This window comes from Pinus tabuliformis, chromosome X (assembly GCF_031772625.1).
Source record: "Pinus tabuliformis cultivar Carrire ecotype Pingquan chromosome X, CPIR1, whole genome shotgun sequence".
Classification (NCBI taxonomy): domain Eukaryota; kingdom Viridiplantae; phylum Streptophyta; class Pinopsida; order Pinales; family Pinaceae; genus Pinus; species Pinus tabuliformis.
In genome coordinates this window covers 45,289,869-45,361,957 of record NC_142308.1, presented here as the reverse complement: position 1 = coordinate 45,361,957, position 72,089 = coordinate 45,289,869, and the positions used below count along the sequence as shown (strand labels likewise).

General features: G+C 38.7%; 1 protein-coding gene across 2 annotated transcripts; it reads right to left on the bottom strand.

Annotated features, from left to right (window-relative positions):
- Window positions 1-12,486: 12,486 nt before the first annotated feature.
- Window positions 12,487-44,164, bottom strand: LOC149138244 (uncharacterized). 2 transcript variants are annotated; one of them, XM_089446334.1, is made up of 6 exons: window positions 43,073-44,161; window positions 41,691-41,890; window positions 41,138-41,231; window positions 13,389-13,446; window positions 13,225-13,268; window positions 12,487-13,053 (listed from the first exon to the last, which is right to left on the bottom strand). In XM_089446334.1, the coding sequence occupies exons 1-6, from the start codon at window positions 44,033-44,035 to the stop codon at window positions 12,904-12,906; spliced, it is 1,509 nt and encodes a 502-aa protein (XP_089302460.1). In that variant the 5' UTR covers window positions 44,036-44,161; the 3' UTR covers window positions 12,487-12,903. The 2 variants fall into 2 exon arrangements, with proteins under 2 accessions (XP_089302460.1, XP_089302461.1); XM_089446335.1 differs by lacking the exons at window positions 12,487-13,053; window positions 13,225-13,268; window positions 13,389-13,446 and having other exon boundaries at window positions 41,220-41,357; window positions 43,073-44,164.
- Window positions 44,165-72,089: the final 27,925 nt, after the last annotated feature.

Here is a 72,089-nt window from a genome sequence, read left to right as displayed (position 1 = left end):
TCAACAGTCATATCAAAAACCTCAATATGACCTGCAAAAATACATCAAGGGTAAGGCCTAGGTATGCAATCCTCAAAACCTGTCCTACAGAATTGTTTTATCTCAAAAAATGTTGCAAGTGTATTAAGTTAAAGTTTTTTTTATAGCCAACCTTAGTAGCAGAAAAGTCTTGGCCTTATATAGCGGTTAACTTCACTTTTCGACCAAGACACCCACACATGGGGGAGAGAACAAGACATAAATGAAGAGAACTTGAGAAAGTTGGATGCAGTGATTTAGTCATGATGGAGGACAAAGAGTGCGAAGGGGTAAGAGAGGACCAACTCAGCTAAAAAAATCACTTTGAGTTTATTTTTCATGCGATGAAAAAATATAACAAAAAAAAAGGTGGACCCTCCACCTCTTGGCATTCAAAGATTAGTTGCTACAAGATTCGGGTTGGTTACTATTGGAGTACCAACAATGATACAAGAAAAAACAAAGCTGCTACAAGAGAAACAGAGTTGTTATAGGAAGGAACAAAGCTGCTACAGGAAGTTAACAGATTGCTACAAGAGAAATATTTTGCTACTAGGGTATTGGATAATGATTAATTAATTTCTACAAGGTACAAAGAAACTTAACAGCGCTGCAAAGGATTTGCTACAAACAATCTGGGTTGTATAATGGTAAATTCTCCAAGGGTGAAACGTATCCAAGTTAGTAAGTTGGTCATCACATCATTCCTTTCTTTTGGTTCAGTTTATTGACCATCATTTCTCCGTGTAAGAAGAAAGCCCTCTATTAAGTGTTTTCAATTCCAAAATTTAATGAGCAAACATAATTAAAATTGCTAGTCAAGGGTGTTCATAAGAATTTGATGGATAGTATGATGTGTCATGGCCAAAATTCTTCTTTTTGCAAGGATAAGTGCCAAAGGAATACCAAGAATACAAACCAAAAGCAAGGTGTTTCCCTCACAAATAGAAACCATTACAATTGAAGAATCACCTAAGAGAGAAACAACCTAAACCTGCATTAGAAGTTCCACAGGAAACTGGGATAGGGGAAGAAATTCAAATATAAGAGTAGCAAGAAGACCAGCGGGAGGAGAAACACATGAACCAACAAACAAAGAATGAAATAGGCCAGCATACATGAAGAACCACAAGGAAAGGACGTTGAATAGGTTGCTCAAAAGATGAGCAATTGTTTCAGTAGGGGGGTATGATGGGCCTCCAAATTATACACAAATTAAGGCCCATCTAATATTCTTAAGCACATGAAAGCTATATTAAACCTCTCCTTCTACACTTAATAATATTTTTTGAGCTTTCATATGTTCTCATGAAGCGTTAGAGATAACTGCATATTATGTGTTTAATATTATTTATTTTTGCATAATATTGAGAGGATATGGTGCAAATTATGAATGAGATAATATAGGTACTTGCTCCCTACTACAGGAGGGACCAATATTGGACAATAAATTAATTGAATATCATGAAATTATTGACAAATTTTAGAGCTCCAGTGATTGAGAAAATCTAGAAATGTGCTCCCAGTCATGTAATATAGATTCTTAGTGTTGAGAACCAGATCCACTGTTTGAGGGAATTTGGAGGGGAAAGTTTCCTCCTTTTAAGTATAATGTTTTCTCGTCACTATTTATAAGTATCAATTCAAATTGGCCTCTAGTGGCATGTATTTCTTAGTCTTCTTGTGCAGAAAACTTGTTATTTAGCAGCGCCACTTTCATTTCTAGCCAGGATGTACTTGGATTGATTCAAACAGTGAAGTTTGGTACCATTTTTAGCTTCTAAATCATCATTGCCTCCATAGGGATTTAAGTTTCCTTGGGCTTGGCCATCCAAAAAGCCTCAAATCCCTCTTGTACAATTTCTTTATTTCCTTTGAATGTCTTTTTCACTTGCATCTCTTATTTTTGTGTTTACTATTCATGATTCTTTTGTTGTAGGTTACATTGGTTAAATGATAGAAGTGATTTTTTTTTAGGTTATTTACATATTCACAAGCATAATGCATCCTTAGAACAAATTTGAAAATTCATATTCATCATTGAGCTACTTGGATTGGTCTACTAGTTCACAAATCTAGAACTTTTGGAAATCCCTTGCAGCAAAATTGTAGTAATTTTCTGCTATTTTTTAGAACATGTTAATAAAATTAATTTGAGTTGATTTCACTTGTATTGAGTCATAAAAACATTCGAGTTAATAAAAAATTCAGCGCATTGCATTTTCACTTGATTAGGTTAGGCATTTGATGGTTAACTAGCTCACTAGTCCTTGAATTTCTAGTTCTTAGAGTAGCAATTTTCTGCTATTTTTTAGCACGTGCTAATAGGGGTATTTTTGAGTGATTCCACTTGTAATGGAGTCCTAAGACATCCTACTAAATAAATAAATAAAAATCCCATCCCATTTTCATTTGATTTACTTGGGCATTTGGCAAGTTATCTTGCTCATATAGGAAAACAGGGTCTCCTGTAGCACCTCATGTAGCACTCATGTAGCACTCCTGTAAACTTGACTAGATTTGCTCCAAAAGCTTGGTTTTGTCTTTTAGGCTTGAACCATGAACCCTAGGCTCTAAATTTTTGATTGAGTAAGACTAAAAGACCTCTTAATCTTTGTTTCTTCTCCACTGCAATTCATCTCTACAGTTATGGTTAGTAGACATATTCGTGACTTGAAGAGCATAATGATGATTTTCATGATTATTTCATGAAGTATCTTATGAACTCGATTGACAAAATCTATTTTGAATGCAGTGATTGAAGAATGATTTCATGATTTAGTTCTTTTCCATACATCTTAAGCTAGGGATTCCATTTCCAACATTTTTATTTCTATTACATAAACTAGGTTTCCTTTTGATGCAACCATTATAATTTGCAAATAGAATAGCATTTACATTCATGAAAGTAGGTTAACCTTTACATTTATGTGCTTGTGCTGAGGGGACCAAATTGGAGTCTATCATTTCACATATATTCAAATGCATCTGATATGGCGGTAGCGGTAGTTTCAGGACAGGGAGAGGATAAGAAACCTTATACAATTTATTATATTAACAAAAACCTAACACTTGTAGAATTAATTACACTGTGACAAAAAACAAAACAAAAAAAAATGTGGTTGTCCATGTTATAAACAAATTCTGTGATCACATAATTGGCTACCTAGTTTTCTTATATATTGATCATTCTACTATTCAATATTTAACCAATAATCATATTACCAAGGGCAGAGTAACTCATTGGTTACTATTATTACAGGGATTTGATATCACTGTAAAGGACCGACCACGAAACTAGAACCATATTGTAGATTTCCTCTCAAGAATTCCACCTACAGTCGATTCTTCACCAATGGAAGATCGATTCCCAGATGAACATTTGTTTACTATGACTGTCAAAAAATTGTGGTATGCTAACATTGCAAATTATTTGGCGGCTGGAAAATTACCATCACACCTGTCACCTTAGGAAAAGAAACACATTATTTAGCGTAGTGTTTGATTCTCATGGATAGACGATTACCTCCTCCATATAAAGGAAGATCTCCAAGTCCATAGATGCATTAGAGAGGATGAGATTTATGATATGCTCAGGGTCTGCCACAATGAACCTTGTGAAGGGAATTTTTCCAACCGCAAAATTGGACAAAGTATTGCAAATGGGCTACTTTTGGCCTATGATATTCAAAGATGCCAAGAAATATGTTCAAAGTTGTGATAGTTGTCAAAGGATGGGTCATTCCATACATGCCGACAAAATGTCTCTCCAGCCACAACTTGTATTGGAGCCATTCAAGAGATGGGAATGGACTCTGTAGGTCCCATCAGTCTACCTTCAAACCAAAAATAATAAATTATATTTTGCACAAACTATGTAACAAATTGCATGGAGGCAATAGTAGTTGCAAGATACATAGAGGAGGTAGTCATCAACTTCATATTTGAATTGTTTGTTTGATATGTCTTACCTTGAGAAATTGTAACTAAGATAGGATCACAATTTACTGCACATAAAATATATGCCACCGTGCAAAAATATCATATCAAGCATCGAATAACTTCTCCTTACCATCCACAAGAAAATGGCCAAGTGGAAAGCACAAATAAAGTCTTGGCTGGAATCCTAACCAAGACAATATTCACAAACTGCCAAGATTTGGCTTCCAAACTCCTTGAAGCCTTGTGGGCTTATTAGATGACTTGGTGCAATACTACTGGATTTTCACCATGTCAAATTCTCTTTGGTAAGGAGCCTATTTTTCCGATCAAATTTGAAATCAAAACTCTCAAGGCCACTAAAGAAGCCGATCTCAACATTTCGGAAGCACAGAAGCAGTGCCTCTAACAACTCAATGAAATGGACAAAATTTTCCTTGTTTCTCTTCAACGCATAATTATAGTTCAGCAACAAAATGCTAAATGGCATGACCGTTTGATTAAAAATAAAACATTTTAGAAAGGGGATTGGGCATTGTTATACGATTCTAGATTTCGGGACTTCCTAGGTAAGCTTCAAACGAGATGGTCGATCCCTTGCAAAGTTAGCGAAGTTTGTGATAATGAGATGGCATGCCTTACTATGATTTATGACTCTGGCATCTCCTTCCTCATAAATGGTCATTGACATTGTTTGTATCACCAACCACTTGCACGAGAGTCCTTTCATCATGAAATTCACAATTATGAAAATTTGCAGGTTGTGGTTGATTGAGGGAACTTCCCCGCAGCTACGATCAAGTAAACGTTTTCTGGAAACCCCTTATTTCCATGTACATAATGTAAATAGTTTTTATTTTCTTACGGTGTGTATATTTTCTTTATTTTTGGAAACGTCGCAAACATTTTTTCACAAAAATATTGTTGCTATGATGATTATTGCAATTGTTGTGTCTAAATTATAATATTGTTGCTTCAGTTGTTGTTTCTTTAGACACAACACTATCATCACAGTTGTTATTTCCTTTGACACAACAATATTATCACAATTGTTGTTTCCTTAGTCACAACACTATTATCACAGTTGGTGTTTCCTTAGCCACAACACCATTATCATAGTTGTTGTTTCCAAAATGCATACTTAACATCCATTTGATACATCTTGAATTTGCATAAATTGAAAAATGATAAGAACATTATCATTACTTCAAGTCGTGCAACCGGAGCAGAAGTTTCTACAAAATCTATCCCCTCCTGTTGTGCATAGTCTTGACAGGCAAGTCTAGCCTTCTTCCTGACCACATTGCCATATTCATTTAACTTGTTCTTGAATATTCATTTGGCCCTGATTACATTTTTATTATGTGGCCTTGGAACAAGATCCCAAGTATGATTTTTCTCTATTTGATTAAGTTCTTCATGCATAGCTTCAATCCAACTTTAATCTTGACTTTCCTGATGCAAATTTTGAGGTTCAATTGTAGATAACAAAGCTAGATTTGTATGACCAAATGAACCAATGAACTTCCTTCTAGTTTGCACATCAACTTATTTATTTCCAAGAATTTGGCTTGCTTGATGATTTTTCTGCACATTCCTCGATGGGGTCTTTTCTTCTTCGTCTTCTTCCTCTGATGCTCCATGTTCTTGTTCCCCTACATTCTCTTTGATCTCATTGTCCAAATCTTCATCATTTTTTAATTCATTAGATTGTATTTGTCTTTTGGGACATACAAAGCCTTCATCTACTTCTACATATATACCTTCTACACTTTTATGAATTCTTTTGTTATAGCACTTGTACCCCTTATTTCTGCTAAAGTAACCAAGTAGAATACCTTCATGATCTAGGTGGATGTTGGTGGCCACCCGCCTATTCGACTTGGACTCCCACCATTGTTTCTTTTTAGTTTCCTTAAATTTAGCAAAACTTACTATTTTTGGCAGTTTTTCAAGTCCTAAACTTCCGAAGCCATTTTGAGGGACTATAATAAGCTTTTAGGGAAAACGGAGAGACCAGAAAAGTCCAAAACCAATTTCCCCATGTGTTTTCGGCCTCTTCTTCGAGATCTTCAAAACGAGGTATTATGATAACAAAACAGATATTGTATGCCAAAGTTACGACCCCAGGAAGTTGACATACCAATTTACATAAACGAAACCCACAGTTTTGGCGCTTCATCTCCTAGGGCTAGGTTTTTAGATGTTTATGGTTTTCCATTGTTTCTCAATAATTGATAGGCTTTTGAGCCTCATTTTAACACAGTTCAGAGGCATGTAGCCACCACATCTCTTCTCAGAGATAAGCTACCATCGCCCGAGCAAGTTTATTGTCTTTTATGTATGTAAGCATATTTCAGTTCTTTGACATTAATGAAATGAAGTTTTATTTCTGTTGCATTTCTGTGTTTATGTGTATATCTGTATTTTGTTGTGTTCCTCCATAAGTCCACATTAGTCGTATCAGAGCGGTCTTCTTTTTCTCTTTTGTCTTTGCATGTCCCCAAAGAGGTTAGGGTATAAGGAGTTAAGGCTCGAACTGGTTTAAACCTTTACAAGACCAGCGTTGCAAATACCGATGACCTCCCATGGTGGAAGAAAAAAAAGACGATGGGGTAGGAGATCCTTTCAAAATATTGCTCAAGGAAACCCTCGAGTGACAGAGGACACATCTTCATCCAACAACCACTCTAGAGGCGCCATTCCTTTTAAGGTACAAGTTAACTATGACATTCACATATTCGAAGGACAGATAGATGCAAACACCGTAGATAGATGGTTAAATCCTATGGAAGGATATTTTCAGTTCATGACTTTTCCAGTTGGGAAAAGATTACTTTTGAACTCCTCAAAGCTGCCCCACATGTCAAGGACTGGTGGGAAACCTACTGTGGACAAAAAGACAAGAGGGAATCCTCGCTATTTTCAACCGCACCCACTTAGAATTCTTTCTGAGACGCCATAAAGGAACAATATTATCCTGTTGGGAGCTATGAAGATAAATATATAAAGTGGACCACGCTGCGACAAGGAAGGGACCAAGATGTGCCGCAATTCACAAATGTTTTCCATACCCTTCGCATGAAGCTAGGTATCAAAGATTCTGAGCGGCATTTGGTACTCAAGTACCGCCACTGTCTAAATAAGTACATTCAGAACGAGATGGAGTTTATAGACATCTCCCTGCTTGGCGTTGCCTATCGATATGTTGTCAAGATCAAGAAAAAAGTTAAACAAAAGAAGCGAGACTTTGGATTTCTGAATCTGAAGCAAGGGAAAGACACCCCCAAACCGCACAACAAAGGACAAAGCCAAGGCGAGGCGACCCAGGACAACCCGCCAAAGCCGTAAGAAAAGAACACCACCACAAAGATAAAGAAAGACACAGGGAAATGGTGTGAGTTCCATAAGAGCCCCACTCACAACACAAGTGAGTGTCAAGCCAAGCAATCACCGGTGGGCAAGCTGAAGGCTTCCAAATCAGATGCATGTTCTGATCCTGAGTCAGAAACCAACAAGGGGAATGACAAAGAGAGGCAAACTATTGATGTGGAGCCTAGTGCCATCATTGCCACCACCAAGTTCCAGAAGGATAAGCTCGAAAATCCAGAGGAGGGGGAGTGACTCTTCCACTCACATATATGGGTGAAGGGTTCTCTGCTACAATTCATTGTCGACGGTGGGAGCCAAGAGAACCTCCTTTCAACAAATGTCATGAATCGGTTGGGCCTACAACCACACCACACCCACAGTCGTACACCATCAGGTGGCTTCACCAAGGACGAGATCTTTGCATCATCCAACAAGGCCATCTTCCCTACAAAATTAAGCCCTTCACATATGAGGTATTGTGTGATGTTGCTCCTTTTGAAATTCGTGATGTTTTATTAGGCCTACCATATTTGTGGAAGCAGCACACTGTGTATGATTATATGCCTTGCACTATTATTATTACTTAGGGCAATAAGTTTTACAAGATACCAGAGGTAGCACCGCCTACCCCCAGTTCTTTGATCACTGCGAAGCAATGCAGTAAGATCTTTTCCCATACCGGAAAATTTGTTTTCCTCATGATTCGCCCTCAGGGCAAGAAGAAGATTGTGGCCATGACCTCCAGGCAGGGCTCCTCCACACGATAGCAGCAGATGGACAAGGTTGTAGAGGAGTACAGGGACATCTTCACCTCACCCACATGGGTACCTTTACACTGTTAGGTCAAACACTCCATCGATCTGACCCCAAGCGCGTCGCTACCCAATGGAACGATCTATCAACGCTTTGTTATGGAGAATGATGAAATCAAGAGGCAGATTCAGGGGTTGTTGCAGAAAAGGCACATCAGGCCAAGTTTATCACCATGTGGGAGCCTGATCATGTTGGTACAAAAGAAGGACGAGACCTGGAAACTCTGTATTGACTATCGCGCATTGAACAAAATCACTGTCAAGAATATGTATCCAATTCCACAGATTGATGAACTTTTGGACCAGCTCAAGGGGGCCAAATATTTCAACAAGATTGACTTGAAGTCCAGTTATCACCAAGTACTGATCGAACCCTCTGATGTGTGGAAGACTGCCTTCAAATCCAATGAGGGCCTTTTCCATTGACTGGTCTTGCCTTTCAGGTTGACGAATGCCCCTGCAACCTTCATGAGGCTGATGGACGACATCTTGCGACCCTTCACCAACTCATTCGTGGTGGTGTATTTAGATGAAATTCTGATCTTGAGCGAGAGTTGGAAAGAACACCTCCACCATATTCGACAGGTCTGCCAAACCCTATGGCAACACAAGTTGTGTGACAATTTGGAGAAATGTACTTTTGATATGACCCAAGTTCAATGCCTAGGGTACATCATTGATGAGCAGGGTGGGAATGTGGACCCAACCAAGATACACGTCATTTGGGATTGGCAAGACCCAACCACTCTAATAGAGCTCCTCAACTTTCTAGGTCTTGCCAACTTCTACTACAAGTTCGTGTTGGGGTTCTCTCATATTACTTGGCCTTTAAGTCAAGTAACCAAGGGAGGAGTGAAAACAAGGTTCTTTTACTCTGAATCCAAACAGAAGGTGTTTTTCGAGTCGAAGTATTGCCTCTTCTTTGTACCAGTGCTCACATTACCAAACCTGCAACAAACATTTGATATCGAAATAAATGCCTCTGACTATGCTATTGGTGCAATTCTTACTCAGCAGGGACATCAAGTGGCATATCATAGTGAGACACTTTTAGACACAATCTGAAAGTATTCCACCTATGATAAAGATATGTATTCCATTGTGTAGGTCTGCCAACAATGGAAGCATTACATTATGGGGAAGGAAACAATCATCCACACAGACCATTGACTCCTGCACTTCATACAGACACAAGGGAAGTTGCAGAACAATCGCCATCAGAAATGGTCCACATACCTGCAACAGTTCCATTTGAACATAAGTACAAGAATCGCAGCACCAACAATGTTGCAAACTACCTCAGCCAACCACTAGTCATGGCGTTGGTCACTGTGCTAGACTCTTGTGGGCACAAGACTACGAGGTGGCCACATCTTTATAAGAGCGATCCAGAATTCGAAAACACATACCAGGCGATCCTGGAAAACAAGAAAGTTCCAAATTTTCACCTCCAGGATGCACTGTTATGCCACATGGGACACCTTTGTGTTCCTTCAAGCGAGTGTGCTAAGATGATTTGGGAGGCACACTACAATTGGGTCGTTGGACATTTTGAGGTAGAGAAAATAGTGGCAGTGTTGTAGAAATATTTTTATTGGCCGAAACTTCGACATTATGTTGGGAAGCACATAAGATCCTACACTACCTGTGCCATTGCCAAACCATACATCAAGAAGGAAGGCCTATATACTCCTTTTCCTACTCCTAGTTGACCTTGGGAATCCATCTCCATGGATTACATGTTGGGCCTTCCTTCTATTAAGCATGGAAATGACTGCATTTTCGTGGTTGTCAACAGATTCTCTGTGATGGCCATTTTGGCGGCCTGCAAGAAGAGTATCACTGCAAAAGCCACTACTAAGCTCTTCTTTGAACAAGCGTGGGTACATTTTGGGATCCCACAATCCATCATCTCAGATCAAGACAACAGGTTCCTAAATACATTTTGGTAAAGTCTCTGGTCGATGTTGGATACCAAGCTCACTAAGTCCACGACTTCACCCAAAATTGATGGCCAAACAAAGGACATCACCAGGATGATTGTACACATTCTGCGTATGTTATTTTCGAAGAATCCACACACATGGGACTAAAGCCTCCCCTACGTCTAGCACATCTACAACATATCTCTCCATAGCTCAACTGGCTACAACCCCTTGCAGGTGGAATTGGGATTCCAAGCACTATGTCCCATTAATGTGGCCATACCATTTGCAGACACTCATGCAGATTCGACACATGTCCAATCCGAAGCTGATAGGGCTAACAACTTCATTGAGCATGTTATCACTCAAGGAAAACCCTGGACGGAAAAACCATAAGGTAACCTCAAAACCTCTTTTAGGATAAAGCTGGCCCTTCAACCCGAAGAGGGATCTCTCTGTAAAACTCAACTACCCTATGGTCACTTTAGTATAAGTTTTTTTGCAATTGAGTTCAGGTGGCCAAAGTTAGATCTAGGGATAAATTGGTTAGGTGATCTTCAACACCACTGGGCATGGAGTCTAGCTATTAAACAAATGCGATCACACCTCCAATGAGAAAGTTGTACAAAGCATTACCTAGGCCTTTTCATAGGTACGTTGTTCCTTTATATAAAGAATTGTGTTTGGTTCCAAATGAGAAGTACCTTGATCAAGCCTGTTAAACATCACCTTGATCTTATCAACATACCTCATCGTTGCATTAGGGTTTGGTCCTTGCCTTGTGAGGCCTGTCAAAAGGCTTGTTAGATTTTGAGGCAGCGTGTCCAATGAAAAAAAAATGGAATGATAATGCATATTGCCCCGAGCAAAAAATGTAAAGTTTCCACATGTTAACTTGTAGAGGTCATATCCCCCCCACTACTACTAAGAATTGTTTTTGACTTCTTTTTGGAAAGCTCTTGCAATTCTCTTTCAAATGGCACTAGAGAAAACCCAATTAGACATCCAGGAAGAGAAATATAATGTGAGACGGATCATGATTTTTAGTCTGCGAAACACAGTTCCGAATGGTCAAATTTCAAGGACCATATCTCTGTCAATATTGCTCAGAACCTCTATTATGACCTCGCTTTGGAAAGCTCAAACAATTTTCTTTCAAATGGCTCTAGAAAGAACCTGATCAAACAATTAAGTGATGAAACGTTCTTACTGCAAGATAGATCATCATTTTCTATCAATAAAATTGGAAGGTCAACTTCCAGTGACCATATCTTCGTCGATATTGCTCATAACTTGTAGTATGACCCATTTTTGGAAAGAAATTTTCTTATGAAACAAAATAAATTGTGCAACAATTTGACATCTCTGTATCCAATCAATGTTGTCAGATATTACAGACTCTTTCCATGTCAAGATCACAGCTCTCCTCACACACATTACAACGCAGAGTGGTATCACCTACTTAAATACGATGTTAGAAATGTTAGAGCATCAATCAATGTGTGATTGAACATACTTAATCCAATTCACTAACAATCATCATATAGCCCCTACACAAGAATTCTCAGGGTACAATTAACTTATTAGGTATCCCTCAAGATAATATCAGTAATCATATATTTTCTTCAAGTGAGTCAAGCACAAACGACACTTAGACCTCTTTATGAATAGGTGTTAAGGTCACTTATGAGGTGGACCCTAACTTCAAGTGTGGTACTACTGAGGAACCCGCTTGCACCAATGTGGTATCACAACAGAGTCACAGACCACTAAGAGTGTGTGACAAATAACTTTGAAAGGCCTCAGAGCCACATAGTCAAGGTTAGCCAACATATCACCAATATTATTCAATTTTCTGACTGTTATTTTCTTCCTCTAATCTAACCATAGATGTAATTTAAATTGGAATAAACATCACTCCTTATAAAATGGCATTCACCCTTGAATAAAACTTGGACATACGTCATCTTGATAATGTACCTTGACCCTAAAATAATAATAATAAAAATTTGAAGGTGCATCCCATCAAGAAGAAGACTAGGCCTTAGAAAACATGCCTTAAAGCACGAATCATAAGAATGCATAGAAGCATTTCCAATTGTACCTGCTGATTAAGGGCAGGAACATGATTAAGAACCAGGGTTTTAATCATACTTTTACTTTAACCAGTGAATTGGATGACATACTAGAGAGCTTGCTTTACTAAGTTATAGTTGTGTGAAAGGCAAAGTGTCTCATAAGCCAGATGGTACATAAAATTCATTCAGTTTTACAATGTGTCTTTTTCTCTCTTTCTCAAGCAAACACACACACAAAAGAAGTATAGGGTACTTCTAGGGTACACAAAGACCTGCTATTGAGCATACATGTGCAGTTCATATTAGACAAATGTGCAATCAAATAGTGACTAATACTGAAACTGATAGAAAATTGGAAGAGGTGCACGTATAAACAAAATAACAAAGTCAATCATAGGTGCAACAGAACTGTACCCATCTTTTTTAACTGGAACCAAAACCGGCATCAACTTCGCTGTTGATGACATCATCATAAACTCTAATTTATGATTATTAGCCACTAGATAAGAAATCAAATTTCATGGCCAAAGGTAAAACTTTACATGTGTGCTAAAGGAGCAACATAATGTAGCAAAGCTAAAGAAACTACTTCCATGGTGAACTCAATGATCAATATTGTAACCAGAGCAATGATGAAAAGAAATCGCTTTCCCCTTGCATTCATTTCACAGGGCTCACTAAAATGCTGAATATATTTGTAATGAAGTTGAACCTGATTTTGCCCCTGTAGATTGAGAAAATTGCGGAAGAATGACGTAATTATGTATTTGGTATGTTGATCCGTTCTATGAATTGCAAATCTGATACTTGGGATTTTGTTCCGGCAAATCGCTGATACTCATCAAATACTGATGCAAGACACCAATTCTGTATTTTACGTAAGCATCCTATCAAACAACTTGTAGGGCGCTGTAAAAAATTGAATTGTTAGCATACCTTCAGTTTTAAATGTGATATTGTTATATAGGAAAATGAACATATTCTTATGTAAAATGTATCTACAGATTATTTATGCATACTATCAAAGCTACTTGAGAGCAGAAGAAAGAAGAGTCTATTTGCTAAACTGGTTATACACACCTTCCCTGTTTTGCAATGAATTAGTACAGGATGATTTCTTATATCTGCATCACAACATATCAGACAAACTAATCAAGGCCAAATGGAAGGGGGAAATGACTTAATCATGCCAGAATCCAACAACAATTTACTGGTATAACCACACTTCATCAAATTACTCTTACCAAGTAAAATCTTCAATGCATCTCGGACGTCATCCTCAGATATACCCATTACAGGTTCCTGGCAAACAGAAGATAAGTTTGAAGATTATCGAGCAAATTTTCTAATCCACTGTGACAAACTAAAAGTTCCAAAAAGATCTTAAACTGTAGACATAAAACTGAGAATAATGACGCACTAGAAACTAAATTCTGCACAATGAATTTAACTAATGAAAATGAACTCAATAAATAAATTCAATATTCACACAACAGCAAGCAAAGTTTCAGTATCTGAAGTCTTCCAGCACTATATATTTAAATTATTGTAAAAAACAACAAAATGCCTTATCAGTATTTTATGGGACAGCCTTACAAAGAAATATAGACAGAGAGAGAAAGAGAGGGAACTATATATTATCAAAGAACAAGAAATAAAAGGATAACTTTAGAATTAATAGTACAGCCTAATTTATTGTAACATACCCAACCCCCTAAGTAGCCTTAAGGAGGTGAGGCATTTAAAATGATTCCTCTTAAATACAGTTCTAAGGTGACTTTTGAGCTCAGAGAAACATTCTACTTATTGAGAGCTTTCCAACAGCTGTATCCTTTCTCAATGTCGAGCTCCAAGAAAGTAGTTATGGCCCCCTAAAGTTTCTTAGGCGCCTCCTTTCTCCTAGGTCATCATGCCTACATGGCACAAAAGTCATTAACTGAAAGAAAGTTTGGGTGCGCATATCGCATCTGCCACCAACATCCCAACTCGAAAAGTTTTTGTTTTCTCAACAAAGGACCTTCCTCCTCTATCTCAAAACTTTGAAAAAGAATTCTTTATGCGATGTATTGCACAAAGATTTTCTTCATGCAATACATTGCATTGCACAAACCATTTTTTTATTGCAACAAGGCTTCCTTCCTTTGTTACTTCTTCATCTTTCTCCTTGACTCTCTCTGGTTCCTCCCCTCTTACCTTTGTTTCATGTCTTTGAAAATGTTGGTCCATGCAACACATCACGCCAAAAGAAGGTTTGGGTGTGATGTATCACACCTCAAACGAAGGTTTTGGTGCGATACATCGCACCTCAAGAGATTGTTTTATTGTGATTAAGGGACCTTCTCCTCCACTTTATTACAATTTTGAAAAAGTTGGTTTATGCGGCGTTTCTCCTTCACTTAATTACAATTTGGAAAAAGTTGGTTTATGTGACGTATTGTGCAACAAAATTTTGTGGCACAACATCACGCCAATTTGTCCCTCTCTGGCTTCCTCCACCTCGTTTTGCATGCCAAAAAAAGTTCAAAGGTGCAATGTATTGCACCACCTAAATTAGTGGCATGATACATCCCACCACAACTTCCTCCTTGTGTTGCTATACACACTTCCTTCAGCTTTTTCACTTTGATTCCATGTCTTTGGGCCCCATCAAGCACCTTCATGTGGTCATGTCCTTTGCACGTTCCCTCGTGGCAGGCCCATTGCCTCTAAGTCGTGTTGAACCCTTGTTTCTCATTGCATCTATTGCCCCATCTGCATAGTACTAAGGCATCCGTTGCCCCATCTACAAGAGTCTCATTGAGTACCACCTCCTCTAAGCCGCATCGAGCCCTCGTCAACAAGAATCTTGTCGAGCACCTTTGTGTAGTTGCACTTGTTGCATGTGCCCTCATTCATTTGTCTCGTGTCTGTCCTGTCAAGCACCTCTGTGACTTGTCGAGCCCTCATCCACGCTCTATCGCATCAATCTGTCATGTCCATTGCCCGCGACCCAAATCTGACCCACACCCTTACCCAATCCAAAACTAAATACTTATAATGCCTTTGTATTTCTACAAATTTATTAATTAAACGGACTTAATAAAATTTGATAAGCATTTAAAAGATGAAAATAGTAGAAATCAAATATGAAGACAAATAACAGCAAGTTGTTAATGGAGTTCACCCTTCATGGGCTACATCTTCAGGTTCACTTCAAATGCGCAATTGATCCATTAGGATGATAAAAAAAATACATCAAATTGCTTTTATACATCAAAAATTACCATAAAACATGCAATATTCATCTTCAAAATTCTTCTAAAAAGATAAGAGCACTACCAGAAACTTCCTTTGACTTCTTCCTACATATAAGCTATTATGGGCAATATTTGTCACATGACAGACCTGTGGTGCAATGGTAAGGCTTGGAGTTTATAAAGGCAAGGTCACAAGTTAAAATCTCGTTGTTGCAATTTTGTGGGATTTGTTTTCCAAAAAATAACCTTTAAATAACAAACTTGCGTATAACATAACATGTCTTCGAGTCGTGGTATAGTGGTAAGGCTCAGGATTTATCGCGACAAGGTAGCGAGTTTGAATCTTCCCCTTACCAAATTTTATGGAATATAGTTTTGACCTGCCAACTAATCTGCCAACTAACCCTATCATGCAATCTCAACCACCATGCAAGCAATACACATAGGCTTCCTAGAAGGTCCATGTGGCTGCCTCTGGTTGGCCTACATGGTACCATATGTCAACCTTCCATTGAACCATGTCAACCTATTGCTATGCCACATGTCAGCGTCTGTGTGCACAATTTGTAGCATGGAATGTGCCACATGTTAGCCTCAGTGTGCCATGTGTCAACCTATTATCATGCCATGTGTCATCCTCCACCATATGACGTCATATTGCCATCATGCCATGTGTAAGTCTATGAGTGTGTCACATGTCAGTGTCGCCCGTATTTTTCCTTCAACTTCCTAAAGACCATCAATTTGGATCAGTAGTGGGAATCCTCCTAGATCATTGCCCTCACCCGTGGTTGCATCCTCCACAAGCTTAGCTCGACCTAGACCATCATCTTGACCTTTATTGCCCGTCATCGTTCATAATTTTAGATGCCACTATCAAGATTGCAGTTGAGTGCAACCACATCAAGTGTTACAAGTTTCGAATTGACTGAGAGTGAGGTTTGAGAATGAAGGGCTTTCCTCCGTCAACCCTTTGTGACCAAGGGAAAACTTACAGCCCCACAAATATCGCCATGGACCGAGATTTCTCATTTTGGACAAACCAGGTTAAGAATCTGTTACGACATATGGAATTTCTTACAAAAGAAAGCAAATAGCTCCATTCATAGGTATTAGATAGCAAACAATTGGACTTGGAAATGAAAATACAGGAAAGCATACACTTGTAGCAAAGAATAATGAACTCCCCTGCACATTCCAAACAAAGATCTCAAACACTTTGGATCTAAAGGACGTCACCATGGACTGTGCATGCTTGGGCCCCAACTCTACACTTTTCCTCTACTTTTGATCACTAGATGATCAACTGAGAGCCCTCCAAGCCAAGAGAAAACTAACATCGCTCCCACCCACACAATAGGTCTTCCTCTATGCTGACCTAGCCAAATCTCATAGGGTGGGTCATAGCTATACAGAAGGAAGGGAAGTGGGTAGCAATCTGGGAGCTCAAAGTTGTCCTCTGTGATTCGAATACTCCAAGATACTCTCACCCTTGTACCAAATGACGATCTCATTCAGTGGGGGGACAAGTTAGGGTGAGTAGGCCTACCATATCCATTGGTTGCTGGAATTGTAGCGGTGCATTTCGGTCTCCACCAATTATGCTTTGTGACGTGATCAAGTCTCAAGACCTCCTTTTCCTCATTGAGATGCATGTGAGCACCATGTAGACACCACCCAAGATCAATGGGTATCACTAGGTGTGGTATCGTCAACAAGTGACAAGATCCAACAACATTAGAGGATCTAGGGGGGTTGCTTGTCTTATGCAGGATTCTCTCTAGAGCAAGGACACTATATTGTCATCATATGAGCATGCCAGATTTTTGTGGGTCTGGTTTCATCAACACAACTCTCTTCTTTAAGATAGATACATTGTAGCTTGCTACTTCCCCTAACCTCGTCACATTTTGCACTTCACACTAAGTCCAAAGGAGATCCTTTCCTTGATCTTTATGCAAATATCTCCCACAATTCAACTCTTCGCAATGTCATTCTTCTAGGTGACATCAATGCTCGTACCAAAAACCTCTAAGTTGCCCTACATGACAAAGTAGAGGATGCACTTTTCCTCCATGAATTGGTACCAAAATCTATGGGCCTTCATAGGAATTTGCAAGACAGTGATGGACCCCTCACAGGTGATTGAAGACACCTCTTGCAGTTAGGCGAATCCCATGGCTTATTGATCCTTAAAAGGCTCCCTTGCTTTTCAAGTTCTAGAGACTTTCACCAATAATTGGGGGGGTAGTGTTGTTGACTATGTTTTAGCCAACCAAGATCTTCTCCCATATATTCAACACTTCTTTGTCTCTCGTCCCCCCTAGAAAACCACACCCTCCACACCTTCTCCCTCTCTCCCCACCCCAGCTCATCCCACCAACCCCTCGTACTACCCTCCTTTTTTATAGAGATTACACCAACTCCTACACCACCGCGCTCAAGGAGTTGCCCCCATCCATTCCCCACTTCAGGTCACTAGACACAACCACAACCAAATACAAGATGTTTTCCACTGTCCTCATGGAGGCAGCCCTTGATTCGTAGACCCACTCTACTCATCAACATGCCCATCAACCTCCCCCTAGCTTCTATCCCATGAACAATTGGTTCGACGATGAATGTAAAGCCCTTCACAAACAGCTTTGTCTCACCCTCACACATGACACATCTTCCTCCCCTCATCTCTGCAAAACCTACTGTCAACTCTACCATAAAAAAGTGAACCTTTCTCTCACATAGAAGACAAGAACTTTGTGAGGCCCTCTACCACTCACCGAAAGCCTTCTAGTGTACATTTTTCCTAGACACCATGCCATCCTACCTAACCTTACACACGGTCCTCGTTCTCCCAAACAACCTCCATTTTATGACATTCTTAGACAACCTATTATCCACATCCCCTCCCCCTTCCTCATGCCACCTTTTTCTCTAAGAGGGACACTAGAATAGTCAAAGCTATCAGTACCAACAAAGCAACAAATGAAAATGGGCTTCAAGCCAAATTCTTTAAACATTGCATCCAATCTCGAGTCCTATATTGTCAATTTTATTTAATCATGCAGTGTGTTCAAGATTCCCCTCCTCTTGGACGAGACATATTATTAATCTAATCCAAAAATCAAGGAGTATTTATGATCTAAACAACTACCAAACTATCATGGTGGGACATAAATTCTCAAAGTTTTATGCCACAATCTCTAGTGACTCTCTAATGAGTTGGGAAGTCATCATCTAAGGGCTCGAGGACAAGAAATTTTCCAGCCAAATTCTAAACAATTGATCACATTTCCACTCTCTGAGCCATTATTGAGAAGGCTCGTCATGACTCTTTGAAGGTTGACAATTGCTTTGTAGACTTCCAAAAATCATTTTACAGAGTTCCAAGGGAGGCATCGTTCCAAAGGCATCATCGCATTAGCATATCCGAGACCCTTCTGGCAACCTTTATGAGACTATATGAGTCAATTTTGGGGCAAATCAAGAGGGCCAACAGTTATTTCATGCAATGATCCAGGTGAATGTTGGTGGCCACCCACTTGTTCCACTTAGACCCTTACCACTGTCTCTTTCAATTTTTCAATTTCCTTAATTGCAGCACAGTTTACTATTTTTGACAGTTTCTCGAGTCTTGAACTTCTGGAGTCGTTTTGAGGCCCTGGATGTACATCTCCTCGTTCGGCACAACGTACCAATACGCTGTCAAGATTGAGCAAAAGTTTAAACTTTAAACAGAAAAAACGAGACTTTGGATCTACGAATCCAAAGCAAGGAAAAGGCAGCCCCAAACCGCAGAGCAAAGGACAAAACCAAGGCGGGGCGACCCAGCAAACCCGCCAAAGCTACAAGCAAACAACACCATGAAGACAAAGGACACGGGAAAGTGGTGTGAGTTCCATAAGAGCTCCACTCACAACACAAGTGAGTGTCGGGCCAAGCAATCATTGGTGGTCGAGCTGAAGGCTTTCGAATCAAACGCATGTTTCGACTCTGACTTAGAACCCGACAAAGGGAAGCAAATCATTGACACGGAGCCCAGTGCCACCGTGGCCACAACCAAGATCCAGAAGATTGAGCCTGAAGATCTATAGGAGGGGGAACGCCTCTTCCACTCACAGATGTGGGTGAAGGGTTCTCCATTGTAGTTCATTGTCAACAACGGGAGCCAAAAGAACCTCATTCACCAACGGTCGTGAAGCGGTTGGGCCTACCCACTATAGCACATCTGCAGTCGTACACCATCGGGTGGCTTCACCAAGGACGAGATCTTTGCATCAGCCAGCAGTGTCGCCTTCCCTACAACATCAAGCCCTTCACAGATGAGGTATTATGTGATGTTGCTCCTCTTGAAGTTTGTGATGTATTATTAGGACAATCATACTTGTGGAAGTGACATATTGTATATGAGTCTAAACCTCACTCTGTTATTATTTCTTTGGGTAATAAGTTATACAGGATACCAAAGGTAACCCGCCCTACCGCCATCTCTTTGATCTCTGCTAAGCAATGGAGTAAGATCATCTCCCAAACTGGGAAATTTGTTTTCTTTCTAATTCGCTCTCAAAGTAAGGGGAAGATCGTAGCCACATCCATGGCCCCAAGAAGGGTTCCTCCACGCAGCAGAAGTAGGTGCATACGATCATGGAAAAATACAGGGACATCCTCTCCTCACCCACAGGGGTACCCTTGCACTGTCAAGGCAAGCATTCGATTGTTCTGACTCCCGGAGCACCTCTACCCAACAAGTCGATATATCGCCGCTCCATTCTAGAAAATGAAGAGATCAAATGGCAAATCTAGGAATTGTTGCAAAAAGGGCACATCCAACCAAGTTTATTGAACGCATCCAACACATCCGCCAGTAGGTTCACGACATCTTAGAGAAGTCAAATGCCAAGTACAAGTAGCGACATGATCAACATCGGGTACCACACAAGTTTCAGAGAGGCGACAAAGTTTGGTTGCATTTGCAGATAACAAAAAAAAAAAAAAAAAACCTTACTGAAGCCAATTGGAAGCTCAAACCACTCTAATATGGTCCTTACACCATTACCAAGGTTGTGGGAGACAATGCTTTTGAGCTCAGCATTCCCCCATTCCTTGGCCTGTACCCAGTGTTCAATGTGGACCACCTTCGACCATACTTCCCACCATTATTGGACACATTAGACATTGCAGAACAGCTTCACACCAACAAAGTTAAACCCAGACTACATGGAACAGGCCACAACTGATCGGATTAAGGACACACAGATCAAGAACACTCGCCAGCAAAAGATCCAACTATATCGGGTTGCCAAAGCTGGCCCAACTCTTGCACCAAGGCAAGTGGTTCACCAGGGACCAAGTTCAGCGAAGTTTCCCCATCTCATGGAGGCACTCAACACAATGGGGACCATTGCTTCCTAAGGGGGGAGGACTGATCCAAGTGGATGTTGGTGGCCACCCGCCTGTTCCACTCGGACCCCCACCATTGTCTCTTTCAGTTTTTCAGTTTCCTTAATTGTAGCACAGTTTACAATTTTTGGCAGTTTTTCGGGTCCTAAACTTTCGGAGTCGTTTTGAGGCCCTAAACGACGTTTTTTGGGAAAATGGTAGTACTCAGATAGATTTTTCTAACGAGGTATTGTGCACATCAAACAGAGATCGTATGCCAAAGTTACGACTCCGGGAAGTTGATATACCAATTTACCCAAACAAGGCCCATAGTTTTGGCGATTCATCTCCTAGGGAGTTAGGTTTTTGGATGTTTAGGGTTTTCCATTGTTTCTCAATAATAAATAGGCTTACGAGCCTCATTGCAACACAGTTTAGAGGATGTAGCCGCCACATCTCTTCTCAAAGATAACCTACCATCGCCCGAGCTAGTTTATTTCCATTCTGTTTGTAAGCTTATTTCAATATTTGATATTAAAGAAATGAAGGGTTATTTTTGTTGCATCTTTGTATTTATGGTTATATCTGTAATTTGTTGTGTTCCTGTTTAAGTTCAGATCATGCATAGTAACATCAAGGTAAAAAAGGGATACCCCCTCTCATCGACCCTCATCAAGATCTATATTGATGAGTTGGATTCTTTCCTACATGAGCATATCTAGGAGGCAGATTGTTGTCTTCTACACTAGGTGTTGATATCACTCCTCCTTTTCATCGATGACTTGGTCTTGTTGGATTCTACCCCTAAAGGCTTATAGAAACAAATCAATGCACTATCCACTTTTTGTGACCTTCAATAGTTGACAATCAACCTCGATAAAACCAAGCTTTTGGTCTTCAATGCATCAAAGAGATCTCTTGCAAACTTAAATTTTACTATTAGTGTCAATATTGAGATCACCACAGCTTACACCTACCTTGAAGTACAATTCACCGGTTCTTGTTTTGGTGTGCGACGGGCCCTCCAACCATAGCTTAGTGAAAGATATGGTTTCCTTGGCCCTCATTGAGAGGCAGTGTTTCCAAAGTCAATTTCAGGACATTTCGTCCAAACTTCACCCCATGGAGGCAATTACTAGACCCACAATTCTTTATGTCTCCCAAGTCTAGGGGGTGAGCTTGTTACAAACAAATTGAGCAGGCTTGGAGAAAGTCAAGACCCCATTTCTCAAATGCATCATTCGTTGTAAGCAAACAATTCCATAGGCCCTTATTCAAGTAGAGTTTGATGTCCACCCAATTTGCCTCAAGGCCATTTTCTGTTTTTTCTCCTACTAAAAATTCCATAGGCCCCTATTCAAGAAAGTTTGATATCGACCCATTTTTCCTCCAGGCCATTTTCCATTTGGCGTCTTTCCTTCATAGATTTTGGTCTTCCAAAGACTGTTGGCGGGAGAGAGAAATACCCCTATCTAGGGAGATATCTAACAATCTCAACAATCCTACTGCAACTAGCTGAATCTACTTGACCTAGATTGTAAATTATATTACATACTTATTTCATATATCTTCGTGAAATATTGAAGTAAATTACTGAAGCAACCTACACCAAATTAAATATGGTTCTGAAAAATAGAACTGAAAAAAGAAATACAAACACATAGGACACCGTTATTTTTGGACAAATGTCCTCGGAAAAACCCAATGCAGGAAAACCAGTGCAGTAGCTCTGAGGGTTTATTATTATTGAGCAGTAGAAAATTCTAAATACATCTCTAAATACCTCACAGGGTTATTCAGTTACAGAGAGAAACACTGGCAGAAAGAATTGTGAGGTTACCTCACACTATCACTAGAAATCTTGGTTGATCCAGCCCCAGACTGAGTGACCCCGACTTTTCTGGCTACCTCTACGCAGTGTTTGCATCAGCGCAACGTCAAGCTCTCTAGTGATTGCGTCAATTCTCTGGCTGGTCGATTTGTTGCCTGGGAGATTCAATTTCTGCCTCCCGATCTCACACCCCGACTCCCAGCTTCTAAAACTCGAATTCCTTCTGCAAATTTCAAAGTCCTCACTGGGTTCTACATTGCCTCCGCGTGGCTCTGCGTCAACCCCTCTGGTTCAGCGCTGCCACTGCTGGATTACCCTCTGCCTTTCTCTGTTGATGACTCTCCGACTAAGAAAATCACTCTCTCCGAAAGCTATCCCTGCCCCTCTGCTGCAAGAAATCTCTTCAATTGAATTTTCCTACAGAGAACTTCTCACTTCAGAAAATCAATTTCTTGATCTCTCTGGTGTGTTTTGCAAATGACCCTTATGCCCCTTCTTATATCTTCTTGTTGGACAACCAATGGCCTAGATCGTTTTGACTTAATCTTCGTCTTTATCTAGAAGATTCACCCACAATTAGATTAATACCCATTAATATTTTAATTTTCCTAAGTTTAGACTTAGGAACCCCATTAAAAATATTAATTATTTTAATATAATCGCTTCAGGGTGCAATTTCCAAAAACGGTTTTGGGTTCTTTAGAATGCATGTGTCCAAACCTCCCTGCAAAATTTGAGGCGTAGAGCAACATCTGATGCTACCCCAAATCATAATTCCCTCTCAACGAGGAATGTAATCTAGCAATAAACTGATGTTGCATACTCCTATGACTCTGAAGCATCATCCTCTGCGTTGTTGATGTCTGACATGTTGTCCACCAACTACTGCGTTGTTGCTGCAACTATACTACTGCCTTTGACACTCCCACTGCCAATGCTACATCTGTACTACAGCTCCCTCTCAAATGTTGCATCTGCTATGCTGCTAGCACTGCCACTGCTAACACTGCATTCGTACTGCAACTCAATTGTTGAGAGAAGCAACTGAAAAACATCCAAAATTACTAAACTAATTGTGTTCAGTATGATACCATGTGAATGTTGGAATTGATTGTTGCTAGTCTCTACGTTGACCCTCTGAATCTACTACATTGTTGTTGACCTCTACTCTGTGCCATCTACGCTGTTGCGAACTCTGCTCTGCGCTACTCAGACTCTGGCACTCCTAGCTACTTCAATTGTCTCCCCAACACTCCTCGGCACCATCTGACACTAGTCCATCCTACTACTGCAAAATTGGGCTCTTGTAGCAAGGTATTGATCCAAGAGGTGGACACCTCAAGGATCTTGCCCATTTGTAGCTCTATCAAACTACAGTTCTAAATCAACCCACCTCCCTCCTGGAGGTATCTTGGCTATCATGGTGAACTCCTTCTCTTGTTCAATCTTTGCAGTTGCAACCTTGGGATCGTGCTTCTCATCCTTGTCCTTTTCTTCAAAGGACAGTGGAATGCATAGTGGCCCATCTCGCCACATCTGAAACACTTCACCTTGGAGATGTCTTTCTTTCGTCTTTGTTGCCCCTGATGCCCCTTCAATGCAAGGGCTAAATTCTCCTCCTCCTCCTTGGGCTTCAACCCACTACTGTTGTTGCTTCCATCAAGTTTGACCTTGACCAGGTCTCTTCTCAGCTCCTCTTGTTTTAGAGTTGCCCACATCTCATCCCAATTAAGCAATGCTGCTCTACCCAAGATACTCTGGACAAAGACCTGCCACTCATCCGAGACAGAATTTGGGATCAGTCTCACTAACTCTGAATACTGAGATGTGTACCCGGCAGCCGACAATTCATCACGGGTCTCCTTCAGCTTTGTGAGGAATGGATCCACACATTCTCCCTTCTGCATCTGCGCAGATCTCAACATTTGTTCCAAGTACATCATCCGCTGCTCGGAAGATCCCGAATATAACGTGGCCAAGGCATCCCACATCTCCTTAGCAGTTGCTTTGCTAGCAACGTGGCACAGCGCGTGATCCTTGACTTCATCCAAGATCATCCTCTTGGCCTTTGCCATGTCAGCCTTGTACTTCTTTAGCAGATTTGCATCTATAGGGTCAACCACCACACTGTCGACATACATCTTGAGGGCATGCTCATCTAGAAGGAAAGACATTCTAGCCTTCCAGATGACGTAGTTGGATGCTCCATCCAACCTGTCTTGATCCCTCAAGCCACTGGTTGCCATATCCTCCAAAAACTGTCAAACAGCTCCCTCTTTCTCCCTACTACATAGCTTCTAGGCTAGCTTACGTACTCCTTGATGGGGCTGGTAAGTCTGTTGCTACTCTGCTGCCCAACAAATGAGAAATATTGATTTCCTCAGCAAGAAACCACTGAGGAATTATTCCCTCACTATGTGATCAGCATCCTTCTTCCAACAGCTTTTCTGCCCAGCACTCAGCTTGCAGAAAACTGTATCCCTCTAGCTTTGCCCTAAGGCTCTGCATGGCTCCCTCTTCCTTGGCAAATTCTCAGTCCAGCAGTCTTACCTCTCTGTGGACTCACTCAGGGAGAGACAACCTCGAAAATATATCCCTCCTGGCTAGAACTGCGCAATCCCTCAAGGGATTTAAACTGTTTCTTCTTGCATTGAGTTGGCCCTTGTTTCAGTGCTAGATGTGCTCTTCCTGTTTCACATCAACACCTCCAACACCATGTGAAAATTCCTAGATCTAACAATCTCAGGAATCCTATTGCAACTAGCTGAGTCTACTTCACCTAGATTGTAAATTATATTACAAACTTATATCATATGTCTTCTTGAAATATTGAAGTAAATTACTGAAGCAGCCTACACCAAATTAAATATGATTCTGAAACATAGAAACTGAGCAAGGAAATACAAACACATAGGACACCGTTGTTTTTGGACAAATGTCCCCGGAAAAACCCAATGCGGGAAAACCGGTGCAGCAGCTCTAAGGATTTATTATTATTAAGCAGTAGCAAATTCTGAATACATCTCTGAATACCTCATAGGGTTATTCAGTTACAAAGAGAAATAGACTGAGTGCCCCAGCTTTTCTGGCTGCCTCTGCGCAGTGTCTGTGTCAACGCAACGTCAAGCTGTCTGGGGACTGTGTCAATCCTCTAGCAGGTCGATTTGCTGCCCAGGAGATTCGATTTCTGCCTCTCGGTCTCACACCCCGACTCCCGGCTTCTGAAACTCGAATCCTTTTGCAAATTTCAGACTCCTCACTGGTTTTTGTGCTGCCTCTACGTGGCTTTACGTCAACCCCTTTGGCTCAGCGCTGCCATTGCTGGATTACCCTCTACCTCTCTCTATTTATGACTCTTCGGCCGAGAAAATCACTCTCTCCAGACAACCAACGGCCTAGATTAACTCCTAATCAAAGGCTTAGATCGTTTTGACTTGATCTCCATCTTTATCTAGAAGATTCACCCACAATTAGATTAATACCCATTAATATTTTAATTTTCTTAAGTTTATACTAAGGAACCCCATTAGAAATATTAATTATTTTAATATAATTGTTTCTGGATGGAATTTCCCAAAACGGTTTCTAGGTTCTTTGGAATGCCTGTGCCCAAGCCTCCCTGCAAAAATTTGAGGCCTAGAGGACATATGATGCTACCCCAAATCAACACGACCTTCTTTAGGTACCAAGACCAACAATGCTTAGACCTCTTCATCAAGAAAATTTTTAGCCATATATCTCAATTCCTACACACCATACCCTAGTTTGGGATGACCAAGACGATCACCTCGTACTTTCATGTAGATCCATTAGATTAGCACCACAAGCAACAGGCAAAATTTCAAGGTGCACCAAACAATGGAAAGGGTGAGATCTCAAGTCCCAAACTAGCCTGCCGCCCCCCCCCCTCTCCCAAGGGATTTATGGATTTCATCGAGACCAGTTTAGCGATGCCAAACCATTCATTAGTTCACATGTCTCCAAAATACTAAAAGGACCAGCTGCACACAACTCTAGAGCAGGGCGGCCCCAACCCATTCGAGTACCTCCCCATCCCATAAGAACAACTAAAGATCTATTTAGTGCTTCTTTCTTTCAACCTTAAATGCTAGGAGTATCCCTCGCTCCTACATCCCCCCCAAGGATCATATAGCGTGCCCACTAATGATTCCAAGGGACTTCGACAACGAGCCAATGCCCAGTTCGCCTCCCTTGCCATTGCTTATCAAATTCAAGAGCCCTTAACATCTTTAGCTCCATTGTGAAACCTCTCTATCTCACTCTTTCCAATTTGGCAAGCTATTGATTATTGTGCATCATGACATAGTCTTTTATAGACGTGTCACAACAACACTACAACTTCTTCTTTCTTTCTTTATGTTCTTTTCAAAATTTTCTAGGAGTTGTTCTTGCATTCCCACATTGTATTCATATTGTTTGTACTCTTCATCACTACCATTGACATACTTTCGTTGTCATTTGTTTGGACACTGTTGAAGGCAGATCCTTCACAAGTAAACAAGAACGGACTACATCATGAATACATAGCAAGAACATACACAATACACAAATAATAACAAAGCTTCGGGAAAGAAATCGAGCCTCATCCTTATTCCAACTTCATGCATAATTATACATAGTAGATGTGGTTGGAGTTGTTGTACCCAGTCCAACCAATCACTCATACATTTACCTTTTACCATTTATTACATATATTTACTTATATAAGTATGATGACTATACATGGCCTAAGAGGTCCCTACAACATCTCCCCCCCCTCAATGTCTTACTCGTCCTGATCAAGGGTGCAACAATGTCTTGGATCTCTACTTCTCATAGAAGTATGCTTACTATACATCAACCATGCATATCAATCTGCATTGGTGACTCAACCGCAATAGCCACCAACTAAATAGGATGATGCATGTATACAAGGTTTACTATGGCTTCTACTTGCTTAGTGGCTACATCACAATGCTTCACATTCTCTACAGTCTCTCTCTTATTCAAACTGCTACTCCAACCAAAAACCATTGAGCAACTCCTCTCCAATCCAAGGGCCTCTCTTGCCTCACTACAAATGAGTCCAATGTGTGATTGTCGCTCCTAGGAGTTCTTCATTCTTACATAAAATTAGTGAAGTTTGCAACATTAACCCACCTATCTTTTACCACTATCACAACCCAAGTAACCATTCGACAATTTTCATACCAGCGGGCTCAATCAATTCAATTTTTCTTTTGTCATCATCTTGTCATTTTAGCTCTGTGTGTAAGTTTAGCCTATTTGGTCATGTTCTTGACTGCATTCTTTCGCTCATCCCCTGCTACAACTGAAGTTTGTCAAATTCAAAGAATTTTTCATTTTTTTCTGCTCATCTCAGATGATATGTTGTTGTGGTATGTTTTTTATTGTTATGGTTGTGCTCTCTTATCACTTCTTCTACTGCTATTGTTGTTTTCTAGAGACATATGGAGTTTGTATTTGATGTATTACATGAAAGACATAGGACAACTTGACTCACTAAGACTTACATGACCATGATTTCGACTAGATATTGACAGATGTCAGCGAGAAGTTGACCAGCTTTCTTTACATTACAAAATTAACTCAATCAACAATTTTTTTATTTTTTTTTACACGAGTATGTTTTGACTCAACTAAACTCGTTTATAAACTTGACTCTAATATCCTCCTTGAATACTTTTTTATAAGACTCTGTGAACATTCAAATTGACATAAGATTACTATTTACTAATTTGAACTATATGAATAAACACATTCCAATTAAATGCAACAACCTCTCCCGCCTGTGGAAGTCGTCTTGGTGTGCTTTGAACAAGTAGTAAAACATTGATGTAGTGATATGCCACTTGAAGTTGTTTCACACTGAGTTTTTCATCTTTCCTTCAACAATGAGAACCTTCTAACTAGCCATTTGCTTCTTTATATTCATATTGGCATTGATCTATGTATTGAACACATTAACCTTAATGTTGGGGTCATTGAAGTTATACTTGTTGTTGCATAAATCTCCTTTGGTCGCTTCCTCCTGCTGCTGTTGTTGGGGATCATTGTAACTAGCATGCAATCCTCTGGTTGTTGTTAAGCTCTTTGGGAGGTCCTTATATGGAGGCTCAACTCCCACATATGTTTGGTCGACCTCGACTTGGTAGTCAATTTTGACTCAACCATTTTTACTTATATGAAACTTTCTATTATGTTGTCGACTGAAACAAGGCTATACATGTTCATTTCATACCCATGGGCTAAATACAAACCCATCAAAATAATCTAAATCCTTCTCTGCCCAATCATTGGAAGGTCGTGGAGCACATGGTGTTGACCCAGTCCAACCGTGAAGCAATGGATTCCACTAGTAGTGAAACGAGATATGTTGAAGTGAAGTTAAGTATTGAGAATTCAACTCCAATCAGGGATTGGAATCAACCAAGTCGACTAGGTCAAAGCTAGCCAATACTTGTCTACAGATATGCTTCACTATACTTTTGCATATGAGATTTTGTAACCTCATGGGCATCGTGCTTGGGTTTTAGTCATATATTCTCTGAGTCTTTGACCTTCTAATTAATGGACAATAGAGTAAGAAGAAAAGCATGAGATTTTGAGGGTATCTACCCCACCTGTATGATGGGTTCCATCATGTCTTTTGTATTATTGAATGGTGTCTGAGCTCAATTTTATGTATGCCTTGTAATGATTGATTTTCTTCACCTTCACAACTAAGAGTCTTAAGCGTTCGAAGCAGTGGATCCCTAGATAAAGATCTCGTCGTTGTTGAACAAATTGGACAGAATTTGAAACTTGAACTACTCGATAATCTACTCCTGCTAAACTTTAATTGCGCTTGTGATATCTAGATCACCATAAGGTGGTGGTGGATAATAAGCTAGATCGTTGGTAACTGAATCCATATAAATAGGCACTGCATTTAAAACATTTGGAGCATGAGACTCTTTTTCTTGAACACCTGGCTCTTCCTTTCTCACATCATACTTTTCATCTCTATTATTACCAAACTTAGAATATTCCAATAGCCTAAGACTTGATAAGACATATGGTGGTTTTTCCCCATCACGTGGTGATTCATTCCCAAATTGACTTGTTCACACATTAGTCTAATGAGTAAACCACGATCGGATTATATACAATCAAATTGGTTGACCTATATTTTCTCATACTCTAACAATGTATTTGTATCTCCATTTCATCTCCTTTGGTTGACTATGCACCAAGTCCATCCGACTAAACTATGTCAAGTCGATGCATTCGGTCTAATAGACGAGTTCGACCAAGTCGACCAATACTTTTTAGAACTAGAAATATTAATCTATATTCATTGTCACACATCATACATGACATAAAATAATTTCCTCGTCATGGCATCTCACCATTGTCAATGGCATATTAAGATGCTACAAGGCAGTCAAATATCACTTTGATGTGTAGCTAGAAATAACCATGGAACTCACCTTGACCTCAACTTCATCCACAGCTTCTTCAAGAAAATGTAAAGGACCATGCTTGATATACACATTCAAGCCTAAAGGGTCACATGTACAACAACAATTATGTATTTTCTTTTGGGTTTCCACATGTTTTTCGATGGCAGAGTAGAAACTATTAGAGTCAAAATCCTATTGACTTAAATTGAAACATGTCAAGGAGGCTGCTTGGGAAACTCAAATTGAAGTCCTCTAGCCATTCACAGACAAGGAACAAGAAAAAGAGAGGGAAGCTGCAAAATACACAATGTCGTTTAAGGTCAACCTGTCGAGCCCCCTGCCGGAGACTTCCAAGAAGCTCACGAGCAAGGAGGTTGAAGAACGATCGAGGTCAAGGAACTAGCAGTAGGAATAAATTGGCAAAATGTCTTGAATGATATCACTCTCGACAATCCTAAGTTGCAGAAATGCCTGGATGCAATAGCAAAACAGGTACTGGAAGAAACAACTAAAGCCAAATCTACATGGAAGCAGAAGAAACCACAATAATTCTTGCGGTCATCAGTCGAACGGCACATCTTACAACCATTAGGCCAAGCAAAAGAATTTCAATCACTCCAACACATGTTATAAGGGAGAATGGTGGGCAATAGACGCAAAAGGAAAAACATGTCAAGACCCAAGAAATCTCATCTGAACATGTCAAACCAACAAACTTGGGCAAGGACACTCTAGTAAAAGTCGAGTTAGAGTCACACGAAGTACACAGCACACCATAGGATCAGGAGAGAACTACTCAGTTGACCCAGACCAAAACATCTACTCAGACAGCAGTGAGCAAGAGAATGCAAAAAAGCGTAAAAAAACCATAAGTGCAAGAACAATCTAAATTGACTACCTTGCCATATGATTTGACATATGCATCTGACAGGCTATTTTTTTTCTTGTTTAACATATACAGCGCAAGAAACTAACGCAAGATGGGAGAAGTTGACCAACAGCGAAAAGCTGAGACATAGGAAGCAGCAAGAAAAGGAGCTTTGGTCAAATTGCCATGGGCAAAAACACTTCAACTCGACATCCATGCCTAAATTAATGATCCACTTATTGCTATTTAGCAATTGGTCTACTAATTGATAGATCATAATGTATAAACAAATGAACAGGTTGCCTAGCTACAATAGAAGGCTAGAGAGCAAGGGAATCAAGAATTGTTGATTGTTATTTAGCAACAATACAAGGTATTTATGCAAGCGAAACAAAAGGTGGAAAGCACATTGGACAGGGTTGCAACACTTAACATTATTCTTAACAATTGGTCGACCTATCCATCAAATAAATGTAGTCAATTACGGGCACACCAGATGTTAATTCGAGATTTATCGTCATGGCAGCATATCACATTTACATTTACAAGTCAGGCGAGGACTGGATTAGAGAATCAAATAGTGCAAGAAAAGAATGTAAAGTGCATGTTAATGCAATAAGAAAGGCAATGGGTTAGAGAAGGAAAGAAAGCACAAATTGAAGCCTCCAATGCCACTAAGTACCTACAGAATATCAATGCAAAAATCCGGCATTAGAGCAACAAGGTTCTCTCAACTTGCTTGTTAACCTATGCTACCAAGGTTCTCTCAACTTGCTTGTTAACCTATGTTACCAGGATACGGATCCGCCAAATTTTTGGAAAGTCAGGGTTCGAATACAAGAAGGATATGTCAAGTACAAAAAAATATAATAATAAAAAATTTAAATTTTAAAAACATATTTGAAGTTCAAATGTAGAGAAGTAAGTAATCACTTTAATATTTTGAAGTATAATAACTAAAAATATTTTATAATATAACTTATATAGTTAAATTATTTTATAAAATCTATAGTTTATATTTTAAACGATAATTTAAAATAGTTTATATTATTAATTTCTTATTTGAAACTATATAGTATAGAATATTTTAATAATTTAGTCTATAATTAAATTGGAATTATTGTATATATATATATATATATATATATATATATATGATTTTATATTATAAAAGAATTATTGAATAACATAAATATAATGAAATATAATTTATAATTACATGAATACTTTCAGCTTATAAAATTGATACACAAATTGATAAAGTTAACACTTAATAAACTAAACTAGTCTATCTACCTACCTTAAATCCACGAATTTGACGCATTTGGCAATGGTAAAATCCAGGAATTTGGTGTTGTCATCAATACACAACCTCGATCATCGCCCTTGCCCTCGTCCTCACGCAACCTCACTTTTGCCCTTGCAAACATTGATTGTTGTCATCACTCTTTTACACAGTGACAGTGTCGTGTGTATTATTATAATGGGTGAACAGAGGTTGTGTTTCAGGAGATGCTAAAACGAACCAAGTATTTGCATTGTCTGAATTCATTGTTGCTAAATCTGCCTCCAATGCTAAAACAAATTGGGATGTGCACAGTCTGAATTCCTATTACTAAATCCCCCCCCCCCAAAATGACAGGACCCGCGGCCGAGCTAAGTAAAACAGCTCCAGCATGAAAGATGTGTTTCTTGATATTTTGAATGTATCATTGGTGAATCTTACATAGATCTAGACGAATCTGTACCTGAATCCGGTTCAAAGCCAAGATCTGTGTTTCCCAAACCTACCACCCACGAATCCAGTAACACAGTTGTTAACCAAGAAAGCTCCATCTCAGAAAAAGTCAAATATTTGGCAAATATGAGAGATGCAAGCCTAGTAGTCTGTGAAAGGCTAGTCAAAATTTGACCAACACTTACACCCACAATTTATCAAACAACATTTGGAGAAACCCTTGTCTTGACACCATCAGCACACCCAACGTCGCCTTAACCCAAGTTCTATTTTTTTAAGCCAAACATGTCGGGATGTGGCTCAACAGTCCCACGATAGTAGTTCGACATTCTGGAATCAGAGGTCGAGGGTTCTGCCTAGTCACCGGGGGAGAAACAAAGAAGAGGCATCCACATATTAAGCCCTCCCAGAGGAGTACAAGGAATAAAGGATGATCAACCTACAAGATCAGTCGACCAGCCAGCGCGGCAACATACAGTGGCACAACCTTCTCCATCGACTGCAAAATGACTTTCCAACATTAACCAGCATAATCTTTTTCTTATTCTTTCTTTCTTATATACTCTTCTACTATACTTCTTTAAATTTTGTAATTCTCCAAGTCTCCCCCTTCTTCGGGATGAAGAAGGCATTAAAGGTGGGGGAGATGTTGGAGGAGCTAGTCGACTGAGTCGACTAGCCCAATCGAGTCAACATATCAAAGGATGTATTGTAAGTCGAGACAGTTAAACTGTTGTAATTGTCTACTCAAGGATATAAATATGAATGTACTCGACTCTATGTTACCAATTGGTTGTTGAGGATATATTAATACAAGTGTGCATTTGCTAGCTCTCTATTACTTTTGTGTCTCTTTTCTCTTCCATGTAATGCATATAACTCTTTAAGCTTACTCGATGTTCCATCCTACTGGTGATCAATGCATACTTTTTGCTAGATTACAACAGACATTAATAAAATTATCTTATCTTGTGATGCTTCAACAGATCCGCCCCCCATCTAGAACTTCGCACCAACTTTCGAGGTCTTTATCGTATCGCATAAAGTTTAGTTTCATGTGATACATGTTGTATCACACAAAAATAAACTTCATGCAATACACCCAAAACTACCAATTTTGCCTTAAAATATTTTCTAAATTCCTACTAAGTGATCCCTATTGCCTCAAAATCTAGTAGGCCTTGTGAGAAGTCTCGTAAGGCAAGGACTGGACCTAGATGCAACAATGAGGAGGATTGCCACTGTCACCTCAACAATCCTTCTACTCTTTAGTGCAACTTCGCCACATGGGAGGCTTCCCATTTTTCACATAAAGGATATCCTAAGTTTGATGACTTAAGGTGATATGAATCTAAGGCTAAGTAAGGTGCTTCTTTAATGAACAAGGGCACAATTTTCTTTATGTAGGAGTTATGTACCATATACCAAGCCCTCTAGAGATACTTGACACCGAGGGTGTCAAGATCTAGATCAACAAAAGAGTGCGTAGGCATACAAACATTAAGAAAAGGTCTGCAAATGATATGATCAACAAAAGGAGAGAGCAAACCTTCAAATTAAGTCGTAAGTTGAAGGCCTAGGTAAGGTTAGGGTTTTGCAAGGGCACAAATTGCATAGGGTAGATGACGTCAGCCCTATTATGGATGAAAAGAGCTAGATTTTGAGTGCCAAGGATCAATCAAGGTGAATTCAAGCTACAAAAGCCTCAATACCTATCCAATAGGTGGCCTACTTGAATTCGACCCTATGCCCTAGACCTAGCAACTTGCATTAGAGGACCTAGAAAAATATAATAGGAGAAAAGATCAAAGTTTTCACGATTGTTTACCACCATAAGGATTCCTAGTGCCTTTCCCTACTTGGATGATGGAGTTTTGGGGCTAAAATTTAAGAGAAATTAAACTTATGCTTCGAATAAGGGGGAAAATCCTAGTTTTCACTTGATAAACCTTAACTATATTTTTATTAGGAGAGAAATTAAATAGATGAAAGGTCTCTAGGAGGTCCTCTATGGCATTCAAGGGATACAAATTCAACAAAGCAATGATCAAGCAAGATATTCTACAAAAGATACGCATTTCGACATGGAATAAGAAAAACCCTAGCTTAAATTCATCACATGAAAAACATCAAAAATCTGCAAATTACACTTAAAAATTTTCCAAGAAGTAGCCTTCTTTCAATCCCAAAAAGGCATCTCCAAGGCACAAATCATTCTCCAACAGCAATAGCTCCAAAAAGATCACATCTCCACAAGTAGTGAGTTACATCTAGGCTAAGACGATCTTTCTAAAGGACGTCGAAATCCACAAAGTGAATGAGAAAACAAGAATGGAGTGATCCTCTACTTAGATGAGGTCAATCATATCCATTAATTTGTCTAAAAGCCCTATGACAAGTTTAATTTTGAGTGAGCATGAATTAAATGGGTTACAAGCCAATCCAATAGCTCAATAAAATAAAATAAGCCATTAATTGCCCAGGCATGTGGATTGAAACTCCTCATAAGCATGACATCATGCCCTTTTAGGGCGAATTAAGCTCGAAAAATGCACCTCCAGCCATCGTAATCAACCATGAATTAAGGATGAGTCCTCAGATCAAGCCTCAAAACATCTCCATGTTTCCAAAAGCCAGCTCTAGGTGGCTTGTGTCATCTCCATGGGTACTATTAAGACAAAGCAGTGGAATCTTTCTCTAGTGTTGGGGCTCCATGAGGTGGTAGAAGCCCTCCCTAATCATCCTGGGGATGATCATCATCATTTGGACTCTAAATCAAGGCATGCCCATGAAATAATCTCAAGGTCAGCTTGGGGGCATGTTAGGTCTTCCTGGTACATCATCAAGAATCTCCAACAATGGGCAAAGTGAGCTTCAACATTTGGGGGTGCTCTGAGGTGTCAATCAACTGTTGAAATCATCAAAGTGCCCAACAATCTGTCGTGGAGGGGCAATGATGCATTTGCAAGGTCATCACTTCTCTCTGGAAGTATAGTATGGCATGGACATCATGTGGAGTATGGAATAGTTATGGACACACTACTTCAATCCAACCTTCCCAAGTAGTGCCCCTCCTACAAACCCTAAGGCCTCAACGGAGGTCCCATTAGACTAGAGCTAAAGACTAACCCCCCTGGTAAGGTCAGAGAACAAGTTTACAGTCAATATCAATCAATCATCCAGATCACCCCTTTATCCATGTTAGAATTCCCAAAACACTAAGTAAAAGCACTTGATGGCAAAATGGTTAGAGTACTTGACAATTGGTAGTCCACCTTCATTCAAGAGGAATGTCAAATGGTGATAGGTGTATAACCCGTGCAAATGGTGAAGGAATGTGGCATTTCATCATAACTAAGCAAATATAGGGTTGTTGGTTGGCTTGCCAGCGGCTGTCCAAAATAGGTGGAAACTTTTCTCCTATTGGGTCACCCACTTTTGGTCAATAACAATCACCAAGGCCAAAATACTCCCTTGAGGCCCTCTTTTGGCTTCTTTGAGACATCAAAGGGGCTTCAAGCTTAGACCTATTCTTACCCACACTTAGGAGTAAAATATTAAGATCACAAAATGGGGGTCTTATACTCGGGAAAAGTAGTCATTATGCCAAGGACCTTACTTTAAGCATACAAACACACACATACCTCCTTCAAAGGTAGGCCTAGATAGGCAAGGGTCCCAAGACCCTATGAATCTTTTCCTTGGATCTTCTCTTTTATTAGCAAATCTCTTGCAATTTATGGCAGTGTAGTTGTCTTTCCACTTCAATGATTACAAGCTTCTACAATACAGAAATACCTGCATCCTAAGCTCGCAACACTTGGGGTTTTCTGAATCTTTTACCGCTAAAAGCTTTCCAAGGTTCACACAAGTTGTGAATCCCTTTATATCACAACATTCTACATCTTTCCCTTAGGGATTAAGTACGGAACAATACATCTACGTAGGCAATGTACCCTCCAAACACTCATATCGTCCACCATACATAGCTGTATAGCAAAGTTACTGTGGCAGGGTGTGACTTTCTTTCAAAAGGATTCTCAGGGATGCAAACCAGCATCCTCTAACTTCTATTTCCTCAGCAACTGGACTACAAATTTTCTTGGTAACAGTCATATATGTGCATGATACCTAAGGGCTAAACACCCATATTGTCTGGACTATCATACATAGCTGTATAGCAGAGTAACTATGGCAGTGTGTGACTTTCTTTCTCTAAAGAAAAATCGAGCATGAAAACCAGCATCCTCTAGCTTCTATTTCCTCAACAATTGGACTACAAAATTTATTGGCAACAGACATATATGTGTATGACACCTAGGGGGTAAGACTTGTGAGGCAGGCTCATAGTTTGCCTAGGTTCATTACGACAAGCACACTATCTATGCCATTAAACCATAGAGGCCCCTCCCACTATCTAAATTCAGTTTTTTAAACATTCATCAAGTATACAGAAAGGACAGCAATACATGCAGACCATAAATACAATGACCTATTTATTGGTAATTAGTAACCTTCAGACCTCTAACAAACTATGGTCTACCATTCTCCATGGCACCACAAATTACACTATGTTGGTTTCCAGACTGATATAAATAAATTTTAAGGGAGCCTTTTAATGTTTTGCTAACATTCAAAATGCTAATGTCTAAAATCATGCTACTATAGCAACCACCACAGAGGCCCTAAATCCTTTAATTATCATTCAGCTAAGCCCTATCTTTCAGGTGTAAGCATATCATATCAACATTAACCAGAGGTTATGATATAACTCTATCTGTAATCTAAATTCCTATGGAAGGCCTACGCAGGAAACTCGGTTTCATTCTTAAGGCATTCTGCATACAGAATTTTCCTTTTTCCACACATATTACCGCAGCCATTTACTTCCCATAACCAAATGCAAGTATAAAATAGGCTGTGAGTAAATTGTCAAAACATAGCAAGAGCACTTATCTGAGTTAGAAGCTGCCTAACCAACTAAGGGTGAGAACTTTTCCACCCATCCAAAGGAACATCTGCACATAGTTTTTCTACAGTTGGTCGCCCCCTAACCAAACCATAATACCACGAGGGTGAATATAAGCAACTCTAAACAAATTTTGGGTGAATGACAAATTCTTCAAGGGTTGAACTCACAAGGCAAGCTCCTCATTGGTTCTCAGCACCCCCACAATTCTAGGCACCCACTTCTGTGAAATCTGCTCTGCAAAAGAGTGAGATGCCCTTCACTGCCCCACAGTCCACAGTCCCTCAAGGAACTCCCTTTCAATGCTTCCAGTGCACTCAGCAAGGACCCCAATCCATTGTCCCACGTTCCAGCAAACCAGAGACTTCCCATGTGATTTCTAGAGGCTCAAATCACATGTTTCTCGTTGGTTTAACTCAGCCAAGAGCTCAACTAGCATCCAGTTCTCCCACAGCTCTCCTCTGCATGTGGAACCTGCATCTCTCCTCACACATTGCAAGTTGTCCATTAAGGTTTGGGTTGTCCAAGATTTCCCATGGATGTACTTGCCCATTCCTTACATTTGATGTTGAGAAGACTCTCTCAACTACCAATCCATCCTCAATAATTGTGGAGAGGAGACACTTCAACCAACCAAGTTTTCCCATTTAATGAATTGGACTAGAGGAAAAAATGGGTGGCCTACTTTCAAATTCAAATATCAAGCAAAGGGTTTTGACAGAGGTGATTTGGGATTATTTACAAGGTGAACCCTCAAAGCGCCCTTACTATTCCCAACTCATGGTATCATGGTCCCTATAGGCACTTAGGCACTCATGCCAAAGTCAAATGTTAATTAAAATGAATATATATATATTTTGTTTTTGATATATCCAGTTCAGCTTGGCATGCCAAAAATAAAACAATGCTAAACCTAATTAATTACAATCTTCAGGGGGTCAAAATGGGGACATTGCAGGCAGCCAACTCATATTTATGAAAGCTCCTATACATTCAATTATTGCAAAGTCAACCTGCTTTTATTTCAGCAGTTGATCAGCAACTAATAGCAAGCCACCCCTTATTTAAGACTGAGCTGACCTTGGGTGGACCAGTACAAAAGGGAGAGTGGCAGTCACTTTCCCTCATAGAATAAAGGCATTAGCTCTTCTGATAAATGCACATATCTTCTTCTAATAGCAGATATTTCAGCCGTTGATAATAATAACTAATGGAATATCTGAAATCAGGCTCATTGGCAGATATAACCCAAAATCTTTCCCTGGAAATCTGCCACATCATCATTTCTAAAACAGTAACTTGATTTTGAGGAATAGTCACTGGGTCATCACTCTACTATAATGATCCATCATCATTTTCAAGAAACATTTCAGCATAAGGCCAATACACTAAAAATCTTGTGATTTCCATGTATACATCTATGAATTAGGCTCATAATCTCTCCTCTTGAATTCTCTTTATTGATAAGTATATTAATCTGCATCAGCATGAGCCTTAGTTCTGGCCTTAGAATTAGTGATCATAGCCTGGTAACAGTTCCACCTTCATTTTGAAGCAGTATCCAGGAAGAAAATCCAGATGGAATCAATAATTGGTTTGAACCAATAATGAGGCACCAACTTTGACAGACCGTATCTACTTCGGCTGTACACCAAAACCTGCAATATTATATATCTAGACAAAACTGTGGATCTGCACTTTCCAATGGCTCAGATCCCACTGAATTTGGCTGTCTGTCAAGATTCAAAAGGTTACACTGACCGGAACCTAAACTGTTATATTTCACCCACAATTGATTTGGTTCTGAAGCCATTCAGACAGAATTTGGTCACGCCAGTCAAAAAAAATTCTCCCTGGAACCAGACTGTTGGTTTTTGCCCTTGACTGGACTGATTCCAAACCTTAAATTGTTTGGACTGGGACTGATTCCAAAGCTTAAATTGTTTGGACTGGTATGCATACACCTCTGGCCGAGGTACGGTATATCATATATTAATATCGTTGCCAAGTTCTTTAAGTCTACTTTACAGGTGAATAGTTGCATTCAGATTTGATGTCCTTTGTAGAAAGATATGACTTTGACAAGATGCTGTTATTTTTGGCTTTGATCTACAACTCATTCAGAAGTTGACATTCCATTGACTGTAGCTTCCTGGTTGCATCTCCAATATATGTAAACAGTGTTGATAATATCAGCGATATTCGAAAATATCGCGATATTTTTGGCAAAACGATATATCGCCAAGTAAATATCGCGATATTTTCCATTTTGAAAATATCGGCTATGTTTAAAAATCTGAAAAATATATATATATATGCTTTCCGATATTTGCCGATATTGCCGATAAGATGTTTTCTGGACCCTCACCAATATTTTGCCGATACTGATATTATCAACACTGATGTAAAATTATACACGCGAGGAAAGCTCTCCAAGTCAACTTTCCAACACAAAAAGTCTCACTCAAATCTGTAGTCTGTAGCAAAAGTTATAGCTCCTAGATCTGATCACCACGGTTGTAATAACACTTGCAGAGCTCCAAATAGCACAAGAACAGAAGGTATAGCAGAAAGTAATTCAGAAAACAAGGTCACAAGTTATTCAGTAACCACACAAATTATTAGAATTATTCTCCAACATATGTGTTGGTTTGGGTGTGTACACAAATTATTAGAATTATTCTCCTACATATGTGTTGGTTTGGGTGTGTGTGCTTTCATTTTCCATTGCCTTCATTATTACTCATCCTGCAGTGGCTATGAACGACCAATCTTGCTAACCATGTTGGCAGAATCTGGGCCTGAAGTTGCATTTGTCGATCCAATGAACACTCTTGGTATCTATATTAACAGTACATCCACCAACTGCAAGCATGGTACTTCACAAGGCCCCTTAATAGCTTTTTCCTGAGAATATTTCACAAGGTAATAAATTTACCCCTGATGAAAATACTATCAATATTTTTCATTTTTGTTAATGAGTATTTTTGTGTTTGAAATAAGCTTAAAAGGCACACACTTCTCTGCTTTATCAGGTGGATTCCATTAGAGGCCATCATAAAGGCAAGTAAGTCTGGGATCGACAAGCATGTTATCTCCAAAGGCTGTTGAGCGTTTATCCGCAAAGTATTTCATGAGGTAATTAATTTCCTCCTTATGAAACTCCTATGGATATTTCTGTTGATGAGTATTTTGGAGTTTGTGATAAGCTCAAAAGGCACACTTCCTGGTTTTGTCAGGCAGATTCCACCAGTGGTCATTATAAAGGCCTGGGTCAAGTAAGTCTGGAAGCCATATGGATTGCACTATCTGATCACCCAAAGTGTCACAAAAGGCTTTTGGTTGTTCTCTTTTCAAGAAGAGTCACATTGTACTGCAACCGAAGAACATTTGCCTATGCTTTACAAAAAGAAAGATTTTGCATTCAAAGCTCATATACACAACATGAAAATGAACTCACAAATGATCCCCTCATAAAGAAAGAGAAAAGATATTTGAAAGTAACTGACCTTGTAATCTTTTATTCCAAAATGGAAAAACCGAATTTCTTCAGCTCTTAGAAACTCCATATTAACTCCTGGATAAGGCTCAGGGCAGAGCGAACTGGCATTCATTCAATGTAGACAAATTCGTTAGCATATTACTCCATATTTTGTCAACTATCTGTATGCATGCGTTTTCTACATCTTCACATCAAAAAGAATTGTAACCGCCATGAAACACAAATGCCTACATCATTCAAGATAAATCAAATGGAAACAAATAAACCATCAAAGGAATGGAGAAGAATCAATAAAGTCAAAATTGGAGCATAAAAAAATTCCACATCTTGCCATGATTGTATCGATGTCTAGAAATTGCACAAGAATACAACCAGGACATCTTAGTTATCCCCATCTTTTAAAATGTTGAAATTTGAATTGCCGCACTTATTCTTCAAATCAATTCCAAACAGAGAAGGAACATTCTTCACTATTAGCATAAACAATTAGCAGCAATGTCAACAACCTCAACTGAAATTGATATGAATAAAGCACTTTCAGTTCAACCCATACTACTTACATTATAGAGCGAAGCTTTAAGGTCTTCAGAAATGGAAAGTTTGCATGGTTGGGGAAACCTGATCTATAAACCCCCTTGTCTACCATTGCAAAATTCAATGGAGGGACAAAGCTAGCAATGCCTCCTTGCTGTCGGCATATTAGTTCTGCCTCATTCATCACTCTGGATCTGCCTGCAGCTACTCCATCGCTCCGTTTCAACTGCAATTTCACCATGCAGCACAAGATGGCCTCTTCACACAATTGCAGTTCATGGGTAACATAATTTCTAGCTATTGTTCCACCCACTATCCCTTGATTCCCCAAAACTGATATTTTCATTTACCTGCAGATAAAGAGTATTACATACAAAGCCACCATAATCCCCTTCTCTGACGATGCAACACATAGATTTTGAAAGTGAGAGTGAAAATGCTCAGAATTAAACATACCATTTTGTTGATTTGGACAGCATTGCACACAAACCCACCAGAGCAGACAACAATAAAAACAGATTTTGAAAATGGGCAATAACTTAGAATACTCATAATTATAATTTATATCATTTTGTTGTTTTGGGCCAGCATTGTATACAGAGCCACCATAACCTTCTTGAAACATGGAGATTTTGAAATAAAAGTACAATTTTGTTGTGTTGCACAACACTGCATTCAAAACCACCATGACCCACTTCCCCAACAACGAAATACAGCGTATGAGCATGGGCAGTGAGAATTCACATTATTAAAAATAACAAATTTGTTGTTTTGGAAAGCCTTGCAACAGAGACAGCATAACTCGATTCCGCGACAATGAAGTACGGAGGTTTCGAAAATAGGCAGTAAGCATATTCAAAATCAAAGTTGAAAAATTCAGTTTGGCAAATGATTCTAACGGTTTAACTCAGACTTGACGAAAACTCAACAGTAGAATTCATTCAAAATGAGGGTTTTTCCTTTCGCTTTTGGTAGTTATAATTGATGGCAACGATCTTTTTCCATCCTGCTGAGAGTTGGACTTGCAGGGCAGTGAATAGCCTACAAGTCCTAGAGGGTCTGCCTTGCTGCTAGCCAGTTTGACTCACCAGCAGAGTATCAAACTGACTGAGTTAACTCGTCTCAGCAGGACCGATCATGACCCCGGAGAATATGGAAGATATGGCGTCTTTTTCAAATATGTTCAGAATCATACAGCATTGCAAACGATTACAAACCCACTACAACCCACTTCCCTAATACTAAAGCACAAATATTTTGAGAATGTGTAGCAACAATACTCAGAACTAAAATATCCTTGTGTTGCTTTCGACAGAACTGCATGCCAAACCACTATAACCCTCTTCCCTAACAATGAAGCACAGAGATTTTGAAACTGGACAGTAAAGACACGGAGAATCAAACATACCATTTTGTTGTTTTGGACGAGGATTGAGGTAATCTCCATTTGGGTATCAAGGAGCTTCTTCATTTTATCAGTCCTACTCTTCTCTATGCTCTTCATGGACTGTGCCAGATTGTTCATGCTCTGTTCCATCTTATAACCAAAGGACTTGAGGGTCACTCCTCTCTTCTTAGGTCGTCTGTCCACATCATCATCCTCGGTGGCACTCATAGAAGCCGAGCTGGGCTTGGATTCAATGGAGGCTGCTTCACAAATACTATCCACGTCATCATCCTCGGAAGCCATTTCTTCTTCTTCCTCCTCCTCTTCCTCTTCTTCTTCATGGAGCTTCTGCCCAGAAGCCCTGTGCACAATGCGCTCAACGCGCTTATAGAACAGAAACCTGGAAGTCTCTCCGTGCAACTTGGCCTTGTTGTAGGACTTCTTGAGGCGATTCCACTTGTATTTGCACTGGACTCCGCTGTAATTAGCGCTGCAGGCAGCATTGACAGCATCGGCGATTTGACCCCAGTGGGTTTTTCCCAATCGGCCCCGGCTAACATTGAAGCACATATCTTCGAACTTGAGGAGCAATACATCAATGGCGGTGTTGGGCCATAGCGCCTCCTTCTGGGCTCTAGAAGAGGACTCTGTCATCTCTTTTCTTTTAAGGGACAACGGGATACGATTGTCGTTGGGATTCTGGGATTGAATTGAGGGCGATGCCATGAGATTTTGTAGGACTGATCTTATGCAGGCTATGGACTCCTGCTTTGATCGAAGATGGTGTTGTTGGTGGTGATACTGTGAGGAGGATGCCCTGGGGCTTTGCTGCACGGTGTGGAGATTGTAGTGATTGGGGGTCATGGATTCCGGTTCTACAATGGATGAGGATGATCCCTTCTTCTTGTTGGGTTGTTGGTGGTATGGGGATGTTGTTGTACTGGGCTCCTCTAATAACTGGGGCGTTTTCACTGAATCCCCCATATCGCTGCCTCCACCTTTATTTTGATTTCGAACTATAGAACTCCATATCAAACTCTGGTCTAAAAAATTCTTGGTAACTGAACCCCCTTTTATTGCTACCCCGGAGGGTTCAACACCGCCACGAGTTGCTTTGGGTAGCGCTGGGAAAGTACGAAAAGGAATCCCACCTTTGCATACTATTTTATTATTTATTTTCTCTTTTTCCTCGATCTCCTTCGCACACCAAGGAAATTACATAAGCCGCTCTGTCAAGGTTGGACTTTCATTGTGTTCAGACTTTTATCTTCAGGGAGTACCTAACGCGAAATTTTAAAAATGTAAAATGTGATGGATGTAACGTGGGTTTAAGTATTCAAAATATTTTATTAATTTATTGTTTTTAAATTACTAATTCATATGGGTATGTATTTGGTGCAGGGGTTGAAAAGTGAACTTTTCACTATCTCCTCAAGGTTATAAAAGTGAACTTTTCACTATTTCCTCAAGGTTATAGGACACTTTATGAGAGTTTTGGGTTTGTATTTTTTTTTGAAAGTAAGTTTTTTTTAAGTGATTAGAGTTCTATGATTTTGTTTTGTGAAACTCACAATATTTGGGAGTAAGGATGGAATTTGACGAGTAAATTGTCTATTACGAGGTAATTTGCTTCTCAAATACAATTGAATTTTTTATAATTGTCAATGTCATTTGTTAACATGATTAGAAAGGGTATTAGAGTTGTCTAAATTGTTGACGAGTGATTCAGATTTGAAATTCCTACCCTGATTGGGAGGAGACACTTAGAAAAATCGAACCATGATAAAAGGTGGTGTCCCTACAATAGTCACTAAAAGATATTGTAAAGTTTAGTCATAATAAGAGTTAACATGACCTAGGTGCAATCCCCAAGTGATTTCGATGCCTTTTTTACAATTTAGATATCCCTAGATCGTGATTTGTTAAAGCACAAACTAGTTCCACAAGTTAAATTTTTATTATTTTTTTGCGTGTTTTGGAACACATCTATTACATCAATAATGTCTAGCTTGCAAAAAAAATTTGGGCAAGAAGGTTTAACTCAAACATTATCAACATCACCAGAAAGAACAGGGTTGACTTTGACTGTCAAATACCTAAAGTACATATGTTCCAACATTTTTGGCATGAATATATCCTCACAAAATGATTATATAAAAATAAACAAAAGTGAAACATGATTATACTCGTTTATGGGTGTGACTTATTGTCACCATTAGCTGCGATGCTACAATTTGTTTTCTTCTTTTTTCCCACTTTTTCCATACTTTTGATGAATTAGGAGAAGTGCATACAAAAGAGGTTAGATATGGAGTATTTGGTGCTAAGGATATTTCTTGTTTTTTAGATTCAGTTGCATCACCCTAATCTACCAACTTTTTGAGATCCAAGGGCCAGACTACCCTTGTGATTCCTCACCCAAGTCCAGAGGAACCAAATTTGCTTTTGGCAGACTGTGGGGGACCTCGTCTTGTTGTTTTTCTTTAGAAACTAGATTAACTTGAGGAAGAGGAGGAGTTAGAGGAGATTTGTCTCGAACGATTAACTAATGAGCCTTAATGGAGCCAACCCAACAATTATGTTTATGCTACTTCTTTTTACCACTTTTTAACCCATATGGACAATGAGCAATTGTATGGATTATATTAAAACAAGACCTACATTTCAATGAAACACACTCATAATCTAATTTTTGAGTCCAGGAAAGATCCCTCTCATTCAACTTTATTTTAGCTGGAAACCCAAGACTAAGATCCATTTCCACATGAATTCTAGCATAAGTAGCAATGCTTCTCCTTTGAGTTTCTCGAGAGGTAAAATGGAACTTTTCTAAAAGAGACCCAATAGCTTGAAGAGAGGGAAAACCCCTTAAATGCAGCTACATATTTGGGAGTCACACCCAAACAGGAGTAGAAGTCAAGACACGAGAGACTAGATCAAAGGAGAGAGACCAAGGTTTCATACAAAGACCGACATTTCCCTAAAACCAAGGACCAAAGTTAAAGATCATATCCCTTTCTTCAGCAGTGTCAAACTCAACAACAAAAACCCCTTTGACATAAGGATGGATGAAGACTTCTTGCTTGATCAAAGGAAGTTAGTTATGAGCAAACCAAGATTGAAGATCTGCAGGTCGTGACTAAAACCCAAAAAAAAGGCAAACCACACTGCCAAATCTAAGGAAATCAACTTCCTCGTCAGCCTTCGAGCTAATAAGAATAGAAATAGATGACACTTCACGGACCAAAACATAAGAAAGAAGTGCAGAAGACTGAAGCACATCTTGCTTGAAAGAAACAACACTACCCAAAGTAAAAGCTTGAGCTGAAGTTGAGGACCAAAAGAAACATAACCTCCCGCAACAAGATTAGAAATATTCCCCATTATATAACAAGGGGTTCTTCAAATCCACAACATGGAAACAAATGTGTGACTCTACAATCACAACTTCATATAAATTAAATCTCGAACAAGAAAACTCAAGAACCAATCTGCAATCACACTCTCCTCGCCTAGTCAAGTTGGGACACTACAACTCCAATGGCATTTAAATCTTGACTTCTACGACAATTCAATTTGCAACACAAATATTGCGTAATGCACTCAATTGACGAAAAACCATTGCAAGTCATGGCTAAGGCGAACCTTAGCCGTTCTAGTAGCACATACAAATACAAAAACTCGAGTTCTCCATTCAATGAAGCATTATACATTTTTATTATTATAGATTAATGGTTAAACTTTCAATACTAGTAATATATTGTGTTATAAAAAGTGTCTTACTATTTTATTATAAAAAATAAAAATAAAAATCTCAATTTTACAATGGATATTCCATATATTATCAAAAGAATAAGATAACAATATTATAAAATAAAATAAAATGATAAAATATATAAATGGTAGAAATAAAATAATTAAAAAAATCAAGAGATTCTTAAAGTTGTTAAATTAATATTAATAAAGTAAAATTAAATAATTAAAAATTAAATAAAATATTAAAGAAAGAGATAATTAAATTATTAATAATTGAACATCATTTAACTAGGAAATAGATAAGGAGTTGTCTTTAGTGTGATTTTTTGGATTTTCCGGGTGCCGGAATTCAGCCGAAAAATTTGAGGTGAAATCTTGATTTGTGTTATTTAAACTGGTTTTTTTACTGTATATATGGATCCAGCACCCTGAAAAACCCTTAGGGCACTTTGATTGTGCACGGGTTATCCATCAAACTTGTGATTTCAATAAATTCTTACGGGATTTTAAAAAAAAAAAATACACTGGAAAAACCCACCAAAAAAACTTCCAAAAAATCTCAATAAAGACAACTCAAATAGATAAATTGAATTGAATTATATATATATATATATATATATATATAAAAATTATTAGTAATTTAACATCATTTAAATATATAAATGAAAGAAAAAGTTTAAGCAATAAAAATAATAAGGATATTTTATATATAACAAAAATTATAAATTGTATAGGGTTGTAATATTATAAGAATTAGATAAGATAAGGAGTTAATGACTAATTAATGCATACAAAAGATGTTAGGATATTGAGAGTGGGATTAGAAAAATAATAAATGGAAAATAATTGTTTTAAAAAAAAATAATCACTTAAGATATTAAGAGTAAGATTAGAAAGATAATAATGTAAAGTGCAGTAATGGTTTATAAAAATAAAATAATCACTTAAAAATAAAGATTAACAATATCTTTAGAGTGATAAATGAGCAAACTCAATCGTAGTGAATTGAATTGTAGCATAAATGATTGTATTATTGGCTTTTGTGAAAATGTGTTTATGATTGTGCCTCTAGTGATAATGAATGGAAGTAGGATAAAAGAATTTTAGAAACACTTTGTGAAAATGTGTTTATGATTGTGCCTTTAGTGATGATGAATGTGTTGTAGAATGTAACTGGGCTCAGTCTTTATAATATCTTGTAATTATCAAAGACGAATAAGATGTATTTATTGTAATTCCTTGCATCATAGGTTTCATGAGCAAGATGATTTTATTCTAGGACAGAGACTTCTTCTTGATGTCTCTTAGGATTTGTATAATTATTATGAAGTCAATGTAAAGTCAAGAATTCCTCCTTATGAGCACAGTCATCCTCCTCAATAAGCTTCAACGAATGGAGAAACATCAATGAAGAATGACATGTCGGCTTGCTATTGGATAAAAGTCATGTCAGCTCTAATATTTATGATTATGGAGACACAACAGTTCATCAAGTTCAGGTCGGCTTATTTATAGGCATCGACTACTATATAAAGGAGCCTAGGGTCACTCCATAGATACACAACTCAGACTTTCTCCTGCAATTCTCGTTGGTCCTGTAATTCTCGGATGCCTCAAACGGGTCTGTAATTTCGGGTCTCCTCCACACTCTCATCCTCTCCACAGAAATGAGTCTCGACCTCTCCACAGGAATGTATCTCGACCTCTCCACAAGGATGTATCTCGGCCTCTTCACAGAGATGAATTTCGAGACTGCACTTCTCGGTGTTCACCATAGTCTCGAGTTCCACAGTGTTACTATCTCGGGTGTTCTCAACAATGATGCAGTGATCTCGATGGTACAAATATCTCAGTGATGTTTCTTGTCATGGCGATACATGGTGCAAGATGATGAGGAGGAGGAGGATTGTGCCTATGTGTCAATAGAGGCACGCAAATGTAAAGAGTCTTTGTCAAGATGTGCAGGTTTTCCCCTCAAGAGGAGGGGTTTTAGCCCTGGATTGAAAGCCTAAACAATGTATCATTGTCTTATTGTTTTGGTTGTTATTTGATGTACTAAACACACACAATAATAAGGATCTAAGATAATATAAGAAGATGTACACAAGTAGTAATCAAGTAAGAGACTTTGTAATAAATAAAATGACCTTAAATTATGAACATGGTATCAAAGCTATGGTTCAGTCAAGGGCAGTCAATACAGTGATATTAGGACACCTAATGTAAGAATCAGTCCTCTTATGGCATTATCATCTTGACATATATTTCGCAAAGATGATCAACCCTCTTGGATCAAATCATAGAAAGAAATTTGGTGCTAATTCAGGTGATATGATCCCACTGTGAAATCACAATCTCCCTCTTGGCACTATTTCAAGATTTCAGTGAAGATCTCAGTATGACAATCTCAGCAATACTACATGATCTCGTGACTACAATGCGGACCTTTATAATTGGATGACATATCTTAGTGCGGACCTAACAAGGTTTCACTCTATCTCGACTTATGCACATATCCTCACTTACAGAGATGTCTACTCAACAAAACTATATCCACAATTTGATGAAATGGTTATTTAAATATTCTCCATAATGAAATACAATTCGATGAAGTATTACATAAGCATGGTGATCTCAATACTACCCATGATGCTTAGTTATTAAGGATCTCATGTAAAATGTCATCGTTTGGGTAACTCCATACAAGTCCTCAATACAAAGAGACATTTCTTCTTTGTCTTGGAATAAATTATACTTTTAGAAACTCAGGAAAAGAAGGCAAATAGTCTCTCTATAGAGTGCCTCTCTACACAAAGACATCACTGTCTCGGTATAGTGTCATAACAATATACTTGTCACAGTCTCGAATCTTGAATAGCATGACGCTCAGATCAAAACATAAGTCTCCCTATATCACTATCATAGTTTGGATAATGCTCGATGTAGGTGTTTGTTGATGCACTCAGAGGAATACTGAGTGTGATAAATTCCACTTATGGGATAACAATATCATTAGCATGTCAACAATATGCTCAAATACTTTAAATATGAATTAGGAGTCAAAATGATCTCAAGGTCACGAAGCAGTTTAAGTGATGCCATAATGACTAATGTCATGGTGTTAGAAAGTCTCCAAGGGAGTCTTGATAAAAGGATACTAGTGATGGGCAGCTCAAGCAAAGGAAGCATTAAGGTGAAGATCTCCTCTTCACATGCCAAGTAAGTATCTTTCATGTTTAATCAATTTTTGGTTTAATGACTTTGTTTTGCAAGGAAATAGAAATACTGGAGGAAAGTCATAGTCCTCATGAAAAAGGTCCTTGCATAGAATAAGGAGGATTGTCATAATCCTCATAGAAAAGAGAAGTCATTGATGTCTATGGAAAGGTCTCTGAAGGTCAAGCAGTGCTTGAATGCATCAAGAGACTCATAGGATTCATATGAAATCACTCAAAGGTCCTCCCATGCCTATGTAGCAGAAGAGGAGACATAAAGAGATATATGAAATGCTAGAAGATATATTCTCTGAAATTGTAGTAAAGAAGGTCACATCACTTAGACCTACACAAAAGCAATGGTATCTAAGAACAAAGGAATATCTTCATGAGATCTCAATTGGGAGATCTAGGAAAGATGATAAGAAGAAGGTTACCTCATTCAACAATCTGTGGTCTCTATGCTAGATAGAGAAAGACAATATAAGATTCAATGCTACAGAAAGAATGTGGATAGAAGCTCATATCGCCAGAAAGATGGAGGAAGCTGAAGAAAAGGGCCAAAGAAAGAGGGACCAACAAATCTCTCACAAAAAGAGGTCCTACCATAAGTTCCTAAATCTTTAGATATGACCATAAGATTAAGATGCATCCTAGCATCATGAAAGCATTAGGGGCAAGAGCTCGTGGCATCACTACGGGAATCATGAAGAACAAAATCCATGGCAGTCAAACATGAAGGACATAACTCTTGGAAACCTCATTAGACATTAAAGGAAAGAAAGAACTCATCCAAGACAAGTCTCATCATACATCAAGTTAAAAGGGGAAACATCTGCCAGATGAGGGTATACAAGATCCTCAAGATTCTTTGATAGAATCCTAATCGGAGGATTCACTAACCTAGAGACAAAGCAAGTGTTTCATGAAGAACTCCAACTCATGGAATTCATGGATGATGTCATGGTGACATAAGAAAAGAAGCAGATCAAGGGGTTGAAGTTACTTCAATCAAGGAAGTTGCTAGAAGGAGCATAGATGACCTAATGGTAAAATAAGGTATGCATACTTATGTTTAAATTTTATAATGTCATGTTGTATGGATACAAATAATATGGATCGTTACTTTTATCTTAAGAATCATGATCAAGGGAAAATGATCTCCTCCTCTGAAAGGATACAGAAAATCATAAGTCACACTAGATGAAATCAACATAATATATCCTCATATAAAGTATGAAGTAGTTGACTATGATTACACAACTCTGATTAGAAACCCTGAAGAATGAAATGTGTGAGAAAGGAAGAGATTGTGAGCTATGAAACCATGATGAAAGCAATCAACATCCAAAGACCAAGAAGAGTTGACTAGGAAATCTCCTGGAAAGATATGAAGACTTTGATGGAAGTATGGAAAAGATAGAAACCCTTAACAACATATATTTTTGGGAAATGTGTCAACATGTATGGAGGATGTTGATACCTACAGAAAGATGTCATGATAAAGAGCCACCTCAAAAAGGTAAGATTTGATTTAATGTTATGCATTGATTTATTGAATAGTGTCCGGATGAGTTCATGTAGGGCTACTGGAACAAGAGTTGTAATTACAATAACAACTAGCATTCATTTGGTGGATGGAAATTCCTAAAAGAAGCATGAAGAGAAAGAAGTAGGCAAATGAAGAAGGTTCGAGAAATGTACCAAGAAGGCCACATTCCATGAAGAAAGAAAGGACATGACGAACCAAGAAGGAAAGTGATCTATGGCCAATGCCCTACAAGAAAGAAGCTCAACTGAATCTCATGACATCAAGGAAAGAAGTTGATCAACAAGTTGAAAAACTCATGAAGAAGAAGCTACTGATGGAAAATAGAGTCCCTTGTTAAGAGGGAGCTCTGAAAAATCCCTAGTTAAGAGGGAGCCTTGATTGAGTCACTCATGATTAAAAGGGAGTGATAGACGTGTTTTTCCATTTCATATGTCATGCACTAGACCAGGACTAACAAACGTAAGTCTTAGTGAAGGCCATGAATGGAAATGTAGACACATGATAGGCACAACATTCTTGTCTTCACCTGGGAAGAAAGAATGGGGGATTGGGTAATAATCTGGCATCTAATGCTTTTTGAGGATATGTAGGGCGTCCAAGACAAGAGTAGGCAAGAGGATCGATATTCTTTAAGGGTTGGGAACCCAATAGAAGAATAGTCTTACAAGGACATACTCAAAACAATGTAAACTTTGAAATGGGAACTGATACTGTTACCCGTTTCGTAGAGATAGCAAAAAAGTGACCTGATTTTGAAAAGGGGTGATGCAGAACACACATGTTTTTTTTAGAGCATAGTTTTTGGCACTTTAATTTTTTTTATGTACATCACGTTTTAGAATGGTAGTGATTTTCATGCTGATTTAAAAAAGTGAGCATTATGCATCACACCCCTTTTTTTAAAAGCCCTGTTTTTTGGCTTTAAATTTTTTAATGTATAAAATGTAAATACTTATTTTGTAAATTTGATAATTTTTTAAGTGGTCGTTTTCTTCACATTTTCTTGTTTTTTATTTTAATTTAAAAAAAAAAAAAAAAAAAAAAAATTCGTGAGGTTTTTATTGTTTTGCATTTTTAAATTAGAAGGTCGATATTTAGACTTTTCGATATTCTACATATTTATACATCCTTAATTAATTTTTCAATCCACATGAAATAATTGTTTCTAAAAAACAATATTTTTTAACAATGGACATAAAAATAACCATTTTTAACATAAATATAACTAAAAAACTACACGTTTTGATAATTTTTTGCTAGAATTGACATGTCAAATCACAATTTTTATACGATAATTTTAACTAAAAATGGTTAAATAATAGCTTTTTCTATGAATTTCATGTCAAAAAAATAATAAAAATCAATTTTTTTTTTTCAAAAAATAATAATTAACTTAAAAATCAATACAAAATTCACATATTACCAATATTGAACGTATAACAACCCTAATTGAGTGTTTATTCTTCTCATAAAATGTCAAAGTCAAAACATTGCAAAGCTTGATTTACAAGCATAACTTAAATTTAATCAACAATGTCACGTAATCCAAACTCTTCGTCCTCTAGAGTTTCATCATTGTCTTCTTCCACAATATTTTCTGTTTCATTTTGCTCATTTTCCTCTTCTAATGGGTCTTTGATGTCTGCGAATCTCCCAATGTATGTCTTTCCAAACATTCCATGTAATGGTGGTTGGGGTTCCTTTGCCTTTTTTGCCACACGTGATTCACTACAGTCCTTTTTTCTTCAACCCAATTTCTTGCATTGCATCTGGAAGAAATTGAAGAGCATTAATTCTTTGCTTAATGAAATTGCACTATACTGGATCTTTTTCAATTGCAATGCAATTTCTTCCTTTTTGAAGGCAACATGCTAGTGTTGTACCTAATTATCAAGCACAAAAGAAATAATGAACTAAATTAGGACAATGACATATTAATTAAAAAAATAACATATTGAAATTCAATTCCATATAATAAAACTTACCTGAGCCAGAAAATAAATCCAGAACCCAATCTCCTTCATTTGAACAAATGTCTATAAGATAGTTAATCAATAATTGTGGTTTTTTATAAATGTTAACTATCTCTCCTTTTGCTTCTTTGTCTTCATATGTTAGTTTTCTCACAACAGCACCATAAGTTAGTATTTGGCTATGACTCTTTTTGTCTACCCGATTAAAAATCATAGACATATGGCTATCATCTTTTGCTCAACTATCAATATGAATGAACTCACAATCATTTATAAATTGTTGATCTTCATTGTGAAGAAGATTTGACTTTTCCCTGTAACATGAAATAATAAAAGTTCAATTAACTTGTACATAAATAAATTTTTCAACATTAATCAAATATATGTTTTAAACGTCTTACCATGTAAGCTGCATCCTTGAATTTGTTTTCCCCTTGAAGCTTGACAATATCATTGCCAATTGTGTGTCTGAATGAAATGTCACAAATCTCCATAATGGTGATGACGTGACTTCTACAAATCCCGCAACCATTTTACTAAAAGCTTGATAAGTATAAGGGTCGCTATCATAGTCAATGTTTGGAATATTGAAACCATGGGGAATAGCTGCAATGACTAGGGCATAATCCCTTTTAGGTATGAGTTTAGCAATGTCTTCACAGTCACCTTGTATTACTTGATATTGATCAGTGTCTAGCCTATTCCAAATGAAATGATTAAGAGTTGGATCAAGTTGAACATCCTTAATACGTTGCTTCCTCAGTATTTCGATCTTTATTTTTTCAATAAAGGTTTTGAAACTATCTGGCACTCCATTATCATCCTTCCTCATCTTTTATAAAATAAACAAATATATGTGTAAGTTATAAATTAAAAATAGTACACAGGTGAATGAAAATGAATGTATAAATCAAGATACCTTTTTAAATGCAAGATAAAAAGCTCTTAATGTTGATGTAAAACTTGAATCTGGATAGTTGCGTACAACATCATCCCAACTATCTTCATTCAACAATCTAACCATTTGTTCTTGAATTTTCATATAAACTTTGTGACTGCATAGATAAAGTAACAAAAAGTTAATATAATGATATGTATAACAAATACTACCAAGAACAACATGTTTTATTTAAAATATAATTATAATCTAGAAATAAATAAAAATATTTCAACAAACTTACTTTTGAAATTCTTCAGACATTTCCTCCAATGATAATTCCCCTGACCTCACACGAGATAATATTGTTATGACAATTTTTTCATCTTTCACTCCTTGCATCGCCCTCCAAGGTGTGATTGTCATATCGTCTGGAAGATGCTTCATTTCAGGAGCTAATTTACTGTTGCCACATATCAATGGCTTAGAATTTTTGACCTTCTGGTTTTTAATGGCAATGTCTTCCCACATGCTAAAAATCTCATCAATCAACCTCCAAACATCTCCAATTCTAAATGCCAATTGGAAAATGTTATCAACACCTCTGAATAAATCACTATGTTTGTTGCCTTTTCCACCTTTTGAATTGGTTTTCTCTTCAATTTGATATCCTATTTCCATACAACATTCCTTTCGGAATTTGCAGTAACATTTGTCCTATCCCCACCACATTTTTCTTCAAATTCACTATGAATAAATCTAACCCTTTGGATGAAAGTCATAGACATCCTATATTCATTATCTGAATTATGATCCCATGCCACTAACTTTGCTTCTGTATCAGATAAACTAGCGTAAATGATGCATTTCATTGTTTCAAAACGTGGGTTATTAGGATATTCCTCCATCAATTGTCTTTGAGCTTCTACAGAATGGTTCCCCCCAAGCACATAATAATTGTATTCAAAACATTTTGAGTTATCAAATGCTTCTTTGTTGGGAACTTGAAGTGGATCAACAAGAAGCACATAACTAACCACATGAGCATATGGATTGTACCTCATCAATGTCTTCAAGTTGTGAACATGCTGATGATGTGGCTTTCTAACTTGATATTGACATTGTCCTTCACTTGCTTTATAGATTTGTCTGACATTACGCTAAAATGTGCGACCACCATCAATTAAGTTTCTCTTTGTCAAATTCTCTCGAATGACATTTTGTTTTGTTTTGATAATGCCATCTTCTAAATCAGCTCCTAGTGTAATGATTTCTCTGCTTTCTTTTGAAGTTTCACTAGGTTCTTGACTGCTGGTAATGACTGCTTCAAAATCATCAACTTTACTTTTCTTGGTCATAACATTTCCAACAGAGTTATTCTTGGGCATTGTTACTTTTGGATTTTTATGGCTTGTCTCAGTTCCAATGTCATCTTCAGTAATGACAACATATGTTTCATTGTCAATTTCAATTTCATCGTTCTCAAAAGTAACTTGTTTGCCCTTGCTAGATTTATCCACCAGAGACCTTTTTTTCTGATTCTTTGGATGTAGTTTTGTAGCATTATCAATTACTTCATTTTGTCTATTTTCCATATCTTCTTCTGACACTGAGTAAAAACCGTTGACAACTTTCATGATATCATTCTCAATGAAATGAATGCCTCCCAACCTAATTGAACAACTTTCAATGAAATTCTGCCAAACAAAATATCATATGTCAATAAAAAACAAAATTAAAAAATATAGCGAAACACTTTCAAAAACGCAAAATACAAATATAAATAACAATACTTACGATGTTTTGTGTCATCTCATTTACGATTTGACTACACAACTTTGTAGATACCTCTCTCGTGTCATATAATGAATATGATAGTTAGTATTTAACCCTTTCATGTGACTTGGGAGCTTTTGTAAGTACGTAAACAACTTCAGTGTCCGGTATCGAACACATATCTACGACTCTTCCCATCACCTCAAAAATTCCATTATCATTCGGTATATCGATATATAGATATATATTCACATTTGTGCTTTCTCTTTCTTTCACATACCACATTCTTGATGGAAATTTCACCTCTTTCGAATTCTTCCAGTCTGAAATCATCTTCTTATCACTTGAGGCACTTGAAAGATTTGTAGTCATGAGCTAAGGTGGAGTTCATTCACCAATGTTTCTTTTAGATGCACCTTTAAGAGTCTTTGGTCCAGAAAGATTCACTGAAATTCTCTTTGATGCCATTTTCCTAAAAAATAGAAACACATAAATCAATAAATAATAAAAACATATTAACTTAAATTAACAACGAAAATATATCATAAATTTTTAATCAACAATCACCCCACCCACCGCCCCTCACATTCCAAAAGGGCATGCATTAACATTTTAGTGTAAAAAAAGTAAATCACAAATAAAACATTTTTCTCGGGCGCCCTCACCCAACCCCCCCCGCACGGCACGGGCGCCCTCACCCACCCGCCCCCCCCCCCCCCCCCGGCGGCTCGGGCGCCCCGACCAAACCCCCACAACCCTACCCCCGCCCGGGCACCCTCACCCGCCCCACCCCGCCTGGTGCCCTCACCCACCTGCCCGCCCGCTCAGCCTGAGCGCCCTCACCCGCCACCCCCCCGGGTGCCCTCGCCCGCCCGACCGCCCGCCCGACCCCTCCGGGAGCCCTCACCCGCCCGCCGCACCCCTCCCGGCGCCCTCGCCCGCCCGCCCCACCCCTACGGGCGCCCTCACCCACCCGCCCGCCCCACCCCTACGGGCGCCCTCACCCGCCCGCCCGCTCGGCCCAGGCGCCCTCACCCGCCACCCCTCCGGTGCCCTCGCCCGCCCGACACCCTCACCCACCCGCCCGCCCCACCCCTCCCGGCGCCCTCCCTAACCCCCCCCCCCCCCCCCCCCCCCCTCACCCGCCCTAACCCCCCCCCCCCCCCCCCCTTCACCGCCCGCCCTCACCCCTCCCGGCACCCTCACCCGCCCGCCCCACCCCTCCGGGCGCCCTCCCTACCCCCCCCCCACCCGCCCGCCTGCCCGCCCGACGCCCTCACCCACCTGCCCGCCCCACCCCTCCCGGCGCCCGCCCCACCCCTCCGGGCGCCCTCCCTACCCCCCCACCACCCACCCACCCTCCCTCGGCCCCGCCACCCGGGCCGCCCGCGCCCCCACCCGACAGGCTGCAGGGCGATTCTGCGAATCGCCCTGCCGCCTACGGGGTCGCGCCTGCATGAGTCGCCCTCGTGCAGGCGCCACCCGGACCGCCCGCGCCCGCGCCCGGCAGGGCGATTCCGAGAATCACCTTACAGCCTGCCGGGCGCGGGCGCGGGCGGCCTGGGTGGCACCTCCACGAGGCGCCCTCTCGTGTAGACACCACCCGCGGCACCTCGTGCAGGCACCACCCGGGTGGCGCCTGCACGAAGCGCCCTCGTGCAGGCGCCACCCGGGCCGCCAGAATCGCCCTGCCGCCTGCCGAGCGGGGGCGCAGGCGACCCGGGTGGCGCCTGCACGAGGCGCACTCGTGCAGGCGCCACCCAGGCTGCCCGCGCCCCTGCCTGGCAGGCGGCAGGGCGATTCCTGGAGTCAAGGGATTTACAGATTGCAGAACTTGACACTCGGGCCCTTCTTGGAGCAGATTCAAAATACAGCACTCATTCCAATGCTGAAGTTATCTCGATTCTCAGGTTCTTCAAAAATATTTCAGATAGCTGAGTATGCCCCTAGTGGTACTTAGCCAACAAGTTCTTGATACTGATTGCTTTCATTTCCAGATCATGCATATCTCTTATCAGATAAGAGAAATAGATGAGGACCAGGGACCATTAAAGATACAGTAGAATATATTAGACATATTACAAGACTGTGTTATGGACAGTGGTAATGTTTTGTTTGTTGGTCTCTCAGCGCTCCTATGCACTTTCAAAATGTAACTTTGATTCAATTTTATACCTTGGAGCAGAGAACAATTTCAACCTTTTTACAGTGAGGAAAAATAGCGATGCTGCAACTGATGAAGAGAGAGGAAAATTGGAAGTTGTAGGTCAATACCACTTAGGAGAGTTTGTTATATCTTTTTAGGCATGGATCTCTTGTTATCCGTCTACCAGATTCAGAATCTAACCAGATTCCTACAGCTATATTTGGAACAGTCAATGGTGTTATTGGTGTCATTGCATCTCTTCCTCAGGAGCAATATCTGTTTCTTGAAAAGTTGCAAGCAAATCTTGTCAAGGTGATTAGGGGAGTAAGGAGCCTAAACCATGAACAATGGCGATCATTTAGCTATGAAATTAAGACTGTGTTTTTGAAATTACACAGCAGTTTCGTAGCGCGCTATGGAACTGCTGTAGCTGCATGTTACAATTCGGTTGATCAATTATGATTGACAAAGCGACAAATCTTTTTGAAAGGTTTTTTCATCACACATGTACATGGGAAAGGCTTAAAGCACATGAAGGACGTGGCACTCCAATAGATTGTTGACTAATTCAAGAAGATCAACATGGTTAATTATTTCTGAATATCTTTGAGGAAACCAAAAGCATAAAAACAGGGGCAGTTTCCTATTTCTCAGCAGCAGTGAAGAGATAAGACAGTAAGGGCCAGCAAAGAGCTTTAAACATCCATCAAGGCTAAAGCTGAAGGAAACCACTTGTCAGAGAATGAATCTTGATTGTAATAAATGCTATGTTCAACATGATGTAGAATTAGAATCCTAATTGTTTTAGGTTTCTAGAGCTGTCAATTAGTAGTAAGTTGCTTTTAATAGTTAGTTTAATATGTCAATAGGTGTCATGATAAGGAGAATTCGAGTTCCCCTCATGCTTGAGGAGGAATCTCAGTTAGGTAGAAGAGCTCTATATATAGGAGAAAGAGCAATGTAATAGGGGTTGGAAATTTATGGAAAAAAGCTCTGATATTTGGCTTATGTAAAGACTCTGTTTTTTGGTAATACAGTACTGGCTTATGCTTCTCAAGAATCATAAAGATTTCAATGTGATGAGTTTCTTTTGTTGTCTTTTCATGTTATCTACAGTGTTATGTGTATGTGATTACTTAGAAATCGCTAACAGTGCTCTAATTTCCTTCATATACTCGTAAACTGCCTTCTATGTGTTTGGTGCGCTCTATATATGTTGAAATCTGAATGCATTGACTTCTATGCAAAGCCAACCCTACTATTAATACTGAATCATATATGACTCCATAAGCCCAATGGATACTTGTTAGTTGTGTTTCCACCATTTTCATTTTTATTTGTTTCACAAAGAGTTAGCCATCTTTATCATAATCAAAAGCCTTTAACCCTTTGAGAGAGCCCTCTCAGGTTGGGGAGGCTAAGCCTCAGCCTAAAGTAGGTTTGAAACAGTTACTTGAAGTCTTCTTGGTCTGCAGCCTTCCAGGGCCTAATTTTGAGATAACAGGTTCATCAAGTTTAGGTCGACTTATTTATATGCGTCGACTACTATATAAAGGAGCCTAGGGTCACTCCACAAATACACAGTTCGGACTTTCTCCTGCAATTCTTGGTGGTCCTATAATTCTCAGATGCCTCAAACAGGTCTGTAATTTTGGTTCTCCTCCACAGTCTCGGCCTCTCCACATAAATGAGTCTCGGCCTCTCCACAGGAATGTATCTCGGCTTCTCCATAGGTATGTATCTCAACCTCTTCACAAAGATGAATTTCTGGACTGTACTTCTCGGTGTTGACCACAGTCTCGAGTTCCAAAGTGTTACTATCTCGGTTGTTCTCAACAGTTATGCAATGATCTCGACAGTACAAAGATCTCAGTGATGCTTCTTGTCATGGCGATACATGGTGCATGACAATGAGGAGGAGGATGACTGTGTCTCAGAGAGGCATGCCAATGTAAAGAGTCTTTGTCAAGGTCAGTATGCTCATCTAGGAAGAATCTATAAGAAGAGGTTTGTGGGTTTTCCCCTCAAGAGGAGGGGTTTTAGCCTTGGCTTGAAAGCCTAAACATTGTGTCACTGTCTTATTGTTTTGGTTGCTATTTGATGTACTGAACACACATAATAATAAGGATCTAAGATAATATAAGAAGATGTACACAAGTAGTAATCAAGTAAGAGAATTTGTAATAAATAAAATGCCCTTAAATTCTAAATAGAATGGAAGTGGGATAAAAAATTCTTAGAAACATTTTAAGAAAGTGAAATTGGTTTTTTTCTTTTTTTTTTTTAATCTTAGTTTTTCAAAGGTTTGAGTATTTTTAATACAAGCTTCTTTATACAAGTCCTATTATTTTACTAATGGGTTATGATGTCATATCGATTGTATGTTAACTCATGAATCAAGGTCTATTAGTTGGAAGCACAACATAATAATTTGATTAGAAAGATTGATGTAATTTATGTAGCAACCCCTGGTTGATTTTCCATGTAAATAAAATAGGACCAAGGTCATGGGGCATGTATTCCAAGATGAATTGTGGGTAAACATTATAGTGGGCATCACATGTGGTTTACTAATGGATATGGAAATTGGCAAAGGAAAAGAGGCAATAAATGACATTTAATTGTGAAAATAAAGGAAAATGGGAGAAATGGAAGATGAAGAGACACAAACTTACATGCAAGGGAAATTAGAGAGAAAATAAAGGAAAATGAAAGAAAAAGGAAAGGAAGAGACTAGACATCAATGATAAAAAGGCATATGAGAAACAATTGATGGTTTTTTCCCAGCTTTTGATCAAGTGTAGCAAAGGAAAGAGAACAAGCAAGCAATGGAAAGAAAGGAAGCACAAGAGAAAGCCTGAACATCTACAAGTAAGGGAAAAAAATTATTTATGGATTGCAAGTAACAATGCGCATGTGAGATTTAGCATGTTGGGATTCGAATGCATGCATTGGTTATTTGTCTATGTTTGTTGTCATTGGCATGAGATTTCTTTGGATCGATAGTGGTTACAACCTTGCCTTGCCATTTGCTGGATAACCATGGTGTAGTGGGTTCCCGATTTGGTTTTCTAATTGGTTCCTAGGTTCCCTATGGTTGTGGGTTGGGATAGGATCTATGGAGCCTTGTATTAGCTTAGGTTCCCTAGAGGTTGTGGGTTGAGATGGGAAATCTTTGGATCCATGTAATAGCTTCAGTTCCCTGGAGGTTGTGGGTTGAGATGGAATCCCTAAAGCCCTGGACAGCTTGGGAAGAGACCGATTTGGTTGGTGTTAAGGATTTCTGGATTGTATAGGTCAAATTACTATGGTTGAGGGTTGAGGTGGTTTGGCCTCTGGAAGCCTTGGTTGGTTTTATTTTGGTTTAAATCATATGATACCACATTCATGCTTGGAATATGGTGTGGGGGTGATTGGTTGAAAGAGAGATTTGGTTCAATCTAATCTATGGACAAGTGGTACGTGGAAGTCCCTGACTTGGTTGACATTTTCATATGTTAATATGAGTTATTTTCCTATTGTGATCTATGATCACTTGTACTAGTTATTATGGCGATCTTATGGTTGATTTGTCATAGTTTCTATTATGGTTATATGTTGGTTATAGGTATGGTTCTATTATGTGCTCTAGTTATGGCTTTTGTTCACGATTTGGCAAGTTATTGGATGGTTGATGAATGCATGGGCTAGCAAGTGTTATTGCAACTAGCTAGAGAGGGAATAGAGTCTTCTTAGTGATTCTCAGATGAAGTTCAGAAGTTTATGACCATATATGCATTCATAACTTGTAGCTTCTATGTTTATCATGTGTTTGACGAAATATCTATCATGTATTAGGCAAGTACTAGTTAATATTGTGCTCAAGCTTTGATTATTTAGCATTGTTATTGTCATTGTCATGATTCTAGAAAGTTACAGATAGATTTGGGCAGTGGTTTGGAGGTTAGCCTGAAAAAGTGGCATAGATCTCGTGACTGAATGCACAAAACAAGGGATTTTGGGTCATAACCGCATGGAGACATGTTTGTGGGTGTGGTTATAGCCTCCCAACTGCATGCATGAACTATTATGGGCATGGTTGGGGAGTAAACCTAGTGAAAAAAAGTTCCAATTCAAGGATTAATCACTTGGGGTACTTGGTAGGCTCTTGAGTGATTTGTAGTCTTTGAGGTATGTAAGTTTACTTATGTTTTGTAGCCCCCACTTCCATAATTGGAACTTGGAGGTCGGGTCATATCATCGTGACACTTAGCTCATGTTTACCCTTCAGAGTTTGTCAAAGTGGGTAAATGTGGGAGGAGGCATTACAAAGTGGTATCAAAGTGAGGTTGCAACACTAGACCTCGAGGTAAAGCAGATTGTCATACAAGTTTATATGGTTGTTATATGCATTGCGGTTATATACATGCCCATCACTTTATCCTTGTTATGGTTACATGTATGCTAGATGTTTGTTGATTAGTGCAGTCATATGCGCATGCATCAGTTAGTCATGCATGATAGTTAACTTGTTGTTATATGTATTGCGATCATATGCATGATGATTATTGTCATGGCGGTTAAGGTCTTGATATTATTATGTATCATGTTAATCTAGACTGAGTTGTGCATATGTGATAGCCTCCCCTGAGATTCATTGAGGTGTGATTTTGATTGTCTTATATTTGGTTTATCTAACATAGTATGTTGCAATACAATAGAAGACAAGGATGAAGAGAAAAATAGTTGAGTACACTTCATATGACTCCCTTTACAGGCCTAATGTGAATTCTATGGAATGGGAAAGGCCATTTGGGCAACAAGGAGAAGAGTACTCTCCTGATTTAGTAGATACACTAAGGAGTCTAAGGGCAGAGATAAAAAATTGCAAGGTAGACAATAATAGGTTGATTGAGGCATGGGAAGAACTTGCTACAGCTCAAGAAAAGCAATTCAAGGTCAATTTAGTTTCTCCAAAATCTTTCATATTTGTAGAAGCAATGACAGATGGGGATCATTCATGGAGATAGGCAAGAGGAGAAGACAGATGGTGCAAATGGAAGCAGGTCTTTGAAGGGGCACATGATGGACAAGAACAATACATTCAGAGGTGGAAAATCCTTAGATACACCTGACAAGGGGGGTAGTGCTTATGGGTTTTATTCTAGTTTTGGTTCTGACAGACGTTGTCGCCATCATCATTAGCATCCTTAAAGGATGAGTTTGGAAAAGGAAAGTCTCCTACTTTGGATGGTGAGTTGACTAAGTTAGAAGATGTAGAAGCATGGTTGCATGGTATGAGTTGAAATATTCTTCAAGAAGAAGTACCTGTCTGAGAGGTATTATGACAAAAATGGAAAGGATTCTATGATCTCAGGATGCAGGTGACAAGGAAAATGTGGCACCCTATAAGAAGTTCAATGCAGTTGAGAGAGGACATGGATCTCAACCTGAAGAGCAACAAAATAAAGAAAATGGTATAGAACCATTACGGTGTTGAACCTGTGGTGGAGATCATCGTAGGAAGGATTTCCCTTTGTATCAGGGTGGCACAACGAAGCATGACAGACCTCAAATCTACATTGCGTAGGAGGCACAAACAATTGGGGATGTAGGTCAAAGCATTCCTCGGATCTATGCAATAGTGGATAATAATTTGGTAGGTCATCAGGCATCCATTATCAAGATGGAAGGTGGAACTAGAGGGAGAGTTCCAGGAAGAGCCTCAATGCATTTTGAAGCGAAACGAGCTCATGCTCTGGGACCGAGCAAAAGAGCAAGTCAAATTGTGGGGAAGCACCTTGGGGCCGAGGAAGCTACATAGAAGATGATTGATTAGATGCAAAGATATTAGCGGGTTTTCAATTATAGTTGTATTCATCAAGGGAATTGGAATCCCTTGAGAGATGATATGTGCAGGTGTTCCGTTGCAGGGTAGTGTGTTTGGTACAACACGGAAATGTAACTAGCATATTGTTATATTTATTTATGCACTAAAAATTATGCATTTAGTTGAGTCATGGTGTTTGTTGCAAGTTTTGTTCTTTCAATGTTTTGTGATTTGTTTGCGCTTGATTTGCAATTTTGATTGTGTTTGGTGCATGGCTATGCCACTTTGTTTGTGGTGTTGTATTGTTGTTTGGTTTTCCTTGCTTTATTTATCTTTCCTTCTTGTTATTGCCTTTTATGTTTTGAGGGTCTTGGGAATTGGTTGGGGGAAGAGGAAAGCTAATGGAGCTCGGGGAGAGCTGAATGAAACCCAACAAGTAAGGTAAGACCCGGATGAAGCCTGGTGCATGAAAAAAGGGCAGTTGGAGAAAAGAATATGATAACCAGTTGGCTTGGTTGGGTCCACTGGGGTAAATGGATAGTGGCAGGACAATCATGAGAAAGGTAATCAAGAAAGGTAAAGTAAATGGATTTGAGGCATTAGATGCCTTGGCTATGTTGGGAACTATTGTTCTCAATATTGTGCATGTTGTGCATGGATAAATGAAGTTCTCTTAACCTTGACCTTATGAACACTAGTAATTGTGTTGTGATCATGATTATGCTCTCTCTCTCTCTCTCTCTCTCTCTCTCTAGATATATATATATATATATATATATATATATGTGTGTGTGTGTGTGTGTGTGTGTAACAAGGTCGTTAGATATCATTCTTGTGGAAGAATGATTGCTTTGTGGAGGTGAATGGCATGAAAAAGTTCCTAGTTCATGAGGAATCAAGTGGAAAGAGTAGCTATGGAATACATATGAGGTTAATATCATGTGGATTTGATTTGATATTATGTACTTATAACTATTCTTATTTTTATGTTATGGACAGGCAACCCTAAAGGATACATTAGAGGAATGAAAGCAGTGTGATTTGTGACATACTGGGACAAGCATAGATAATGGAAAGAATCAAAGACCCGGGATATGGGTTGTGGATGCATGCAGTGAGGTGTGGGAAAGACACTAGAGGCAAGGTTGCCTGGCAGAGATGGTGTGGTCTCTGGATGTGCATATTGTTGTTGTGTACATGTTGTGTTGTGTATGTGTGATACTGTGTCATGTGTATTTGTAGTGTTGTGTTATGTGTATGTATATGTGTTGTGTGATATACACCATGTGTGGATGTATGTGTTATGTTGTAAACAACGTGTATGTGTACGTGTTGGGGATTGGTTTTCAGGATCCCTAAAGGTTGTGAGCTAGAGCCTTGTAACAGCTTGGTTTCCATAGAAGTTATGGGTTTGATACCTATAACAACTTGGGTGCCTTGAAGGTTGTGGGTTGGAACCTTGTAACAACTTGGGTCTCCTAGAGGCTTTGGGTGGATCCCTTTAACCACTTGGGATTCTCTGGAGGTTGTGGGTTGAGATAATAGTCCAAGGATCCCTGGATAACTTGGGATGAAACCAATCTTGAGTTGTTGATATTGAGGGTAGAGGCGGTATATTCTCTAAGTTCCCTTGTTGTTGATACTGGGTTCTTGCCGGACTGGCAACGATCCAGTGTGTATGTTGTTAAAGAGAAGAGAAGGCACTGGACACTTGCTGGATTTGGAAACTAATCTACTGTGTGTACGAAAAGGACAAAGAACAAAGGTAGAAGCAAAGAACAACTTGAAAGATAAGTATCAAAATTTTTATTTCAGTTTTAATTCTGCACATAATCCATGATTTTGATTTATGATGGTTTAGCTTTAAGTTAATTGGATGTGATATGTTTATATATGATGATTTAATCAAAAGAGATAATTTGACTTGTTGTGACAGAAAGTAAACGAAATTGCAAGTGTACCTTATTAACGAGATATCAATGAGGTATGATTTGAATTTATTTCAATTCCTTTTGACTCTAACGGAAATCATGTGCTTGGTATAGGAAAGCATGGAAATGCCAAGTTCGGGTGGTCAGAACTAGCTGCAAGAATGTTAGCAACAACAGGAAAAGGAATTGAAACATGCAACAATGTGTTGGTAAAGTATTCAAGACCAGGGCCATTGTGGGACGTTGGTACCCAATAGTGTCTATTGATTGCCATGAACATGCTATGACCAGTATGACAGTTTTGATGCAGAGATATGCCTTGGTTTTTGGACATTTTGATGCGAGGAAACCTTGCCAAGGGATTGATCACCTGAGAAGGGGATGTCAGGGAACTTAGAAGGTGAGTGACTGTATGGAAAGGGGTGACTGGATTTCCCGATGGATTAGGAGGCAGAGAAGGGGAGGTCGGGGAATAAATTTATTTTGGTCATTAGCATTGCCAAATGGTATTAGAAGCATATTGGGAGTATGTCCTAGAACAATGAGTCAGTAATTGTTCACCAAAAGAACAAGTAGCGTAAGTATTGTAGCTTTGGACATTGGATGTGGGCTTTAACTGTGGAAGTGGATTATGGACTTATTGGGTAGGAGGTGATTCCTAGTACTATTTCTGAGAAGGGACGTGTGAGCCTCTGGACTCCCTTGTCGCAGATGCGGGCATCATATCCTTTTATTTGTCGGTTAAAGAAAATGTGCATATGTATATATGTGTATATTATTGTATTGAGTTGTGTTTATAAAGCTCCATAGATAGTATGATTATTTGATGATTGAAGAAAATGTGCGTAGCCATGTATGCGTATATAATTCTAAATACCACATCGAGTTGGGTTATAAAGCTCCATAAGCAATATGTTTTGTTGGTCATAAGTGTCATAGAATACCAACGATAGCGTCCCCTAAAGTGGGAGGGATTTGTAACAACTCCTCGTTGATTTATGTTGTAAATAAAATAAGACCAAGGTCATGGGACACATATTCCAAGTTGAATGGTGGGTAAACATTATAATGGGCATCACTTATGGTTTGTTAATGGCTATGGAAATTGGCAAAGGCAAAGAGGCAATAAATGACATTTAATTATGAAAATAAAGGAAAATGGGAGAAAATGAAGGTGAAGAGACACAAATTTCAATGCAAGGGAAATTAGAGAGAAAATGAAGGAAAATGAAAGAAAAAGGAAAGGAAGAGACTAGACGTCAATGATAAAAAGGAACCTGAGAAACAATTGACAACTTTTGCCCAGCTTTTGATCAGGTATAGAAAAGGAGAGAGAACAAGCACTTGGAGAAGCAAGCAATGGAAAGTAAGGGAGCGAAGAGGAAGCTTGGACAACTACAAGTAAGGACATAAATTAGCTTTGGATTGCAGGGAACAATGTGCATGTGAGATTTAGAATGTTGGGATTCGAATGCATGGTGCATGCATTGGTTATTTGTTTATGTTTGCTGTCAATGGCATGAGATTTTCCTAGATTAACAATGGTTTCAATCTTCCTTTGCCATTTCCTGGATAACCATGGTGTAGTGGGTTCCCCATTTGGTTTTCTAATTGGTTCTCAGGTTCCCTATGACTGTGGGTTGGGATAAGATCTCTGGAGCCTTGGAATAGCTCAGGTTTCTTGGAGGCTATGGGTTGAGATGGGAGATCTCTGGAGCCTTGTAACAACTTGGATTCCCTGAAGGCTATGGGTTGAGATGGAATCCCTATAACCCTGGACAACTTGGGAAGAGATCGATGTGGTTAATATTAGTGATTTATGGACTGTATAGGTGAGATCATTATGCTTGAGGGTTGAGGTGGTTTGGCTTCTGGAAGCCCTGGTTGGTTTTATTTTGATTTAAATTGTATGATCCCACATTCATGCTTGGAATATGGAACGTGGGTGATTGGATGAAAGAGAGATCTGGTTCAGCCTAAACTATGGTGGTGGTACGTGGAAGTCCCTCACTTGGTTGGCACTTGTACTGGTTATTATGGTGATCTTACGGATGATTTGTCATAGCTTCTATTTTAGGTATATGCTTGTTATAGGCATGGTTCTATTATGTGCTCTAGCTATGGCTCTTGTTCATGATTTGACAATTTATTGAATGGTTGATGAATGCATGGGCTAACAAGTGTTATTGCAACTAGCTAGAGATGGCACAAAGCCTTTTTGGTGATTCTCAGATGAAGTTCAAAAGTTTATGATCAAATATGCATTCATAACCTATAACATCTACACTTATCATGTGTTTGACGAAATGTATATCATGTATTAGGTAGGTACTAGTCAAGGTCTTGCTCAAACTTTGATTGTTTTGCATTGTTATCATCATTGTCACTATTCTAGAAAGTTACAAGTAGTTTTAGGTAATGGTTTTGAGGCTAAACTGAAAAAAGTGGCTTAGATCTCATGATCGCATGCACATAATAGGGGATTTTGGGTCATAACCGCATGGAGACAGGCTTGTGGGTATGGTTATTGCCTCCCAGATGCATGCATGAAGTGTTATGGGTGTGGTTGGGGAGTAAACCTGGTGAAAAAGAGTTCCAAGTCAGGGATTGATCACTTGGGGTGGTTGGTAGGCTCCTAAGTAATTTGTAGTCTCTGAAGGATGTCAATTTAATTATGGTTTGCAGGCTCCACTCCCATAAGTGAAACTTGGAGGCCGGGTCATATCATAGTGATACTCAGCACATGTTTACCCTGGAGAGCTTGACAAAGTGGGTAAATACGGGAGGAGGAGTACAATTTAGTATTGTTATTTCTTTAATTCAAATGCTTGAATGGATAAAAAATAATCTTTTGAATATGACCATGTTTTACCTACTTACCTACAAATAACCCATAAACACGCTCATCTAAGAGTCATATCAATTCATTGATGTCTAAATAGTCCAATTTAATCCTCTACACACAAATGAACCTGCTTGGGTTTAATCCAAATGTGACATCCCCTACGGCTTAATTCCCTTGTAAACATTAAAATAATTCCTTGTGATCATGTAGCTATACAATTTAAAATTGTTAAGAGAGGGACACAAATTCCATTGCTTGAGGAGTTTGTTGTTTATAATATGGGTCATGGATTGACTGAGTGGGTTTAATGGGCTAACTGCTAATTAAATTTAGGTGGAAATGAAGGATGTGCTCATGTTCTCTCTAGGCAACAATTACAAGTAAATAAAGGACAAAATCAAATGAGAAGTATGGGTTGTGTTTTCAAGGCGGTTAGTTTGCGTAGACCAATCAGGGTATTGGGAGAACCATCATGATAAAGATGGAAAAAGGCACCCATTATTCTCTATTGGCATTCTCTCACGCGCTGAGGAAAAAAGACCCTATGCACATAGAGAAGGAAGAGGAGGTTCAAAGGCTCCTGTTGAAACAAATATAGGAGGCCGAGAGGCTCCTGTTGAAAAAAAAAAAGGGGAGGTCGAGAGGCTCTTGTGGGGAAAACACCCACAAATCATATGCATAGTGAAAATAGGAGGTTGAGAGGCTACTAAAAGTCAAGCTTAATTGCTGAGGGGACATGAAACGATACGAGGACTAAGAAAGTTTAGGGAGAAGAGAAGTTTAGATAATAGTCCAGTTGAGGAACCCAAAGGGCTTGCTAGTTGATAATCATTGAGCAGTGGTTATACCTCACAGGGCTAATAAATCCACTAGAGACTGCGCTGGTTGATAACTTCTAAGAGGTGGAGGCACACAAGGCTAGTGGGATGATAACACCTTATGGTAGTTCCATGGGATTGGGATGAGAACACAGGGGATGTAGTAAGTTGTTGAAGAGTGCACTCTATTGTCGCGAAAATGAGCCTTCTTAGAACTAGGTCTCCTTTGAGAGTGTTGCTTTATGTTTCCTTGCCATTTGACTCTCTCATGCTCCTATGTTTCAAATCGCTCACCTCAATCACCCTATATTAAAATTATTGTTCTAATAACCTGTATAATTTATAATCACGAATATATTAAATAAAATATTAAAATTTTTATCATAAATTCAAACTATTAAAATAATATACTAAAATTATAATTGTTATTTTTATAATTAAAAAAAAAATTAAATAATAAAAATTAAATTTATAAATTAAAATAAAATAAAATATTTAAAAAACATTGAACTAACCTACCTCATACTCTCCCCTCACTCTCCAAAAATCCACGTTCCACTGAAATGATTAACAAAATTAAAGTGTAAAGGGATTGGGTATTATAATACCCTTTCAAAATATAGATCCACTTTAAAAAATTAAAAATAAAACATGAATATAACTCTCCGAACATTAAAATCTAAACGTATGCACTTGTAATCGCTCCTACGTCGAGCCATCGGGCCTTCGGATAGAGGTCAGCAGTCTATCACATAGAGAATTCGATTCATACCTTTCAACGGTTAAGATTTCATCGTAGTCGACTTTCTCTCTTATTCAACTATGTCGCTAATTTGAGGTTTGTTCTTATTGATTCATATATATATTTTATTATTATTATCTAATTTCAAGGTTATGGTCAAGTTAGACAACAAATCGTGTAGTCTAACGAAGCGGAGAAGTTGCCCAGAAAGTTATGGAAATTCTGGTTATATTTAGAGAAAATCCGGCAAGGAGTTTTGTAAATCCAAGTTATAGCTGTTAAACTTCAAAATTTTAGTTGTCCTAGACGGTTTTGATGGTGCTGAATCCATTTCCACCATCAAAAACACGATTCAAACACTGCTACTACAAGATTTTTTGAAATTTTTGTTGCCTCGATTCCGGCCACTTTTGGCCGTCCAGGTAATTCTTCTGCTTCGTTAGACGACTCCGACACCAAATTGGTATATGAGACCCCTTTATTTGTGAGACAAGGGACCCACCTCCATGTAACGATTTGACTGCTAAATGTACGAAGGCATACATACTCTACCCTCTGATTTTAAACCTTATATTTATAATATGTATTCCTTATATAATATATTTATAAATTTTATAAATTGTAAAAAATATATAAATATAATTTTGAAACTTTAATGTTATATTATTTAAAATTTATATTTATATATATTAGATTATTCAAATATATTTTACATATGGTTTATAAATATTTAAAAATTTATCTAAAATCTATATTAAAACATATGATTAAGTTTATAATTTATATTTAAAATTTAATACATATATATTTTAAATTTGCTTTATTTTAAAAGTGCAATTTTTATTTTCTAATGTCTGGTGATTGGAAAATGTGCAGTCATGAGTTTAACGTGAAAGGGAATTATTCAAATTTTATATCTAAATGGAAATCTCGAATTTATTATATATTTATTTTGAATTTCATTTCAAACTCAGAATTTTAGGGGTGAGGATGGATTATTTTTATTTATAATATATATATTTTTACTAATTTTTACGTTTCTTTACCTATGTAGGAATTTTACCATGGGTAATTTAATAGTTAATTGATTGAAGATTTGAACGAGAGATTAATGGGAGAAATAAATATATGTTTCATTTAGTTATAATAATTAATGTAATTGCACCGGAAGTTATGGAAACTAAAAATAAAATGAACTTCTAGACATTCAAATGAGGAGGTAGAAGATTGTTCCATGAACCTTTTTAGGCGAACTTTTTGGGTAGATTGAAGGATGGCGGTGCATTGGAGATGAAGACTTATTCTTTTTAAGACCATCGTGTACTTGCTACAGTGGTGTTGTTGATTGTGACTATGAGGATTTTATTTAATAATATCTATTTCTTTCTTTTCTTTCAGTGCGTTATTTTTATGTGAGGTTTTGTTTACTAGTTCATTATGTGGGTTATTGATATAACATGATTATTCAGTAATATTGCATGCAATAACGTTTTAAATACTTGGATACTTATGGAACTAAGGCTTCTGTGATCCATATCAAGTTTTTTAAGACATGTTTTAGGCGATAATCACATCAAAATTCATTTGTCGATGATGAA

Bases quoted from the DNA above. Each gene is read 5' to 3' on its own strand.
- LOC149138244 (XM_089446334.1), bottom strand. From the start codon at position 44,035: ATGGGGGATTCAGTGAAAACGCCCCAGTTATTAGAGGAGCCCAGTACA. The intron at 41,232-41,690 runs GTAAGTAGTATG...AATGAATGCCAG, and splicing joins TTAAAGCTTCGCTCTATAAT to TTCGCTCTGCCCTGAGCCTT. The intron at 13,447-41,137 runs GTCAGTTACTTT...TCTGTTTGCCAG, and splicing joins TTGGAATAAAAGATTACAAG to GAACCTGTAATGGGTATATC.